Here is a 72,089-nt window from a genome sequence, read left to right as displayed (position 1 = left end):
CAGTGCTTGAGACCCTTAGTACTGGGACTCTCAGCAATTCACACCTCTTGGTGCTCGATACTCTGGACACTTGTGAATCCCAGCACTAGTAGCCTCTCGGCGCTAGGTACTACCAGCGCTTGAGAGTGAGACCATTAGTACTAGGACTCTCAGCACTTCACACCTCTTGGTGCTCGGTACTCTGGACACTTGTGAATCCCAGCACTAGTAGCCTCTCGGCGCTAGGTACTACCAGCGCTTGAGAGTGAGACCATTAGTACTAGGACTCTCAGCACTTCACACCTCTTAGTGCTCGGTACTCTGGACACTTGTGAATCCCAGCACTAGTAGCCTCTCGGCGCTTGGCACTACCAGCACTCTACACAGTTAGCACTAGGAGTTCTGTTCATGCTCGGGACTCTAGACACTTGAGAATCTCACCACTAGTAGCCTATCGGGGCTTGCACTACCAGCGCTTGAGAGTGAGACCCTTAGTACTGGGACTCTCAGCACTTCACACCTCTTGGTGCTCGGTACTCTGGACACTTGTGAATCTCACCACTAGTAGCCTCTCGGCGCTAGGTACTCCCAGCGCATGAGAGTGAGACCCTTAGTACTGGGACTCTCAGCACTTCACACCTCTTGGTGCTCGGTACTCTGGACACTTGTGAATCCCAGCACTAGTAGCCTCTCGGCGCTAGGTACTACCTGCACTCTACACAGTTAGCACTAGGTGTTCCATTCATGCTCGGGACTCTAGACACTTGTGAATCTCAGCACTAGTAGCCTCTCAGCGCTTGGCACTACCAGCGCTCTACACGGTTAGCACTAGGTGTTCCATTCATGCTCGGGACTCTAGACACTTGTGAATCTCACCACTAGTAGCCTCTCGGCGCTTGGCACTACCAGCGCTTGAGACCCTTAGTACTGGGACTCTCAGCACTTCACACCTCTTGGTGCTCGGTACTCTGGACACTTGTGAATCCCAGCACTAGTAGCCTCTCGGCGCTAGGTACTACCTGCACTCTACACAGTTAGCACTAGGAGTTCCATTCATGCTCGGGACTCTAGACACTTGTGAATCTCAGCACTAGTAGCCTCTCGGCGCTTGGCACTACCAGCGCTCTACACGGTTAGCACTAGGAGTTCTATTCATGCTTGGGACTCTAGACACTTGTGAATCTCACCACTAGTAGCCTCTCGGCGCTTGGCACTACCAGCGCTTGAGACCCTTAGTACTGGGACTCTCAGCACTTCACACCTCTTGGTGCTCGGTACTCTGGACACTTGTGAATCCCAGGACTAGTAACCTCTCGGCGCTAGGTACTACCAGCGCTCTACACTGTTAGCACTAGGTGTTCCATTCATGCTCGGGACTCTAGACACTTGTGAATCTCACCACTAGTAGCCTCTTTGCGCTTGGCGCTACCAGCGCTTGAGAGTGAGACCCTTAGTACTGGGACTCTCAGCACTTCACACCTCTTGGTGCTTGGTACTCTGGACACTTGTGAATCCCAGCACTAGCAGCCTCTCAGCGCTTGGCACTACCAGCGCTTGAGACCCTTAGTACTAGGACTCTCAGCACTTCACACCTCTTGGTGCTTGGTACTCTGGACACTTGTGAATCCCAGCACTAGCAGCCTCTCGGCGCTTGGCACTACCAGCGCTTGAGAGTGAGACCATTAGTACTAGGACTCTCAGCACTTCACACCTCTTGGTGCTCGGTGCTCTGGACACTTGTGAATCCCAGCACTAGTAGCCTCTCGGCACTAGGTACTACCAGCACTCTACACAGTTAGCACTAGGAGTTCCATTCATGTTTGGGTCTCTCAGCGCTTCAGACTCTCATTAGTAGTGCCTGGTGTACTGCGGGCTCACTTACAATCCCTGTGGGTCGCTGGAATGTCGCTTTTTGTGACGTTCCGTGGTGCACAGGGCTTAGCCATATTTTCAAGGTCACATAAAGCCACCCTGCGTGGCATTTCATGGCCTTGTAGATATGGAGTGAGGTAGCGCTGTGCAAGTCCCAGCACTAGTAGCCTCTCGGCGCTAGGTACTACCAGCGCTTGAGAGTGAGACCATTAGTACTAGGACTCTCAGCACTTCACACCGCTTGGTGCTCGGTACTCTGGACACTTGTGAATCCCAGCACTAGTAGCCTCTCGGCGCTAGGTACTACCAGCGCTTGAGAGTGAGACCATTAGTACTAGGACTCTCAGCACTTCACACCTCTTGGTGCTCGGTGCTCTGGACACTTGTGAATCCCAGCACTAGTAGCCTCTCGGCACTAGGTACTACCAGCACTCTACACAGTTAGCACCAGGAGTTCCATTCATGCTTGGGTCTCTCAGCGCTTCAGACTCTCATTAGTAGTGCCTGGTGTACTGCGGACTCACTTACAATCCCTGCGGGTCGCTGGAATGTCGCTTTTTGTGACGTTCCGTGGTGCACAGGGCTTAGCCATATTTTCAAGGTCACATAAAGCCACGCTGCGTGGCATTTCATGGCCTTGTTGATATGGAGCGAGGCAGCGCTGTGCAAGTCACGGCGTTGCCTCACACCGAGATGGGGAGGCGTGCCATGGGCGTTACCGTGGGTGCTCCCGAGTAAGACCCTCGGCATTTGGTACATTCCCAGATTTACCACAAGTTCTAATCCTGGGAATGTGTCAAAAGCCTCCGCCTCAGGGAGGCGTAGAGGAGGCATAACGAGGAGAAATCACATTATGGAGGTGAGGTCTGCAGCACACATAGAAAGAGGAAATCACCTCCATTGATTGGTTTTGTGCAGGAGAGTGGCCCTTCCTGCACAAACACAATCACCCCTACAATGCAGATAACCTTGCACCCTGGTGCCCGTGTGCCCGCGTTGGCGCATAGCAGCCCATAGTGCGCCAGCGAAGGGGAGAGGACAAGAATCCGCCTCATCTGAAAGATACGGCACTTCCCTGCCCTTTTCTTTTGCCGTACGGTGCTCAGCAGGAACGCTCGCGGCGCAGCCCTGCGGCAAAATATTGTCAATGTTGGCCATAAGCCTTTTGCTGTTTGGGACTCCAAACGCCGGATTCTCAAATATTATTTTCAAATCTGCCCCCACAGATCTGCAGCCTCACAGGGGTGCAGATCTGTAACATTGTGGAACTCCCCGACATTCTCCGGGTGACGTCAGGACGCTGCGCCAGTTGCCAGGTGGGCATTTGTCGAGAGCTCCATCTTCTGCAGTGATATTACACGTATCTATATTTTCATAGGAGGGTAAAGGAACAGGGCAAATCTATGTGTTACATATGACATGTTTCCTGTTTTGCTTCATGGAGAAAACATTTGTCCCCAAGAGGAAGCACCTACCAAGGGTTGCCTTCGCAATCCCAGGCAGAGGAACATTTCAGTCGTTTCAGAGGCTGGATGGGCTGAGAGTGTGAATGTGGAATAGCTCACACAGTGTGTTTGAGATGGTTCCCTTGGCTTCAGGGCGCTACACCTCAGGAATGACCACGTCCCTCCCCAGGGAGTAGATTTACTCGCACCCAGCAGTAGGTGGACGAGTTGTGGCTCAGTGGCTGGAGCTGAACGCTTTGTACGTGGGGAACGAGGTTCAAATGCGGGCCTCATCTTGTGATCCTGGGCAATCCACGCATCCGCCCTGTGCCTACAAAACACGTGCAGCGTCTGGTGTTCATGTACAGGGCTCTAATGCCCTCGGATCAAGTTCGTGCTGATTAAAACTGCAAAAACAAAGGGCTCAATGTTTGTGGGTGTCAGTGCCCGGGTCGGGTGCCACCTTCTTACCGGCCTGCGTTTGTATACAGGCCAGAGTTCGGAGCTAAGTGTTTGGGGGTCTCTGTATTTGGTGTCTAAGAATATGGGCTTGATGTTTGGGGGTCTTAGAGTTTGGAGCTCGAAGTTTGGGGGTTAGAAGTTGGGATCTCAGAGTTTGGGGGGTCTCAGAGTTTGAGGATAGAGTCTGGAAGTTTCAGAGTTTGAGGGTAGAGTCTGGAGGTCTTAGAGTTTGGGGTCAGAGACTGGGGTCTCAGAGTCTGGAGGTCTCAGAGTTTGGGGGTCAGAGTCTGTGGGTCTCAGAGTTTGGGGCTCAGAGTCTGGGGGTCAACGACTGGTGTCTCAGAGTCTGGAGGTCTCAGAGCTTGGGGTCCGAGTCTGGGGGTTAGAGGCTGGGGGTCTCAGAGTCTGGAAGTCTCAGAGTTTGGGGGTCAGAGACTGGGGGTGTCAGAGTCTGGAGGACTCAGAGTTTGAGGTTCGGAGACTGGGGGTCTCTGAGTCTAGGGCTCAGAGTTTGGGGGTCAGAAACAGGGAGCTCAGACCGGGTTTCAGAGTGTGGGGTCTCACTCACACTTTGAGTCTCAGACTCTGGGTATGAGTTTGGGGTCTAAGATTCCGGGGTCTCAGAGTTTGGGGCTTGGAGTTTGGGGCATCAGAGTCTGGGGGTCAGATGCTACGGATCTCAGAGTCTGGAGGTCTCAGAGTTTGAGGGTCAGGGTCTGGAGGTCTCTGAGTTTGGGGCTCAGAGTCTGGGGGTCAAATACTGGGGTCTCAGAGTCTGGAGGTCTCTGAGTTTGAGGGTCAGAGTCTGGAGGTCTCTGAGTTTGGGGCTCGGGGTTTGGGGGGTCAGAGTCTGGGGGTCAGATGCTAGCGATCTCAGAGTCTGGAGGTCTCTGAGTTTGGGGCTCAGAGTTTAAGGGTCAGAGACTGGGAGTCTCAGAGTTTGGGCCTAAAATCCTGGTGGTCAGAGACGGGGTCTCAGAGTCTGGGGGTCTCAGAGCTTGGGGGTCAGAGTCTGGGGGTTAGAGACTGGGGGTCTCAAAGTCTGTAAGTCTCAGAGCTTGGGGGTCAGAGTCTGTGGGTCTCAGAGTTTGGGGCTCAGAGTCTGGGGGTCAAAGACTGGGGTCTTAGAGTCTGGAGGTCTCAGAGCTTGGGGGTCGGAGACTGCTGGTCTCTGAGTCTAGGGCTCAAAGTTTGGGGGTCAGAAACAGGGAGCTCAGACTTTGGGTTTCAGAGTTTGGGGTCTCACTCACACTTTGGGTCTCAGACTCTGGGTATGAGTTTGGGGTCTAAGACTCTGGGTTCTCAGAGTTTGGGGATCAGAGTCTGGAGCAGGACTGAAGCACCGGCCCGGGGTGGTGGGGGCCCAGGCTGTCAGGCAGCAGCTGAGGCGCCGAGCCCCCTTGCCGCAGACCGCACCTCGCGCCTCATCACCCGGACAAGGAATCGATAAGTAATTTGGCTGCAGCGGCGCGAGCGTTTTTCCAATAATTGTGCGGCCAGCAGCCGAGGCCGGGCCCAGAGCAGCTCTGCGCGAAGCTGCAGCGATCAATGGGGGCCTCCCGGGGAAGCAGCCCCCCATGCTGTCTCTGCCCTGCACTGGGGGCGGGGGGCCTTGTACCTGTCGGTGGTCTGTGCTGAGACAGGCACCCCACGAGGGCACGGTCTGTGCTGCAATGAGTGTGTGTGCAGCGTGTGGATGGGCGGGGTGGGGGCATTCAGTGCTGCACTGGCGTGTGTGGGGGCAGTCTGTGTCACACTGTGTGGGTGTGTGGGGGGGAGGGAAGTCTGTGCTGCACAGTGTGTGTGTGGTGGGGCGGGGTAGGGGCATCCTGTGCTGCACTGGGCTTATGTGTGATGGGGTGGGGCACTCTGTGCTGCACTGAATGTGTGTGATGCGGTGGGGTCAGTCTGTGCTGCACTGGGCGTATGTGATGGGTTGGGGTCAGTCTGTGCTGCACTGTGCTTATGTGTGATGGGGTGGGGCAGTCTGTGCTGCACTGGGTGTGTGTGTGATGGTGTTGGGCAGTCTGTGCTGCACTGGGCGTGAGTGTGATTGCGTGGGGTCAGTCTGTGCTGCACTGGGCATGTGTTTGATGGGGTGGGGCAGTCTGGGCTGCACTGGGGGTGTGTGTGATGGTGTTGGGCAGTCTGTGCTGCACTGGGCGTGAGTGTGACGGGGTGGGGTCAGTCTGTGCTGCTCTAGGCGTGTGTGTGATGGGGTGGGGTCAGTCTGTGCTGCACTGGGTGTGTGTGATAGGGTGGGGTCAGTGTATGCTGCACTGGAGTTGTTTGTGATGGGTGGGGTCAGTCTGTGCTGCACTGGGCGTATGTGATGGGGTGGGGTCAGTCTGTGCTGCACTGTGCTTATGTGTGATGGGGTGGGGTCAGTCTGTGCTGCACTGGGCGTGAGTGTGACGGGTGGGGTCAGTCTGTGCTGCACTGGGCGTGAGTGTGACGGGGTGGGGTCAGTCTGTGCTGCTCTAGGCGTGTGTGTCATGGGGTGGGGTCAGTCTTTTTTTTTAATATTCTTTTTTATTAAACAGTCGTCAGTATCAAAATACAGCATTATCACAAGCCACATATTTTATATATCTTCAGTGCACCACTCCACCATCTACAATCAATAATTGTACATGACAAGCAACGCAATACAAGCCGGGTCCCAGTCCAACGCCTATCCCACGCGCCACCCCCTCCCTCTTCTAACTCTCAGGCATCTCCTAGGTGCCCCTGTCACATTCCAACTGTTGCCACACTTTTTCCCATTTCTTAGGACATCCCCTGTCTTTTCTGCGGCAGAGCACCAATCCATATCCCGTTTCCATTGTGTTACCATTGGCGCTTGCGTGGCCCCCCAGGCTCCGGCAATGTTTCTTTTGGCAACCATTGCAGCCACTAGTATCCATATTTTTGGGTATTTAGGCCACGTCTGTTCCCCCGATACACATAATACATGCCTTCGGGCTTCACATGGAACCTCCTGTCCCATGATCTCCGACATTATCCGCGTCACCTTCCGCCAATAACGTTGGATGATCGGGCACTCCCACACAATAGAAAGAAGGTACCTGTTTGATTACATCCTCTCTGACCATTCTCCATGGGAATGCGCCCCAGCTTAAACATGAGTACACTGGTGGAGTAAGATCTGTGTATTATTCTGAGTTGAACAAGCCTGAACCGCGCTCTAATCGCCACTTCTCTAGGGCTTTGTATCACTTCCGCCCAGTCATGGTCTTCTGGCAGACCCACATCAGATTCCCAGGACTCCCTTAACTTTATCAGGAGATGCGGGGCATTGTTCATTATCTTTCTATAGGTGCAAGACAGAGCTTTTTCCGGTATTGGGTCTAATAGTAGTCTGTCTTCCAGTGGGCTATATTCGGGTATCTATTCCCCCTCCTTTAGGTATCTGCTCAAAGCATGTCTCAGCTGGAGGTACCTGTAGCGTTCTGTTTCCGCTAACTGGTAGTCAGCCTGTAGTTCAGGGAAAGTGAGCATGTGTTGCCTCGGCCACACATCTCCCAGGCGTGGTATGTCTATCCATTTCCATTTCCCAAAGCCCTGTAAGCTTCCTACTTCCTGGAGCATGTCGCTGTCCCACGGGGGGTCTGTTCCGTTGATTTGTTAGCCCAGCACAGATAACGATTGGCTTTCTTCTACACATCGACTACTTCCGGAGTATGAGAAGGCGTGCATCCCAACTTTTTCCGACTATATAGTGCTCCCAAATGACCCCCTGTCCCCATTGCCCAATGGTCCACCTGTAAGCCGGGTCACTCCTATCTGTAAACACCCAGTCGTTGATTACCATTGGGTGTGAGGCCCAGTAGTAATTTTGTAAGTCCGGAATAGCCAGTCCACCCTCGTAGACTCCTTTTTGTAGTTTGGCTAGCGCAATTCTCGCACCCCCTCCATCCCACAGCAGTGTCCTAAGTTCGCTGTCCACTTCCCTAAAGAATTTCTCGGGGATTGGGCAAGGGGTGTTTTGTAAAACATATAGTATGCAAAGTAACAACATCATCTTGTATAGCACCGCCCCCCCCACCCCCCCCATAAGGGATAACGGTAGCTTTCTCCAGTGGGCAATGTCATCCCTTAAACGTTCCAGTTGTGGCTGTAAATTCTCTTTCAGAAATACTGCGTCAGTTCTTGGTATTCGTATACCCAAATATTTAAAGCAATCCTTGACCATCAACTGAGTATCGGTACCAAGTCTTGGAGATGGTCCGTCTGATATCATGTACAGAAGTGACTTGTCCCAGTTGATCTGGTATCCGGAGTATCCCTCAAAGAGTTTAAAAATCTGCAGTAGCCGGCTTATGGTGAACCGGGGTCGTGTCGCGTAGAGAAGGACATCATTAGCACATAACGATATTTTCTCCTCCCACAGCTCCCCCCCTGGCACACCGGTAATCACCGGGTCTCCTCTCACCCACGCCGCTAGCGGCTCAAGGGCCAATGCAAATAAGATCGGTAAAAGAGGGCATCCCTGCCGGGTGACCTTATGGAGAGCAAAGGCACGAGAGACCGTACCATTCACCCGAACTCTAGATAGGGGATGTGAGTATAGCAGCTTAACCCATGACTGGAAGTGCGGACCAAACCCAAACCGCTTTAAGACCTCAAACAAGTAACGCCATTCTATACTATCAAACGCCGTACGGGAGTCAAATGAAAGGAGCGCTGCCTCCAGCTCCGGGTTTGTCTTCACCAAGTGCATCACCCCGTAGAGTCGTCGCAGATTGAGCCTGGTGCTTCTGCGGGGCATAAAGCCCGATTGGTCTGGGTGTATCAGGGTCGTAATGGGGACCACTAGACAATTAACCAAAACCTCGGCCAGAATTTTCACCTCCGTGTTTAACAGAGATATCGGTCTGTACGAAGTACACTGGTCCGCCGGCTTGCCTGCTTTGGGGATGACCACAATGGTGGCTGTCCGTTGGTCAATTGGTAAACTTCCCTGGTTCCATGCCTCATTGAACATGGCCAGGAGGTATGGGGCCACTACACTTGCGGTACATTTAGAGAGCTCGACGGGCAAACCGTTTGGACCAGGTGCCGTGCCAGCTTGTAGGTCCTGTATAGCTCCTACTATTTCTTCGTTTGTTATCTCCCAATATAGCTTCCTTTCTAACTCAGAAAATCGAAGACATCTACCAGAAAATGATCTCTACCAATGAAATTTCATCGCACCCTTCAACAGTATATCCTGTCTCCCCTAACAATACCTCGCAGCTCGTCTGCTTTCCCTTACTCACTCCGGTAGAGGTTGATTCTCTCCTTACCAAAATTAAATCTGCTTCCCCCTAGATATTATTCCTGCAAAAATCTCCTCCAGATTTTCCGCACAGTTAGCCACACCCATCTGTACCATTCTTAATAGTTCCTTGAGAACAGGCAGACTCCCCTAGAATGAAAAGCAGCTCAAAATCTTAAGATCTCCACATCTGAGCTCTCCAATTACCGTCCCATATCTTTGCTCCCCCTTCAAAGCAAGCTTATTGAAAAGCACATGAACAGACATCTGTCCGACTTTGTTGAAACCTTCCACTGCCTTGATGTCTCCCAGTCAGGTTTCCGGGCCAAACAAAGTACCGGATCAGCTCTGATTGAGGGAACTGATAACATCAGAATGGCCCTGGACAATGGTCAGGCGGCACTACTGGTGCTGCTTGGCCTATCGGCGGCGTTTGACACCATCTCGCGCCAGATCCTACTGGAGAGACTTCAGGGCATTGGAGTTCAGGGGGCTGCATTAACATGGTTGACAGACTTTCTTACAGATAGAACCCAGACGGTTACATTGGGGACCTTTAGATCTAAAACCACCAAAGTTACCAAGGGGGTACCACAGGGCTCCTGCTTGAGCCCTACTCTCTTTAACATCCATGTTACCCCCTTGGCCAAACTAATGAGGAACTTAGGGTTCAGTCCCATCTCCTACGCGGACGACACCCAGCTCCTCCTCACCTTTGATAAGAACAGACCAGATATACAACTCATCTTTTCTGAGGGCATGAAGACCATTGCTGCCTGGATGAGGACTAACTTCCTCCAACTGAACGCCGAGAAATCGGAGATCATGCTGTTTGGAGGAGCAGCTATAAGCTGGACTCCCAGATGGTGGCCGGAGGAGCTGGGCAAGGCCCCTTCTCCTAAGGAAGTGGTCAAGAATTTAGGAATCAGGATCGACCAGAACCTCACACTTGATGCCCACGCCACTACTACTACTGGCACCTGATTCCACAACCTCAGCTTACTCAGAAGAGTCTTCCCCCTGTTACCATCCTCCACTAAAAAACCTTTGATGCAAGCCCTAGTATAAAGCCGTCTGGACTATTGTAACGCACTCTTAGCCTCGGCCAACGAAGCCTCCTTAAACAAGTTACAAGTTGTACAAAACACGGCAGCCCGTCTAGTAGCAAATGCCCCACCCAAATCGGTTTCTATCCCACTTCTTAATAAACTCCAATGGCTCCCTGTGAGAAAGCGGGTGAAATTTAAGATAGGCTGCAATGTATATAAACCCCTTGATGGACAGCGGCCTTCCTACTTGTCTGATAAACTTATCAAGTACACCCCCCCACGGCCCCTTCGATCAGGCTCCAAGCTACTCCTCTGCACCCCTAGAATTGAAAAGGCTCGCAAGGGTGGCAAAGCATTTACGCATCTTGCCCCTACTCTCTGGAACAAATTGCCCCACCAGCTTCGTGATTCCCACAGCCTCTCTAAATTCAGGAAGCTTTTAAAAACCTTCCTTTTCTGAGTCCCTCGGCTCTGGCTGCGGCACACTGTCCTAAGCGCAGAGATACCCCTTTGGGGTGATTCAGCGCTATAGAAATTAATAATAATAATAATAACCCCTATCTACACCATCCCTATCCTCCGCGGTCAGCATCGGTAGCCGCATTTCTTCCAATAATTTGCTAAAGAGTTCCTCATTATAATCTGCGAAGGCCCGCACCATATCCTCCACAGTATTGTGTACCTGTCCCTGTTTATCGCGTATTTCTGCCACCCAGCTCCTTTCCCTGTCCCTCTTCTCGAGCCAGGCGATCATTTTGTTGGCTTTGTCCCCTAGGTCGTACATGCGATTTGGAGTTGTGAGTGTAGCCGTTCGTGCCGTATTGTAAGCCATGTCCTGTAGTTCTTTCATCCTAAATTCTATCCGATGTGCTAATTCCTTGTCAGTTCTCCCCCCCTCCAGGTAGGCTGCCTCCAGTTCTACTACCGCCGCTTCTAGCTAATCCCATTGCGACCTCTTTTCCTTATTAGCGCCTGCTATACAGGCCTGAACATGACCCCTCATAACTGGCTTGAAGGCCTCCCACAGGGTACATACTTCCTCAACCGTCCCCTCATTTTCTTGAAAATAGAGCTGCGCCCGTTCCCGGACCTTTTGAGCATTGTCCTTATTTTTAAAGAGCCATGAGTTCAGTCTGGGAGGGAGGGTATGTGTTCGGATCGGGCCCGGGGGGGGTCAGTTTTTGTTTGCTGCACTGGGCGTGTGTGTATATGATGGGGGAGGTCCTCATCCTGGGCTCTTCACCCTCCGCCTGGGACGACTCCTGGTGGCCCCCCACCCTGGGCACCGCACCCAAACCGACAGACCACGCACGCAACCTGGGCTTCATCCTGGACTCCTCCCTCTCCATGACCAGGCAAGTCAACAACGTCTCCTCGGCATGCTTCAACATCCTACGCATGCTACGGAAGATCTTCTGGTGGATCCCCACCGAGACCAGGAAGACCGTCACCCAGGCCCTCGTCACTAGCCGACTGGACTACGGCAACGCCCTCTACGCCGGTACCACCGCCAAGCTCCAGAAGAGACTCCAGCGGATCCAGAACGCCTCAGCCAGACTCATCCTCGACATCCCACGAACCAGCCACATCTCCGGACATCTGAGAGACCTACACTGGCTCCCCGTCAACAAAAGAATCACCTTCCGCCTCCTCACCCACGCACACAAAGCCCTGCAGGACCAAGGCCCGAGCTACCTCAACAACCGAATCAACTTCTACGCTCCCAAACGCCACCTCCGATCAGCCAACCACGCCCTCGCCGCCGTCCCCCGCATCCGAAGAGCGACTACAGGAGGAAGGTCCTTCTCCTACCTGGCCGCCAAGACCTCGAACTCCCTCCCGACCGACCTACGCCTGACCCAAGACCACCTCTCCTTCAGGAAGAAGCTGAAGACCTGGCTGTTCGAGCAGTAACGGCACCCCCCGTCCCCCAGCGCCTTGAGACCCTACGGGTGAGTAGTGCGCTCTATAAATGTCTTTGATTGATTGATTGATTGATTCTGTGCTGCACTGCGCTTGTGTGTGATGGGGTGGGGCAGTCTGTGCTGCATTGGGCGTGTGTGTGATCGGGTGGGGCAGTCTGTGCTGCATTGGGCGTGTGTGTGATGGGGTGGGGCAGTCTGTGCTGCACTGGGCGTGTGTGTGATGGGGCGGGGCAGTCTGTGGTGCACTGACCATGTGTGTGATGGGATGGGACAGTCTGTGCTGCACTGGGCTTGTGTGTGATGTTTGGGGTGGGGTCAGTCTGTGCTGCATTGCGCTTGTGTGTGATGGGGTGGGGTCCGACTGTGCTGCACTGGGTGTGTGTGTGATGGGGTGGGGTTAGTCTGTGTTGCACTGGGCATATGTGTGTATGTGTTATGTTATGTTAGCCCAACTTGTATAGTGCAACAGCTGCCTCAGCAAAGAGGCGTCCCGGCGCTGACTGCAGGCAGACTGAAAACTAGAGCCTAAACTGAAGGGAAGAGATGAGTTTTTATTGGCTTGCTAAACGTCAGGTAGTTCTCCAGACTGCAAATATGGAGGGTAAGGGAATTCCAAAGCTTGGCCACTAGGCAGCGGAAAGATCGTCCCCCGTCAAGTAGACGTTTTACCCGCGGGAAAAGAGCCATGCATGACCCCATAAAGCGCGGGTGGCGCGTGGGTGTGTATGGTCAGAATACAAGGGGAAGAGAGTTTCAAGATTTTGAAGGCCAGGCTTTAAATTCTATGTGCTTGGCCACAGGCAGCCAGTGTAATCGTCGGATTACACACGAAATGGGGCGCCTTTTCGGGAGTCCAAGAAGAACTCTGGCAGCCGCATTTTGGACCCTTTGTAAGCGCATGACCTCTGCTTTATTCCCCCCCCCAAAAAAGCGAATAGGCATAGTCAAGCATGTGGCCGCCTGGACAATCAATTGTCTGGTGGGCGGGTCAAAATAACCCAGAAGGGGTTTCAATCCCCGTAGTAGTAGATCGAAACACGTGCCTGCTATTTTCTTGGTGTGGTCCTGAAAACTGAGGGTTGAATCCATCCATACCCTTAGGTTTTTTACCACCGACTTAGGGGTGGGTGGGCTCCCTAGGGTGTTAGGCCACCAGTTCTCACTCCAAAGTGGGCGTGTGTGGGATGGGATGGGGCAGTCTGTGCTGCACTGAGCACGTGTGTGATGGGGTGGGGCAGTCTCTGCTGCACTGGAGTAGGTGGGCTCCTCCTAGCTCTCACATGCAAAATAAGGTAACAGTTCCTGAAGAAATATATAGGCCAGTATGGTCTACTATGCGTAAGGAAGGGGAAAAGGAGAGGATGACAAAGGGTCTCAGACCAGGTTCGCAAATGATAGTGTGATGGAGACTAGAGACTCCTGGATGGTACTAGAAGTGCCCTCACACACCCTTGCGGGTGCAAAGCATCATCATCGGGCTGTGCTCCTCGTGGGGGTGGCGCTGCAGTCCCTCACGGGCCCTAAAAGGGCTCTCTATCGGAGATCTTTTGGTGGAGTCGCCGTAGTTGTGCGTGTGGGTGTGTGGGGAGGGGGGTGGTGGTGAGGCTAAAAAGACCTAATGGTGCCCTAACTGTTTATTGGTGGGCCCAGGAGGTCTGCTAAAAATAACGGGGGATAATGTTATATAAACATTCTGGGTGGGGGACAAAAGCTGTAAATACGTCCCGCTGCTCTCGGCCCGTAAGAGTGAGGGTTTAGAGTGAGAGAGAGAGAGTGTAAGTGATGGTCAACATGTTTCGCGCTGTTGCCGGTCCCTAATGGATCCTAGCGCTTCGTCAGGACCAAGGTGGTGATTAAAAAGAAAAGAAAGGGGTGGGATTCAGAAACAAGGGGGAGAGTATACTGTAATCCCAGAAACACAACAAAGTTGTGATAGGGACACGGATTATTCGTGTCCTTGACGTCGAACCTGTGATAGAGAAGGAGAGAATAAAACATTTAAAAATATATTGTGGGGCTTCCTACGAGAAAGGGCTCGAAAAAACATGCACCAGAGAGAAGAGTATTCCAGCCATAGTCGTGCTAGGAACGGGTGCTCGTGCCCTGTGTAACGTCTATGGAAGCGTCAAGCAATGGGGATTAAAACAAGACAAGCACAAACAGCAAGTGAGGTTATTCAGATTGCCCTTATTAAGTCCCTTCTAAGGTAACCAGGCTAAATGTGATGGTGGGGTTTAAGAGACTCAGTGACAGCGCTGTATGTGGGGACAGGAGTTGACTCACATCAGTGGGCGATTGGCTGACTCGTCTACAAGTAATGCTGGAGGTGGTCAGAGAGTTAAAATGACTCCCTAGTAGTATTTAAATAAAATAAAAAAATAAAATAGCCCAGACATGATAAAGTGAGTATGGCATGGACGTGGAGGGATCATACCATAGCTTGCAAGTGCTGTTCCTAGCTCTGTCTGTGCTCTGATGAACCCTCCAGATCTCTGCCATGGCTGGGCCCTAAGACCTCTCTGTGTCCTCACAGCCAAGTTCTGTTCTGCATCAGCTCATCCTGCGTCGGGTTTGCACTCTGCGTTGAGGTTTGCACTCTGCGTCGGGTTTGCACTCTACGTCGAGGTTTACACTCTGTGCGGGTTTGCACTCTGCGTCGAGGTTTGCACTCTGCGTCGTTTTTGCACTCTGCGTTGAGGTTTGCACTCTGTGTCGGGTTTGCACTCTACGTCGAGGTTTACACTCTGTGCGGGTTTGCACTCTGCGTCGAGGTTTGCACTCTGTGCGGGTTTGCACTCTGCGTTGAGGTTTGCACTCTGCGTCGGGTTTTCACTCTACGTCGAGGTTTACACTCTGTGCGGGTTTGCACTCTGCGTCGAGGTTTGCACTCTGCGTCGTTTTTGCACTCTGCGTTGAGGTTTGCACTCTGCGTCGGGTTTGCACTCTGCGTCGAGGTTAGCACTCTGTGCGGGTTTGCACTCTGCGTCGGGTTTGCACTCTGCGTCGAGGTTTACACTCTGTGCGGGTTTGCACTCTGCGTCGGGTTTGCACTCTACGTCGAGGTTTGCACTCTGTGCGGGTTTGCACTCTGCGTCGAGGTTTGCACTCTGCGTCGAGGTTTGCACTCTGCGTCAGGTTTGCACTCTGCGTTGAGGTTTGCACTCTGCGTCGGGTTTTCACTCTACGTCGAGGTTTACACTCTGTGCGGGTTTGCACTCTGCGTCGAGGTTTACACTCTGTGCGGGTTTGCACTCTGCATCGAGGTTTGCACTCTGCGTCGGGTTTGCACTCTGCGTCGAGGTTTGCACTCTGTGCGGGTTTGCACTCTGCGTCGGGTTTGCACTCTGCGTCGAGGTTTACACTCTGTGCGGGTTTGCACTCTGCGTCGGGTTTGCACTCTACGTCGAGGTTTGCACTCTGTGCGGGTTTGCACTCTGCGTCGAGGTTTGCACTCTGCGTCAGGTTTGCACTCTGCATTGAGGTTTGCACTCTGCGCGGGTTTGCGTTAAAAATCCAACACAAACCTGATGCAAAGTGTTTGTAAATGTGTGCGTTTGCGTTTAATTATGGGAGGCAATTAATCTGCGCAGTGCTTTAATTACATCCGGGCTGTGCATGTTTCGCAAGGACTGGTGGAGGGAGTGTTTCTGGGGGAGGACGTTTTAATTCAGCAGCTAAAATGAACCCCCGCGCACCCACCCTTGGCCAGCGCATTGAGACCATTGGCTCCATGTGGCAATCCTTGTCATCTATTCTTGAAGTAATTCATCCACCCACTCCTCACCCATCCATCTATCCATTCATTCACTGTGCCATGCAGCCTTGTCTGAGGCCTCATGGGTGTGTCATTCAATGAATGGACTTGGTTGAATAATGAAAAATGTGCTGTAAAACGCACCATATTTGCCATCTTTTTCCAAATATTTCTCAGGGGGCGAACCCCTTGGAACCCTTTTGAAATGGCCAGGCTCGCTTGGTATCTGCAGCATGAGGCCCGGCCTGGCTACCCCAGCCAGAGCTGTGCTCTGGCCCCCAGTCCGGCTCTGGCACAGCCAGCTCTAAACTGTGTGGGGGATGGGGGATAGTTTTAAGTGGATAGATCAAATCCAGGTTCGTATTTTTATCAGAGTTTGGTTGAGGTGAATTATGTCCACTAGACATGTGACTTTGAGGTAGAGTTGCGTGTCATCTGCTGATGTTGGGTGGGGGAGGGCAGGCCATGCACTTACTACATCCCGGGAGCGGGCAGACATCTTTGGGGAAATTTGCAGTAGCGCACTAGTGTTTGGCTCCTCTGGCTATATTAGACAGGATGCAGACGTGTACGCGCAGCGGACGCACGCAGCGGGCGCGCCCAAACGAGACCAGAGGCCAGAAATGCTGCTGCTCTCAAGGTCAAAATGCACCATTTACCCCCGGTATACTATTCTGCTGATGCCTTGCTTCAAATAAAAATATGTGCGCAAGTAAATAAATGTCCTTATTTGAACTGCACGCAGAAACCTCCGCCCACGCTGGAGGGGCCTGTCACCTGCAACCATTGTCAATTTCAAATGGCAGTATCTGTAGGAGCCTCTGCACCTCGGGGCAGTAGAGTAGAACCAGGAGCCATGTCTCATAAAAATATCTTGTGTAATGTTAGATCCTTAGCTAAACATCCCTTTGAAATACGGGACATGATGACTTTACATGATCCCACTTTGTGTTTCTTCACTGAAACATGGCTATCCCCTACAAATCATGCCATGATCACTCTGGCAATACCAGAGAGCTATACATTTATCCATCTGGATCGTGAAAACAAAAAAGGAGGCGGGATTGCCATTGCTTTTAAAAATGATCTAGATGTGAAATGGGTCTTTACGGTTAGCAATGATTGCTTAGAATTAGGGATCTTTAAAGTTTCCGTATCCCCTTCTGACACCTGGTACGGAGCCCTAGTATATCGGCCCCCAGGACCCAAAACAAAATTTACAGATCGTTTAGTAGAACATCTTGCACTACATGTACTGGCTGCAAATACATTTCTTTTGCTCAGAGACTTCAATTTCCATGGGGAAAATGTGGTTGACCCTGAAGTAAATAAACTATTTACCTCCCTCGAACTCATGGGACTTACCCAAAGAGTCGAAGGCCCTACCCATAGTGCAGGACATCTATTGGATCTGGTCTTCTCCAACACAGACCGCATACAATGTGATTCCCCAGATCCCCTTTTATGGACCGACCATGAGATGATCATGATCCATACACAGCAAACAGGCCAAAATAGCTCCAAACGGACTATTAGACAAGATCATGATCAGCGGAGGATCTGGCGTAATCTCACTCAAGTGGCATTCAATAAGGTATTCTCCCCTGATCAGACAATCAAAACTATGGAAGTTTCCAAACAATTGGAGACTTTCAACATCGCCTTAGAATTGGCCTTTGATGCAGTCATTCCAAAAAAACAAGTAAACCCCTCACTACGAAGATCCTCCACTTCTTGGTATTCAGTGGAACGAAAATTGGAAAGGGCCAGTTGCAGGCGACTGGAAAGAAGATGGCGCACTAATAAGACCGAGGAAAACAGGGGGCTTTATAGGAAGTCACTGTCTAAATACCATCTGAATCTAAAAGCCGCTAGACGGCAATTTATCATCAGTCATATTGATAATGCAAGTAACCCCCAGAAATCTTTGTTCGGCATTGTACGGGATTTTGTTTCCCCCTAAAGTCTGCAGACAGATGCCACTGGAATCTCAGGAGTTATGTAATTCCTTGGCTATCTACTTTCGTGAGAAAATATTAAAAATGTACGTGAATTTTTCTTCGCTTACCATTCTTGAAGTGGCATCTTCACGAAAATCTGAGGAGCAGAATAAGATAGAAGCCAGCTCCCTAAACTGCTTTGAACAAGCCACAATAGAGGAGGTCATTAAAGGCCTTGCGGGGGCTAAATCTGTATCACCATTAGATATATGTCCACCCAAAATCATGGCGTCTTTAGCCTCTAGCTGTGTCCCGGCAATCCGAGACATGTTTAATCACTCTATCCTCACTGGTACCATTCCAGCCACTTGGAAAGAGGCGATTGTTTGCCCAATATTTAAAAAATCTACGGCGGACCCCCTAGTTCTGGGTAACTATCGCCCCATCTCCCTGTTACCACTGTTGGGAAAAATCCTGGAAAGTATCATTAATCGACAGTTAAGCTCGTATCTGGAGGATAATCATATTCTGGACCCCTCGCAGTCTGGTTTCCGCCCAGGTTTTAGTACAGAAACCGCAGTTTTGGCAGTAACTGACGCGCTTAGATTAACTGCCGACGCGGGAGGATCAGTTATTTTGATCCTCCTAGATCTCTCCGCAGCTTTTGATACTATTTCACACTCTAAGCTGTCGGAGAGATTTCTGGATTGTGGTATAAATGGGACAGCCCTTAAATGGCTTGAACACTTCCTGTTCGAAAGAACCCAAACTGTCATGCTGGGACCGTACTCCTCAGGCAAAATGTTGCTGGATAGGGGAGTACCACAGGGTTCCTGTTTAAGTCCCACCCTTTTCAATATATACATGGCCCCGCTGGCACAAATTGTCGAGCATCTGGGTTTTGAGATCATTTCATATGCTGATGATACTCAGCTTATGTTTACCATCGGACCTAACCCAGAGCTCGACAAAATCCGTTTTGCCCCCGGAATGCTTGCCATCTTTGACTGGATGACAAGAAATTGTCTCCAGCTCAACCCGGAAAAGACGGAGGTTATGTTGATGGGAAAAGCCATCAATAGTTGGTCGGATGATTGATGGACTGTCGAATTGGGCCAGGCCCCTACCCCTAAGCAATCAGTAAAAAATCTAGGCCTAAAATTGGATCAGGCCCTGACCATGAAAGATCATGTTGCGGCGATAGCAAGCTCATGTTACTATGGTTTAAGGCTACTCAGGAAAAAAATGTCCCTATCTGCCTACCTCCCATCGCAGAACGTTAGTCCAGGCAATGGTCATTAGCCGTATGGATTATGGCAATGCCCTGTTGGCAGAGGTGGGACAGACTCAATTGGCCAAACTTCAAGTAATTCAGAACACGGCAGCACGATTGATCTTGAATTGCCGGGCAGGATCGGCTTCGGCCCCTCTGCTGAGGGAATTGCATTGGCTAACAATAAAGAACAGATCTTTTTTTAAGATCAGTTGTCTTACATATAATGCATTGAATGAAAGAGGCCCTCTCTATTTGCGTAAAAAACTATTAAAGTATTCTCCTGGTAGAAAACTTAGATCCAGCACTCTAGATCTTCTCCAGGTACCCAGAATTCGCCTTACCCGCACCGGAGGTAGAGCTTTCTCATAGCTAGCGCCAAGTTATTGGAATAAGCTCCCTCTAGCTGTACGTAAAATTCCAACGCTAAGCATTTTCAGGAAACAGCTGAAAGCGTTTTTGTTCTAAACAGGACACTTCTCTTGCTATCCGGATCTCTTTATCCTCAGTACATTCTCCTGGTTAGCGCCTAGATGCCCCAGGGTGAGTTGTGCGCGCTATAAAAACCATTTAACATAACATTTAACATAACGATGGTGTGATATATTGGCCTGGTGGGAGGTGGAAGCTAGGGGTTCCATGTGGAGATGGAAGAGTCGGAGCTGGGAAGGAGCCCTTAGAATCCCCCTCCCTGGCCTGGTGGGAGGTGGAGGCTAGGGGTTCTATGTGGAGATGGAAGAGTTGGAGCTGGGAAGGAGCCCTTAAAATCCCCCTCCTTGGCCTGGTGGAAGGTGGAGGCTAAGGGTTCCATGTGGAGATGGAAGAGTCGGAGCTGGGAAGGAGCCCTTAGAATCCCCCTTCTTGGCCTGGTGGGAGGTGGAGGCTAGGGGTTCCATGTGGAGGTGGAAGAGTCGGAGCTCGGATGGAGCCCTTAGAATCCCCCTCCTTGGCCTGGTGGGAGGTGGAGGCTAGGGGTTCCATGTGGAGGTGGAAGATTCAGAGCTGGGATGGAGCCCTTAGAACCCCCCTCCTTGGCCTGGTGGGAGGTGGAGGCTAGGGGTTCCATGTGGAGATGGAAGAGTCGGAGCTGGGAAGGAGCCCTTAGAATCCCCCTCCTTGTCCTGGTGGGAGGTGGAGGCTAGGGGTTCCATATGGAGCTGGAAGAGTCGGAGCTCTGAAGGAGCCCTTAGAATCTCCCTCCGTGGCCTGGTGGGAGGTGGAGGCTAGAGGTTCCATGTGGAGGTGGAAGAGTCGGAGCTGGGATGGAGACCTTAGAATCCCCCTCCTTGGCCTGGTGGGAGGTGGAGGTGGAAGACTTGGAGCTGGGATGGAGCCCTTAGAATCCCCCTCCTTGGCCTGGTGGTAGGTGGAGGCTAGGGGTTCCATGTGGAGCTGGAAGAGTCGGAGCTGGGAAGGAGCACTTAGAATCCCCCTCCTTGGCCTGGTGGGAGGTGGAGGCTAGGGGTTCCATGTGGAGATGGAAGAGTCGGAGCTGGGAAGGAGCCCTTATAATCCCCCTCCTTGGCCTAGTGGGAGGTGGAGGATAGGGGTTCCATGTGGAGATGAAAGAGTTGGAGCTGGGAAGGAGCCCTTAGAATCCCCCTCCTTGGCCTGGTGGGAGGTGGAGGCTAGGAGTTCCATGTGGAGATGGAAGAGTTGGAGCCGGGAAGGAGCCCTTAGAATCCCCCTCCTTGGCCTGGTGGAAGGTGGCAGCTAAGGGTTCCATGTGGAGATTGAAGAGTTGGAGCTGGGAAGGAGCCCTTAGAATCCCCCTTCTTGGCCTGGTGGGAGGTGGAGGCTAGGGGTTCCATGTGGAGGTGGAAGAGTCGGAGCTGGGATGGAGCCCTTAGAATCCCCCTCCTTGCCCTGGTGGGAGGTGGAGGTGAAAGAGTTGGAGCTGGGATGGAGCTCTTAGAATCCCCCTCCTTGGCCTGGTGGGAGGTGGAGGCTAGGGGTTCCATGTGGAGATGGAAGAGTCGGAGCTGGGAAGGAGCCCTTAGAATCCCCCTCCTTGGCCTGGTGGGAGGTGGAGGCTAGGGGTTCCATGTGGAGATGGAAGAGTCGGAGCTGGGAAGGAGCCCTTAGAATCCCCTTCCTTGGCCTGGTGGGAGGTGGAGGCTAGGGGTTCCCTGTGGAGATGGAAGAGTCGGAGCTGGGAACGAGCCCTTAGAATCCCCCTCCTTGGCCTGGTGGGAGGTGGAGGCTAGGGGTTCCATGTGGAGATGGAAGAGTCGGAGCTGGGAAGAGCCCTTAGAATCCCCCACCTTGGCCTGGTGGGATGTGGAAGCTAGGGGTTCAATGTGGAGCTGGAAGAGTCGGAGCTGGGATGGAGCCCTTAGAATACCCCTCCTTGGCCTGGTGGGAGGTGGAGGCTAGGGGTTCCATGTGGAGATGGAAGAGTCAGAGCTGGGATGAAGCCCTAAGAATCCCACTCCTTGGCCTGGTGGGAGGTGGAGGCTTGGGGTTCCATGTGGAGGTGGAAGAGTCGGAGCTGGGAAGGAGCCCTTAGAATCCCCCTCCTAGGCCTGGTGGGAGGTGGAGGCTAGAGGTTCCATGTGGAGGTGGAAGAGTCGGAGCTGGGAAGGAGCCCTTAGAATTCCCCTCCTTGGCCTGGTGGGAGGTGGAGGCTAGGGGTTCCATGTGGAGGTGGAAGAGTCGGAGCTGGGAAGGAGCCCTTAGAGTCCCCCTCCTTGGCCTGGTGGGAGGTGGAAGCTAAGGGTTCCATGTGGAGATGGAAGAGTCAGCGCTGGGATGGAGCCCTTAGAATCCCCCTCCTTGGCCTGGCGGGAGGTGGAGGCTAAGGGTTCCATGTGGAGATGGAAGAGTCTGGGCTGGGAAGGAGCCCTTAGAATCCCCCTCCTTGGACTGGTGGGAGGTGGAGGCTAGGGGTATTCCTTGTGGAGATGGAAGAGTCGGAGCTGGGATGGAGCCCTTAGACACTCCGTGCTTGACCTGGGTTGAATTTGATAGGAAGTCCCTTTGATTGAGGCAATTCTGGAGATCTGAGGTGCACGATTTGAGGACCGTCCCGCTGAGACCCAGTCGTGATTTTGGGGTGTTCAGTAGGATCTTGTGGTCAACAGTGTCAACGTCCGAGGAGAGATCAAGCAGTAGAAGCAGACAGGAGTCTCCTTTGTCCAGTATTGTGAGGGCATTGGCCATGATGTTGAGGATGGCCGTCTCCATACAGCAGTCAGCTCTAAGGTCCGATTGGTAGTGGTCGAGGTGGCTGTAATCCATTGGGTGCTGGTTTAGTTGTGGAAGGACTCATCCCGTTGAGGCCCAAAGGGGTGCAGTGAGATGTCTATAGCTCTTGATGGACTCTGCTGGTGTAGGGTCTGTGGTGTGTATTGGGGTTTGTGTTGGCTACAATTCTAATGATATTGTCAGTTTTGGGGTTCTGAAGTTGTTTTTGAACTTAGGTGCTGTCATCATAGTGTCTGTAGGGTTGGTGCTAGTAGTGCCCGGGTATGTGTTAGCCAGTGGTAGTTCTAGGTTCTTAATCTTGTCTGTGAAGAAGCTGTCAACTTCCTCACATGTATCTGATGAGCCGCCCGTGTCTGGCTCCACGCTGGGAAAGGATTGCTGCTCATGATATGGAAGAGTTTGTTCGCACGGCTCATTGTTGCGTCGAGTTGGGATTTGATGGAGGTAGCTTTTGCTTTGAAGATATGGTTCTTATATTTGTTTCTTTACGATCTTAGTAGAGTTAAATTTGATGGTGAGGGGTCGTCTCCCTCTTCTTCTCTCTTTATTTAGATCTTTGTTGCACCAACAGCAGGAGGGTTTATGATTTTGTCTCTTGAGTTTCAAAGTTGCTACTTCTTGGATTACGTCTGACATAGTTGTGAGGTCAGGTCTTCAGGATTGTGAATAGATATCGGTGCGCAGAGACAATCGTACATCTTTGCTGGGAGTTCAAACAAGTTGATATGGCTAGTGCCTCTAATCCAGAACTTCAGCTTGTATGTTTGACTTCTGCCTGCTAGTTTTTCAGAGTTGATGCAGAAAGCGATCATGCTCTGGTCGCCAGTTGATCTGTAGTGTAGAGCCCATGGCGATTAGCTCTTCGTTACAACTCGTATAAATATTATTACCAGAAAAGGGAAGGGACCTCAACACATCTAATATAACAAATACATTCACAACATAACATGGAACTAAGAAATAAACACTACAATGTGTAAGATAATGACAGAACACATAATTATAAATACATGTAATACATCACCAATAAGGTGCAAACACATAACATCTTATACAATACATATAAAATTCATAAAGTATATAGAGGTTAAAATCTAAATATAGAATGAATATAGATTGATCTCTCGTGACTGCAATTCATCTGTTTCTTAACTCATCAAAGGTTGTAAACACTCTTCATCTAAATATAGAATGAATATAGATTGATCTCTCGTGACTGCAATTCATCTGTTTCTTAACTCATCAAAGGTTGTAAACACTCTTCATCTAAATATAGAATGAATATAGATTGAGCTCTAGTGACTGCAATTCATCTGTTTCATAACGCATCAAAGGTTGTAATCACTCTTCATCTAAATATAGAATAAATAGATTGATCTTTAGTGATTGCAATTCATCTGTTTCATAACGCATCAAAGGTTGTAATCACTCTTCATCTAAATATAGAATAAATAGATTGATCTTTAGTGATTGCAATTCATCTGTTTCATAACTCATCAAAGGTTGTAAACTCTCTTCATCTAAATATAGAATGAATATAGATTGATCTCTCGTGACTGCAATTCAACTGTTTCATAACTCATCAAAGGTTGTAAACTCTCTTCATCTAAATATAGAATGAATATAGATTGATCTCTCGTGACTGCAATTCATCTGTTTCTTAACTCATCAAAGGTTGTAAACACTCTTCATCTAAATATAGAATGAATATAGATTGATCTCTCGTGACTGCAATTCATCTGTTTCTTAACTCATCAAAGGTTGTAAACACTCTTCATCTAAATATAGAATGAATATAGATTGAGCTCTAGTGACTGCAATTCATCTGTTTCATAACGCATCAAAGGTTGTAATCACTCTTCATCTAAATATAGAATAAATAGATTGATCTTTAGTGATTGCAATTCATCTGTTTCATAACGCATCAAAGGTTGTAATCACTCTTCATCTAAATATAGAATAAATAGATTGATCTTTAGTGATTGCAATTCATCTGTTTCATAACTCATCAAAGGTTGTAAACTCTCTTCATCTAAATATAGAATGAATATAGATTGATCTCTCGTGACTGCAATTCAACTGTTTCATAACTCATCAAAGGTTGTAAACTCTCTTCATCTAAATATAGAATGAATATAGATTGATCTCTCGTGACTGCAATTCATCTGTTTCATAACTCATCAGAGGTTGTAAACACTTTTCATCTAAATATAGAATTAATATAGATTGATCTCTAGTGACTGCAATTCATCTGTTTCATAACTCATCAAAGGTTGTAAACACTCTTCATCTAAATATAGAATGAATATAGATTGATCTCTAGTGACTGTAATTCATCTGTTTCATAACTCATCAAAGGTTGTAAACACTTAATCTAAATATAGAATGAATATAGATTGATCCCTAGTGAATGCAATTCATCTGTTTCATAACTCATCAGAGGTTATAAACACTCATCTATATATAGAATGAATATAGATGGATCTCTAGTGAATGCAATTCATCTGTTTCATTACTCATCAGAGGTTGTAAACACTCATCTATATATAGAATGAATATAGATTGAGCTCTAGTGATTGCAATTCATCTGTTTCATAACTCATCAAAGGTTGTAAACTCTCTTCATCTAAATATAAAATGAATATAGATTGAGCTCCAGTGATTGCAATTCATCTGTTTCATAACCCATCAAAGGTTGCAAACACTCTTCATCTAAATATAGAATGAATATAGAGTGATCTCTCGTGACTGCAATTCATCTGTTTCATAACTCATCAGAGGTTGTAAACACTCTTCATCTAAATATAGAATGAATATAGAGTGATCTCTCGTGACTGCAATTCATCTGTTTCATAACTCATCGGAGGTTGTAAACTCTCTTCATCTAAATATAGAATGAATATAGATTGATCTCTAGTGACTGCAATTCATTTGTTTCATAACGCATCAAAGGTTGTAAACACTCTTCATCTAAATAAAGAATGAATATAGATTGAGCTCTAGTGACTGCAATTCATCTGTTTCATAACTCATCAGAGGTTGTAAACACTCATCTATATATAGAATGAATATAGATTGATCTCTAGTGAATGCAATTCATCTGTTTCATAACTCATCAGAGGTTGTAAACACTCATCAATATATATATTGAATATAGATTGATCTCTAGTGAATGCAATTCATCTGTTTCATAACTCATCAGAGGTTGTAAACACTCTTCATCTAAATATAGAATGAATATAGATTGATCTCTAGTGAATGCAATTCATATGTTTCATAACTCATCAAAGGTTGTAAACTCTCTTCATCTAAATATAGAATGAATATAGATTGATCTCTAGTGAATGCAATTCATTTGTTTCATAACTCATCAGAGGTTGTAAACACTCATCTATATATAGAATGAATATAGATTGATCTCTAGTGAATGCAATTCATCTGTTTCATAACTCATCAGAGTTTGTAAACACTCATCTATATATAGAATGAATATAGATTGATCTCTGGTGATTGCAATTCATCTGTTTCATAACTCATCAAAGGTTGTAAACTCTCTTCATCCAAATATAGAATGAATATAGATTGATCTCTCGTGACTGCAATTCATCTGTTTCATAACTCATCAGAGGTTGTAAACACTGTTCATCTAAATATAGAATGAATATAGATTGAGCTCTAGTGATTGCAATTCATCTGTTTCATAACTCATCAAAGGTTGTAAACTCTCTTCATCTAAATATAGAATGAATATAGATTGATCTCTCGTGACTGCAATTCATCTGTTTCATAACGCATCAAAGGTTTTAAACACTCTTCATCTAAATGTAGAATGAATATAGATTGATCTCTAGTGACTGTAATTCATCTGTTTCATAACTCATCAAAGGTTGTAAACACTTAATCTAAATATAGAATGAATATAGATTGATCCCTAGTGAATGCAATTCATCTGTTTCATAACTCATCAGAGGTTATAAACACTCATCTATATATAGAATGAATATAGATTGATCTCTAGTCAATGCAATTCATCTGTTTCATAACTCATCAGAGGTTGTAAACACTCATCTATATATAGAATTAATATAGATTGAGCTCTAGTGATTGCAATTCATCTGTTTCATAACTCATCAAAGGTTGTAAACTCTCTTCATCTAAATATAAAATGAATATAGATTGAGCTCTAGTGATTGCAATTCATCTGTTTCATAACCCATCAAAGGTTGCAAACACTCTTCATCTAAATATAGAATGAATATAGAGTGATCTCTCGTGACTGCAATTCATCTGTTTCATAACTCATCAGAGGTTGTAAACACTCTTCATCTAAATATAGAATGAATATAGAGTGATCTCTCGTGACTGCAATTCATCTGTTTCATAACTCATCGGAGGTTGTAAACTCTCTTCATCTAAATATAGAATGAATATAGATTGATCTCTAGTGACTGCAATTCATTTGTTTCATAACGCATCAAAGGTTGTAAACACTCTTCATCTAAATAAAGAATGAATATAGATTGAGCTCTAGTGACTGCAATTCATCTGTTTCATAACTCATCAGAGGTTGTAAACACTCATCTATATATAGAATGAATATAGATTGATCTCTAGTGAATGCAATTCATCTGTTTCATAACTCATCAGAGGTTGTAAACACTCATCAATATATATATTGAATATAGATTGATCTCTAGTGAATGCAATTCATCTGTTTCATAACTCATCAGAGGTTGTAAACCCTCATCTATATATAGAATGAATATAGATTGATCTCTAGTGATTGCAATTCATCTGTTTCATAACGCATCAGAGGTTGTAAACACTCTTCATCTAAATATAGAATGAATATAGATTGATCTCTAGTGAATGCAATTCATATGTTTCATAACTCATCAAAGGTTGTAAACTCTCTTCATCTAAATATAGAATGAATATAGATTGATCTCTAGTGAATGCAATTCATTTGTTTCATAACTCATCAGAGGTTGTAAACACTCATCTATATATAGAATGAATATAGATTGATCTCTAGTGAATGCAATTCATCTGTTTCATAACTCATCAGAGTTTGTAAACACTCATCTATATATAGAATGAATATAGATTGATCTCTGGTGATTGCAATTCATCTGTTTCATAACTCATCAAAGGTTGTAAACTCTCTTCATCCAAATATAGAATGAATATAGATTGATCTCTCGTGACTGCAATTCATCTGTTTCATAACTCATCAGAGGTTGTAAACACTGTTCATCTAAATATAGAATGAATATAGATTGAGCTCTAGTGATTGCAATTCATCTGTTTCATAACTCATCAAAGGTTGTAAACTCTCTTCATCTAAATATAGAATGAATATAGATTGATCTCTCGTGACTGCAATTCATCTGTTTCATAACGCATCAAAGGTTTTAAACACTCTTCATCTAAATGTAGAATGAATATAGATTGATCTCTAGTGACTGTAATTCATCTGTTTCATAACTCATCAAAGGTTGTAAACACTTAATCTAAATATAGAATGAATATAGATTGATCCCTAGTGAATGCAATTCATCTGTTTCATAACTCATCAGAGGTTATAAACACTCATCTATATATAGAATGAATATAGATTGATCTCTAGTCAATGCAATTCATCTGTTTCATAACTCATCAGAGGTTGTAAACACTCATCTATATATAGAATTAATATAGATTGAGCTCTAGTGATTGCAATTCATCTGTTTCATAACTCATCAAAGGTTGTAAACTCTCTTCATCTAAATATAAAATGAATATAGATTGAGCTCTAGTGATTGCAATTCATCTGTTTCATAACCCATCAAAGGTTGCAAACACTCTTCATCTAAATATAGAATGAATATAGAGTGATCTCTCGTGACTGCAATTCATCTGTTTCATAACTCATCAGAGGTTGTAAACACTCTTCATCTAAATATAGAATGAATATAGAGTGATCTCTCGTGACTGCAATTCATCTGTTTCATAACTCATCGGAGGTTGTAAACTCTCTTCATCTAAATATAGAATGAATATAGATTGATCTCTAGTGACTGCAATTCATTTGTTTCATAACGCATCAAAGGTTGTAAACACTCTTCATCTAAATAAAGAATGAATATAGATTGAGCTCTAGTGACTGCAATTCATCTGTTTCATAACTCATCAGAGGTTGTAAACACTCATCTATATATAGAATGAATATAGATTGATCTCTAGTGAATGCAATTCATCTGTTTCATAACTCATCAGAGGTTGTAAACACTCATCAATATATATATTGAATATAGATTGATCTCTAGTGAATGCAATTCATCTGTTTCATAACTCATCAGAGGTTGTAAACCCTCATCTATATATAGAATGAATATAGATTGATCTCTAGTGATTGCAATTCATCTGTTTCATAACGCATCAGAGGTTGTAAACACTCTTCATCTAAATATAGAATGAATATAGATTGATCTCTAGTGAATGCAATTCATATGTTTCATAACTCATCAAAGGTTGTAAACTCTCTTCATCTAAATATAGAATGAATATAGATTGATCTCTAGTGAATGCAATTCATTTGTTTCATAACTCATCAGAGGTTGTAAACACTCATCTATATATAGAATGAATATAGATTGATCTCTAGTGAATGCAATTCATCTGTTTCATAACTCATCAGAGTTTGTAAACACTCATCTATATATAGAATGAATATAGATTGATCTCTGGTGATTGCAATTCATCTGTTTCATAACTCATCAAAGGTTGTAAACTCTCTTCATCCAAATATAGAATGAATATAGATTGATCTCTCGTGACTGCAATTCATCTGTTTCATAGCTCATCAGAGGTTGTAAACACTGTTCATCTAAATATAGAATGAATATAGATTGAGCTCTAGTGATTGCAATTCATCTGTTTCATAACTCATCAAAGGTTGTAAACTCTCTTCATCTAAATATAGAATGAATATAGATTGATCTCTCGTGACTGCAATTCATCTGTTTCATAACGCATCAAAGGTTTTAAACACTCTTCATCTAAATGTAGAATGAATATAGATTGATCTCTAGTGACTGTAATTCATCTGTTTCATAACTCATCAAAGGTTGTAAACACTTAATCTAAATATAGAATGAATATAGATTGATCCCTAGTGAATGCAATTCATCTGTTTCATAACTCATCAGAGGTTATAAACACTCATCTATATATAGAATGAATATAGATTGATCTCTAGTCAATGCAATTCATCTGTTTCATAACTCATCAGAGGTTGTAAACACTCATCTATATATAGAATTAATATAGATTGAGCTCTAGTGATTGCAATTCATCTGTTTCATAACTCATCAAAGGTTGTAAACTCTCTTCATCTAAATATAAAATGAATATAGATTGAGCTCTAGTGATTGCAATTCATCTGTTTCATAACCCATCAAAGGTTGCAAACACTCTTCATCTAAATATAGAATGAATATAGAGTGATCTCTCGTGACTGCAATTCATCTGTTTCATAACTCATCAGAGGTTGTAAACACTCTTCATCTAAATATAGAATGAATATAGAGTGATCTCTCGTGACTGCAATTCATCTGTTTCATAACTCATCGGAGGTTGTAAACTCTCTTCATCTAAATATAGAATGAATATAGATTGATCTCTAGTGACTGCAATTCATTTGTTTCATAACGCATCAAAGGTTGTAAACACTCTTCATCTAAATAAAGAATGAATATAGATTGAGCTCTAGTGACTGCAATTCATCTGTTTCATAACTCATCAGAGGTTGTAAACACTCATCTATATATAGAATGAATATAGATTGATCTCTAGTGAATGCAATTCATCTGTTTCATAACTCATCAGAGGTTGTAAACACTCATCAATATATATATTGAATATAGATTGATCTCTAGTGAATGCAATTCATCTGTTTCATAACTCATCAGAGGTTGTAAACCCTCATCTATATATAGAATGAATATAGATTGATCTCTAGTGATTGCAATTCATCTGTTTCATAACGCATCAGAGGTTGTAAACACTCTTCATCTAAATATAGAATGAATATAGATTGATCTCTAGTGAATGCAATTCATATGTTTCATAACTCATCAAAGGTTGTAAACTCTCTTCATCTAAATATAGAATGAATATAGATTGATCTCTAGTGAATGCAATTCATTTGTTTCATAACTCATCAGAGGTTGTAAACACTCATCTATATATAGAATGAATATAGATTGATCTCTAGTGAATGCAATTCATCTGTTTCATAACTCATCAGAGTTTGTAAACACTCATCTATATATAGAATGAATATAGATTGATCTCTGGTGATTGCAATTCATCTGTTTCATAACTCATCAAAGGTTGTAAACTCTCTTCATCCAAATATAGAATGAATATAGATTGATCTCTCGTGACTGCAATTCATCTGTTTCATAACTCATCAGAGGTTGTAAACACTGTTCATCTAAATATAGAATGAATATAGATTGAGCTCTAGTGATTGCAATTCATCTGTTTCATAACTCATCAAAGGTTGTAAACTCTCTTCATCTAAATATAGAATGAATATAGATTGATCTCTCGTGACTGCAATTCATCTGTTTCATAACGCATCAAAGGTTTTAAACACTCTTCATCTAAATGTAGAATGAATATAGATTGATCTCTAGTGACTGTAATTCATCTGTTTCATAACTCATCAAAGGTTGTAAACACTTAATCTAAATATAGAATGAATATAGATTGATCCCTAGTGAATGCAATTCATCTGTTTCATAACTCATCAGAGGTTATAAACACTCATCTATATATAGAATGAATATAGATTGATCTCTAGTCAATGCAATTCATCTGTTTCATAACTCATCAGAGGTTGTAGACACTCATCTATATATAGAATTAATATAGATTGAGCTCTAGTGATTGCAATTCATCTGTTTCATAACTCATCAAAGGTTGTAAACTCTCTTCATCTAAATATAAAATGAATATAGATTGAGCTCTAGTGATTGCAATTCATCTGTTTCATAACCCATCAAAGGTTGCAAACACTCTTCATCTAAATATAGAATGAATATAGAGTGATCTCTCGTGACTGCAATTCATCTGTTTCATAACTCATCAGAGGTTGTAAACACTCTTCATCTAAATATAGAATGAATATAGAGTGATCTCTCGTGACTGCAATTCATCTGTTTCATAACTCATCGGAGGTTGTAAACTCTCTTCATCTAAATATAGAATGAATATAGATTGATCTCTAGTGACTGCAATTCATTTGTTTCATAACGCATCAAAGGTTGTAAACACTCTTCATCTAAATAAAGAATGAATATAGATTGAGCTCTAGTGACTGCAATTCATCTGTTTCATAACTCATCAGAGGTTGTAAACACTCATCTATATATAGAATGAATATAGATTGATCTCTAGTGAATGCAATTCATCTGTTTCATAACTCATCAGAGGTTGTAAACACTCATCAATATATATATTGAATATAGATTGATCTCTAGTGAATGCAATTCATCTGTTTCATAACTCATCAGAGGTTGTAAACCCTCATCTATATATAGAATGAATATAGATTGATCTCTAGTGATTGCAATTCATCTGTTTCATAACGCATCAGAGGTTGTAAACACTCTTCATCTAAATATAGAATGAATATAGATTGATCTCTAGTGAATGCAATTCATATGTTTCATAACTCATCAAAGGTTGTAAACTCTCTTCATCTAAATATAGAATGAATATAGATTGATCTCTAGTGAATGCAATTCATTTGTTTCATAACTCATCAGAGGTTGTAAACACTCATCTATATATAGAATGAATATAGATTGATCTCTAGTGAATGCAATTCATCTGTTTCATAACTCATCAGAGTTTGTAAACACTCATCTATATATAGAATGAATATAGATTGATCTCTAGTGATTGCAATTCATCTGTTTCATAACTCATCAAAGGTTGTAAACTCTCTTCATCCAAATATAGAATGAATATAGATTGATCTCTCGTGACTGCAATTCATCTGTTTCATAACTCATCAGAGGTTGTAAACACTGTTCATCTAAATATAGAATGAATATAGATTGAGCTCTAGTGATTGCAATTCATCTGTTTCATAACTCATCAGAGTTTGTAAACACTCATCTATATATAGAATGAATATAGATTGATCTCTAGTGATTGCAATTCATCTGTTTCATAACTCATCAAAGGTTGTAAACTCTCTTCATCTAAATATAGAATGAATATAGATTGATCTCTCGTGACTGCAATTCATCTGTTTCATAACGCATCAAAGGTTTTAAACACTCTTCATCTAAATGTAGAATAAATAGATTGATCTCTAGCCTTCAGGCTAAGTCTTGAAGGAATGTAAAGCAGCTTGTGTTACCAGTCTATAATATCTTGAATGATCAAATGAAAAGACAACCACACCAGGTATATATTTAAAATATATGTATTTAGGATAAAACACACCCCCTAGTCTCTTTATGAGACTGGAGTTCGAAGTACTTAAGTTACAAGTTAGCAATCAACAGTAATACCACAAATACACATTTGGGCCCTAGGGGCGTACCAAACCATATACGAATAAAGTGGTATAGGAACCACAACTGAACTAGACACAAGGCCTAGAGCCTGTAGAATCGCTGGGACGCCAAGGAACCACCCAAGGTAGTGACACAGGGGATCCACGGCAGCCGTGTGCAGTGTGTAAACACAACCGCGGGTTCCCGTTAGCTTCTATGGGCAATGTCGCAGTTGGAAATTTAAAGATTAGGGACACTTAGAATCGAGTCAGGACCAAACCCTTTTGGACTTAAGAAGTTCTAGGGCTAGCACCCACGAGAGCACTGGAGTACTCGAGTTACCTCACCCAGGGAAGCCGGGTGCATAGGTGTCTTTTGGTGTCGGGTCGCGTCGTCGATTACAATGGAAGCTGGCGAAGAACTGCTGCTGCCGTGAAGAGGAGAAGTGTCCGAAGAGATCGCAGCCTGGATCTAGGATGGAAGGAACCTGAAAGCAGAGGGGACAGAGTCTGGGTTACTTGCCAGTGACAGAGGGCAGGATGGACCAATGCCCACAGATGTCGGGTGCTTCAGGTGAGTTGACGGGTGTCTTGACTCTTCAGCCACGAGGTCCAGGAGGCCTCAACGAAGTCCATGAGCCGGATTCAAGCTATTCCACAAAGTCTGTCGAGTGCTGCGGTGTCAGCGACCAGAATGGACCAAACAAGCCTTGGCAACGGCAAGTCTTGTGGAAAGAGAAGGACATCGGTGCAGACCAGCAAGGTCTGAGGGACTCACCCGGCAAGGGTAAGTTGGGCCACGTCTGGAGCAACCAGGAAAGCCCAAGCAGAAGAGGAGTTGCCTTCGTGGGGACCCACGAGCCAACGGGCTAGCGATCGCGAAGGAGCCTCGAGCGGTCGCACTGGAACTCGGCCCACGGGTCACTCGTGGAGCTGAAGCCAGAGATCTTTGATGCAGTCAGTGCTCAAGGCTGGGGCTACTCAGAGCCCAAAGCAAACAGGAAGTCGATGTACCAGCAATAGAATGCGCTACCCAGGATTACGGTTCCTCATCACCCACAATAGCCACGGGCCTCAGCTTTGCTGTGGACTCAGGGTAGCCTCGTGGAAGTCAGGAAATGCACCTCTGGTGATGCAAAGACTTCGGCGTCCAACGATGATTATTAGTATCTGCTTGGGAGCATGAGTTACTGGACCTCTCAGTAGCTCCCTGTGTCCCCCCCCCTTCTTATAGAGTGCTGTCATTATCTTACACATTGTAGTTCGTATGTATGTGGTGAATGTATTTGTTATAATAGATGTGTTGTGGTTATTCCCCCCTTTTCTGATAATAACATTTATATGACTGATAACCTTTATGGATACAAATTGTATATGATTTACCTGTCAAATGAAATAATAATAAATAAATAAACATCAGAAATATCCTGTTCATACGTGGCCTTTATTGTCTAACTACATGAACATCCCTTGGTTGCCAAGGGGCTCTTCATTGCATTGGTGGCCAGTGCAGAGCTGGGCTGGGTCAGTAGCTCTCAGAGATCCTTTCAGATGGGCAGCTTGGGCACTGCTGTTGTTGTTCCAGGGAAGGTTGAAGTCTTCTAGAAAAATGTTGTTGGAGGAAAGAAGCGATTGCAGGATGAGGACATCGATCATATGTTCGTTGAAAAGTTGGTTTCCACCTAGGGTGGTATGTTAGGTGGAATTTGGTTAACTTTCCGTACTAACAGAAATGTCACCTACTCCTCGGCTGTAAAACTGTCCACCCCTCGTGCTTGGCGACTTCATGAGAATCTCAGGAGACGATAAGATGCTGCCTCTGCAGATGCCAATCAATAATCCATGTATATCCATGTAGGCCTTTTGTTAACAACGTGAACATCCGTTTAGGCCTGTACGCATCAAAGATTACACATTTTAAACGTTGCATTTATAAGCATTGCATTTCTTTACCCTAAACATAATTTGCCACCTCTACACGTGCAGACTCCATAATGCATGTTTGCGAGAAGTTGGCCTGGTAAATGATGTTCACTAATTAAAGTGACCACCTTGTACCATGCCAAGCAACCCTTATGGTGTGGTTGTAAGTCAACCTTTTCGGACTAGCTGCCCTAGTGGTAGCGTAGGCTAAGCAGTCTTTGAGGCTAAACTCGTTAAAGCGTGTAAAGCAAGCTGTTTTACCATATGTAACCCCCCTTTATACCAATGAAAGGACACCACACAGATATATATTCAAAATATATATGTATTAATTACTCAAAGTATCCCCTAGACTCTTTATGAGCACAGGAGCACAAATCGTTAAACAAGAAAGTATTACAATATACGGAAGTTGCACTTTATATGGATAGGCCCTGGTGGCCGCTCGAACCATATACTAAAATAGTGGTATAAGTACCACGACTAGGAAAGGGAAAAGGCCTAGGGCCTCTAGAATCGCTGGGCCTACAAGGAGCTAACTTCAGTTAGTGAGCAGGAGGTCCACGGGTCGCGTGTGCAGTGAGAAAAGTTACACGCGGATTCCCACAGGTTTTCAATGGGTGCGTAAAAGTTCAAAAGTTACTGCTAGAAGGGTCTTCTGGATGGACTACGAACTTAAGACTTAAAACACAGACACTAGAGATGTTTCTCTACACTTGGGCACCGGAGTGCCAGCTTTACCTCACCCACAGGAAGCGGGTGCATAGGTCTCGAAGTGCGTCGGGTTTCGTCTATCTGTTCAATGGAGCCTGGTGACAACGATGCTGCAGGGGGTCGGTCCAGAAGAGATGCGGTGGATCCAAGGGTGGATCTGAGCTGTAGAAGACCTGAAATCAGAGGGGACAGTGTTCACAGTCACTAGCCAGTGACCGGCGTGGCACCAGGTAGGTACCAGGCGATGTCGGGTGCAAACAGGTGAAGAGATGTAGCTTGTCTCCGCAGCCACGTGGTCCCTGAAGGTCGACGACGTCCAGGAGTCGGTTCACGAGCTGTCCCACCCAGGCTCTCGCTGTCGGCGACTCGAAGGAAGCAAACAAGCCTTGGCAAAAGCAGGAGTCGCAGGAATTGAAGAAAGCTGATTACTCTGACCAGCAAGGTCAGAGGGGCTGCTCCTTTGGAGGGAAGCAGGGGCCAGTCTGGAGCAACCAGACCAGCATCGTAGTTTTCAAAGTAGGTCGCCAAGATGGCCACTAGCCAACAGGCCAGGGTCCGGTTAGGCGCGTCGAGATGCAAAGTGCAGAAGGGCCCCACGCAGATCGTGGAGATGCTGGAGGGCTCACCTTTGGTACAGATGCTGCTCGGATGTTGGGCTTCTCAGGACCCAAAGCACAACTTGGAGGGAGCCTCTGTTGTTGCGCTTTCAGCTTGTCGAGTGTCTTTTCAAGATGGCTGGCTCCACGTGTCTCGGTGCCTCCACGGGTTCCTTCTTTGCAGGGACTGTGGATCGGGCTGTGAGAGGTCTGGAGGTCCAGGTCTTGTTGGGCTCTGGGCTCGGGCTCCGGCAGGAGGCGGCGGCAAAGCAGATGTCGAGTAGCTGGTTGGTGCTTGCGTTAGCAAGATGGTCACTCCCTGACCATAGGGGAGATTTCCTTCTGTCCTCTGTGCAGCAGAGCGTCGAAGTTCCCGTCTTCTTCTTTGTAGTAAGTTGATTCCAGGATGTCTGAGGTCTTAGGACACAGCTCCTACCTTTAAGCGGATTCTAGGGGCCGGACTACCTGCTAGGTCCCTCCCTAAGGGTGGGACCAGGAAGGGGGGTGGTTACACCCCCAATCCTTTGTCCAGCTCACCCCAGGTCTGGGGCTGGTGTGCCCCAAGACCGGTTTGAACTGGCATATGCACCGAGGCTCCTTGTGAGCCTCAGGCATGTCTGATTCTATTCAAGCCCTACCTGACCAATACACAAAATCCTGTCTGGGGTGGTGCACGCACCTCCCCTGGCAGGAAACCCTTTGTCCACGTCTCCCAAGCTGGAAGGACTCCCAGCAGCAGGAGGGCAGACTTGTGTCGGTGGTGGCAGCGTCCATTTTGTGGAGCTGAGGCTATGTCTGATTTTACCCGGGTTTCAGGTGCTGTACATGTCGTGTCCCTCTAGAAGGGTGGAATGCTAACCCCGTCGCCAGAATTGGCGAGGGGTTAGTATTCCAATTCGTATGACACCTTACTCGACATGTTTTGATAAAGCCAAACCAAAGATAGCATTTAACCGCGAGGTTCATAATGCACTTAAGAGTATATGGTATGGTGATATCTGGAAACGGTAGAAGGAAGTTGTTCCGAACACTGCAGACAGGCTCAGCTCATGCCAGAGCATCCATCTCACATGGAACCAAGCACTCTGCCTTCAGGATTGTTAAGGCCTGCCATAGGAGTGACTTATAGGTTAACATGTGTCCCATTTAAGGTTAGGAATAGGTATACTACACCTAAGTAAGAGGTGGTTACACCAACTTACCCCAGCTGAGTGGTCAGCCAGTTGTGTCAAATTTGTTAGGCCAGGCCAGGGGTGGCACAATACATGCTTCAGCCCCTGGTAGGCCTTAGATACACCAATGCCCTGGGTACCTAGTGTACACTGGTACAGGGGCTCACAGGGTGATCCAATTCCAATTGGTTATGCACCTATAGTGCATAGTGTCAATTTAGTAGAGAGAACAGCAGGCTGGGGGTTTGATTAGCAGGCCCGCAGCCTCAATATGTCAAGAACCAGTGAAGCAAAAAGCAAAAATTTGGGGATTGTATGGGGTCCAGACCATTTGTCTTGGAGTGCTGCTGGGGCCACTGGCTCCAACACCCATACCTTCTGTCCTGGGTGATACTCAACCAAGACAGCCTTTTGGTCATGCCGAGCTTTCTGTAAGGCCTGGCTTGCCTCAAGGTTTTTGGATGCCTTCTCCATATACTCAGCCATCCTGGAGCGGAGACCAAGTACATAGTCCACTATGTCTTGTTTAGGCTTTTTGAGAGGTAACTCCCATCCTTCCCTCACCAGACATAGGGGGCCTCTTACAGGGTGCCCAAACAACAATTCAAAGGGGCTGTAGCCAACTCCTTTTTGTGGGACCTCTCTGTAAGCAAACAGAAGGCAGGGTAGAAGGATGTCCCATCTTCGCCTGAGCTTTTCAGGTAATCCTTTGATCATACCCTTTAGGGTCTTGTTGAATCTCTCAACAAGCCCATTGCATTGTGGGTGATAAGGAGTGGTGAACTTGTAGTTGACACCACATTCCTTCCACATAGCTGTCAAGTATCCTGACATGAAGTTGGTACCTCTGTCAGAAACCACCTCCTTAGGAAACCCCACTCTGGAGAATACTCTGAGTAGGGCCCTGGCCACAACAGGAGCTGTTGTGGTCCTAAGGGGAATTGCCTCTGGATACCTGGTGGCATGATCCACTACCACCAGTATAAATCTGTGCCCAGATGCAGTGGGAGGATCCATGGGACCCACTATATCTATTCCCACTCTTTTAAAGGGGACCCCCACCACAGGTAGTGGTATTAGGGGGGCCTTTGTTGTGCCACCGGATTTGCCACTGGCTTGGCAGGTCACACAGGAGCGACAAAACTCCTTGGTATCTTCATTCATGTGAGGCCAGTGAAAGTGAGGGACAAGCCTGTGCCAAGTCTTGTTCTGGCCTAAGTGTCCCGCTAGAGGAATATCATGGGCCAAGGTAAGAAGGAAGCCCCTAAATTGCAGAGGTATAACCAACCTCCTGGTTGCACCAGGTTTTGGGTCTCTAGCCTCTGAATAAAGGAGCCCATCATCCCAATACACTTTATGGGTACCTTGAGCATTCCCAGCAGCCTCAGCAGCAGCCAGCTGTCTAAGGGGTTCAAGAGATGGACAGGATAACTGAGCCTGGCCCAAGTCAGCCCTGGAAGGTCCCCCTGTCCCCAGAAACTCAACCTGGTCAGGTTCAAGCTCTTCAGGAACAGTTCCTTCAGGGTTCTCAAGATCAGCTTCCTGGGAAGGCTGATCATCACTTGGAGGCAGGGGGGAAGGCACAGCCTTAACCCTCCTGTTCTTCTTCTTGGTAGGTGCTTGGTCCATTGTTCCAGGATCCAAGACCTGAGGTTCAGTAAGGCACTTTTTGGCCTGTGACCTGGTCACAGCAAGGACATGTGGTGATATACCTAACATCTCTGCATGTGTCCTGTACTCCACTTCTGACCATAGAGAACTCTCTAGGTCATTGCCCAACAAACATTCTACTGGGAGGTCTGCACTAACCACAACCCTTTTGAGGCCAGTTACCCCTCCCCATGAGAAGTTAACAACAGCCACACTATGTGAAGTAGTGGCATTGCTGGCATTGGTCACCAGGTAATTCTCACCTGGTATGTACTGTCCAGGATCCACAAAGCCTGGTGTCACCATAGTGACACTGGCACATGTGTCCCTGTAGGCTTGCGCCACTTTTTCATTTATTAAAGGAGTCTGTCTGTACTTGCCCAGGTTACTGGGGCTCACAGTCAGGGACAAATCCATGTCCCCATCACAGATCAAGACTGCCTGTGTCAGGGTTCTGTCTAAGTCAGAATCTCCTTCAGTTCCCATAGTGATTCCCACTACACCCTTTGTCTGGGGACCAACACTGCTAACAGTAGTACTGGGAGCAGGTGCCTTAGGGGCAACAGTGTTGGGGGCTCCACCCTTCTTACAATCACTAGTCCAGTGAGTTGTATTCTTACAAGATTTGCACCAGGGTTTCTTTGGACCTTCTTTCTTCTTCCCTTTAGGTTGTTGGGACCCACCCTCGTTAGTACTAGTTTGGGGCCCGGTTGAAGACTTCTGGTCTTTGGATTTCTGATCTCCACCCTTTTGGTCTGTTTTCTTCTGATCACCCCCTTGGCCCTGATTCTGGTTATTTTGCTTAACCCTGGTTCTGACCCATTTGTCTGCCTTCTTTCCCAATTCTTGGGGAGAGGTCAGATCTGAGTCAACCAAGTGTTGATGCAGTTGCTGGTTCTGACAGTTATTTAAAATCTGTTCTCTCATCATCAAATTGTACAATCCTGTATAATCAGACACCTTACTTCCCAGCAACCAACCCTCCAAAGCCTTAGTGGCACATTCAATATATTCAGACCAGTCCTGAGTCTGTGTCTTCTGGGTATCTCTGAACATTAACCTGTACTGTTCAGTGGTTAAGCCTAACCCATCAACTAGGACACTCTTCAGGGCTCTGTAGTTTCTGACATCCTCCTCTCTAACAGTGAGGAGTCTATCTCTGCCTCTACCTTCAAAGGAGAGCCATAAGATTGCTGCCCACTGGTCTTCAGGAACCTGCTGCACTTTGCAGGCTCTCTCAAGAGCAGTCATCCACTTGTGGATATCATCCCCACTTTTGCAGGGGGGCACAACCTTGGACAGGTTCCTATTGTCAAAGACCCTATCTTTGTCCCTAGGGACATTGCTGCCACCAGTGGGTATAGACCCACCCTCTCTAGGTTGCCTAGCCTTGTTCAGTTTCTCTTCCATCAGGGCTACTTCTAGCTCCTGTCTCCTGATCCTCAGCTGGGCTTCCTTCATTCTGGCCTCATGCTCCCTCCTCTGAGGGCTGGTCATCCTTCTTCTGGAGTGACCTTGAGAGCCTCTAGAGGCATGAGAAGCATTAGAGTCACCTGAGTGATTCCTCTGCCTCCCAAACCCCTGGTTAAGTCCACTGGGGAGATCCAATGGGGGGACCCCATTGTCTTTCCCAAATAGCCTTAAGTTAGCTGGGCCAAGTATAACACTTGGAACTCGGCTAGTTCTCCCTTCATCCCCACTACCATCAGTATCAGTACCCTTATCACTTTCATCCTCTATACTGTGATTCTCATCTAAGGGGTGACTATTGGAAAGGGGTACCTCAGTAGCATCTTCAGAAGGGGGGCCTCCTGTTCCAGTCCCTGAGGGGCCTAACTGGGAGGCTTTCTTGAGGGCTCTCTGATCTTCATCAGCTTGTAAGAGTTCTCTGAGATCAGCAGAGGTAGGGTTCCTGGGCTGTTTAAGGCCCCTGATATTTGCCAACTGCCGGAGCTCATTTTGGTTTAGGGTAGCAAAGATGGATGGTGCCCTCTGGGGGTCACTCTCGACAGAGATGGGTACATTGGACCCCTCTGCCCCAGCCATTGCTCTTAAGTGTGGGTGGATGTGTTGCAACTACCTACACTTGGGTTTTCCTACTAAACCTATCTAGTAGTTGTAGTCAGGGTGTGCTACTCCCTTTGCTCTACAACAACTAAGTTCAGTAGAACTTAAGTATATAACTAACTTGTTTTATATGTACCTAAAGGTACCTGTATGATCTTTCAATTGGTAACAAAGAGATTACAGAGGTAAAACACAGCAAGCTCAAATCCAACCGCTGCTCACCAATGTGAGAAGTTGGCCTGGTATATGATGTTCACTAATTAAAGTGACCACCTTGTACCATGCCAAGCAACCCTTATGGTGTGGTTGTAAGTCAACCTTTTCAGACTAGCTGCCCTAGTGGTAGCGTAGGCTAAGCAGTCTTTGAGGCTAAACTCGTTAAAGCATGTTAAGCAAGCTGTTTTACCATATGTAACCCCCTTTTATACCAATGAAAGGACACCACACAGATATATATTCAAAATATATATGTATTTATTACTCAAAGTATCCCCTAGACTCTTTATGAGCACAGGAACACAAATCGTTAAACAAGACAACGTTTTAATATACAGAAGTTGCACTTTATATGGATAGGCCCTGGTGGCCGCTCGAACCATATACTAAAATAGTGGTATAAGTACCACGACTAGGAAAGGGAAAATGCCTAGGGCCTCTAGAATCGCTGGGCCTACAAGGAGTTAACTTCAGTTAGTGACCAGGAGGTCCACGGGTCGCGTGTGCAGTGAGGAAAGTTACACGCGGGCTCCCATAGGTTTTCAATGGGTGCGTAAAAGTTCAAAAGTTACTGCTAGAAGGGTCTTCTGGATGGACTACGAACTTAAGACTTAAAACACAGACACTAGAGATGTTTCTCTACACTTGGGCACCAGAGTGCCAGCTTTACCTCACCCACAGGAAGCGGGTGCATAGGTCTCGAAGTGCGTCGGGTTTCGTCTATCTGTTCAATGGAGCCTGGTGACAAAGATGCTGCAGGCGGTCGGTCCAGAAGAGATGCGGTGGATCCAAGGGTGGATCGGAGCTGTAGAAGACCTGAAAGCAGAGGGGACAGTGTTCACAGTCACTAGCCAGTGACCGGCGTGGCACCAGGTAGGTACCAGACGATGTCGGGTGCAAACAGGTGAAGAGGTGTAGCTTGTCTCCACAGCCAGGTGGTCCCTGAAGGTCGACGACATCCAGGAGTCAGTTCACGAGCTGTCCCACGCAGGATCTCGCTGTCGGCGGTGTCAGCGACTCGAAGGAAGCAAACAAGCCTTGGCAAAAGCAGAAGTCGCAGGAATTGAAGAAACTGATTACTCTGACCAGCAAGGTCAGAGGGGCTGCTCCTTTGGAGGGAAGCAGGGGCCAGTCTGGAGCAACCAGACCAGCATTGTAGTTTTCAAAGTAGGTCGCCAAGATGGCCACTAGCCAACGGGCCAGGGTCCGGTTAGGCGCGTCGAGATGCAAAGTGCAGAGGGGCCCCACGCAGATCGTGGAGATGCTGGAGGGCTCACCTTTGGTGCAGATGCTTCTCGGATGTTGGGCTTCTCAGGACCCAAAGCACAACTTGGAGGGAGCCTCTGTTGTCGCGCTTGCAGCTTGTCGAGTGTCTTTTCAAGATGGCTGGCTCCACGTGTCTCGGTGCCTCCACGGGTTCCTTCTTTGCAGGGACTGTGGATTGTGCTGTGAGAGGTCTGGAGGTCCAGGTCTTGTCGGGCTCTGGGCTCGGGCTCTGGCAGGAGGCGGCGGCAAAGCAGACGTCGAGTAGCTGGTTGGTGCTTGCGTTAGCAAGATGGTCACTCCATGACCATAGGGGAGATTTCCTTCAGTCCTCTGTGCAGCAGAGCGTCGAAGTTCCCGTCTTCTTCTTTGTAGTAAGTTGATTCCAGGATGTCTGAAGTATTAGGACACAGCTCCTACCTTTAAGCGGATTCTAGGGGCCGGACTACCTGCTAGGTCCCTCCCTAAGGGTGGGACCAGGAAGGGGGGTGGTTACACCCCCAATCCTTTGTCCAGCTCGCCCCAGGTCTGGGGCTGGTGTGCCCCAAGACCGGTTTGAACTGGCATATGCACCGAGGCTCCTTGTGAGCCTCAGGCATGTCTGATTCTATTCAAGCCCTACCTGACCAATACACAAAATCCTGTCTGGGGTGGTGCACGCACCTCCCCTGGCAGGAAACCCTTTGTCCACGTCTCCCAAGCTGGAAGGACTCCCAGCAGCAGGAGGGCAGACTTGTGTCAGTGGTGGCAGCGTCCATTTTGTGGAGCTGAGGCTATGTCTGATTTTACCCGGGTTTCAGGTGCTGTACATGTCGTGTCCCTCTAGAAGGGTGGAATGCTAACCCCGTCGCCAGAATTGGCGAGGGGTTAGTATTCCAATTTGTATGACACCTTACTCGACATGTTTTGATAAAGCCAAACCAAAGATAGCATTTAACCGCGAGGTTCATAATGCACTTAAGAGTATATGGTATGGCGATATCTGGAAACGGTAGAAGGAAGTTGTTCCGACCACTGCAGAGAGGCTCAGCTCATGCCAGAGCACCATCTCACATGGAACCAAGCACTCTGCCTTCAGGATTGTTAAGGCCTGCCATAGGAGTGACTTATAGGTTAACATGTGTCCCATTTAAGGTTAGGTATAGGTATACTACACCTAAGTAAGAGGTGTTTACACCAACTTACCCCAGCTGAGTGATCAGCCAGTTGTGTCAAATTTGTTAGGCCAGGCCAGGGGTGGCACAATACATGCTTCAGCCCCTGGTATGCCATAGATACACCAATGCCCTGGGTACCTAGTGTACACTGGTACAGGGGCTCACAGGGTGATCCAATTCCAATTGGTTATGCACCTATAGTGCATAGTGTCAATTTAGTAGAGAGAACAGCAGGCTGGGGGTCTGATTAGCCGGCCCACAGCCTCAATATGTCAAAAACCAGTGAAGCAAAAAGCAAAAATTTGGTGTGACCATAGGATAGCAGACCCTACTCTCCTACAATGTTTAAATCTAATGCAATTACATTTCGTGTGAGCTAATTCACTTGGCATTCTGCAATAAGCGATTACATTTAAATGTCATTTTACGCTTTCAGCTAACACGAATTACATTTCTAACATTACATTCACAATATTCATTATTACATTTACGCCTCTAATGATCATCTGTTAATACAACATAAAGATATATGTGGGTGCCGACTATGCGTGATTATAACGCACCCCTACAATCTTCAAAACCTCACGGCGCTCTATCACTGGTCAATGCAATGTCAATGTATACTTAACTTGTGCCCCCACAGCAGCGCCGACATCAGCAACAGTAATACCAATGTATGGAACAATACATGCTTGTACGATAATATTCTTGCTGCTAAAGAGACCACTGTTAATGCACGTTCAGAACCGAGCAAGTCTAATCTCGTTAGAACCAGTACAAACAGTGTTAATGTACAAAATGACAACTGTACGCACGATGAGGATAATGTCGATAAGAACGATAGCAGTGGCTGCCGTATTATATTTAGGAGTTCCAATGAACGCACATCATTACTACCGGATTCATGCTAAATGACCTCTCCATCAACCCCGAGTCAGAATTACGTGGTCAGGCAGGTCCTGCGACCCATGCCCATGCATATCGAGTAACAGCTAACAGGTGGGGTCCCCCATAAATCAAAGACAAACACGCACCCATCGAGTCCACAGTTAGATAGTTGTACCACAAACAAGTCTTGAGATGACTGGCCCCAATAAAACCCTTTTGGCCAAAGGCTCACGTTCCTCAGAAATACCATAAACCGAGATACCACATGTAGATAGACATACTCAACCAATCAGAACACGTCAGACACACCACACACAGTGATTTGCACTCTGCATGCCGTACATCTGGGCACACACACACTGTCCTACACTAGCTCTCCCTGAGGTCGAGAGCCATCTATGTCCATGTTTGTTGATTTACAACCGAATATGCTTTTTTGGAATGTAGAAAACTGTTTTATTGCACCTTATGAATAGTATAAATTTATAGCCAAAAACCATGTACTTTGAGAGATTCTGAGCACAATCACTCTGTCCAGGTTCTCCCGGCCACAGCGTTTAATTAAGTTTCAAAGGTCTTAGGGCTATCGATTCCAACACTGATGGCACCTGATAGAAAGGAGAGGTGTTCCCCCTTTTCTCTCCGCTTGGATCATTGGACATTAGGCAGTGATACGCACAACCCCTGGGTGTAATATAGGGTGTAATTTGGCAATAAGGAAAAAAATAATTTGGACCTCGGAGAATCAGGTATAACTTGTGTCTGATCGCAGAGGGTCAATAGTTATCAGGATATTCCCTTTTCTCCATTTAAATTGTTGCTAATTGTTTTCCGCCGAGTTGGTAGTGATGGACTATCAGGGTCACCTAGCTCCGTGTACTGAGCAGAGCCTCCCCTCTCCACGGGCTAGAGGCAGGAGGAGAGGGTTCCATTTTTGGGACAAAAACTTTTTTGTCAACCTTTTTAGTCTCAGTTAGATTTTTTCTGTTTTTATCCATGTATTGATATTGTGGTGCTGTTGAAATTTTGCAAAATCATGCCACATGTTTAAATGTCATGTCTTGTTAATAAGTCTATGCTTTTAGGTAATAATAACTGCCTTGAACTAACAATTTAACTTTTTGGTACAGGCTGTCATTACTTCATTGCATTATTGTCTCTGTCTTAATGTTAACCAATTTTTGTCGATGCCTCAGGTTGCCTGTAGAGCTCACAACCAGTAGATTGAGTTTTTTAATAAATAACATCCCTGAAGACACATTTCCCCCAAATGAGAGCAGAATTGTCAACTAATTTTAAAAGCAAATCTCAAGATAAGCAACATTTTGCAAACCCTTAAAACAAGCAAGCTTCCCACTCTGTTATGGACACAACGTTAAACCACATGCAAGCGAAGTTTCCCCACCAGACTTGGAGGTTAGAAATACACTGCCATGAGTAGCACGCCTGTACTAAGACACGCACATTTCCCTGGTCTAAGGGGCGGTCATGTTCAACACCAATCACATAGAATGTACCAAAACTTTCATTCAGACCAGACAGAAGGGTGAAGAGAGAGAACAGCAAATGACCCTTTGAAGGATGTGGACCGACAGAGGATCAGCCCCAACATGCGCCATACATGACCATAGAGCTAACAGCAGCAAAGAGAATGGCTCCAGTTCCTCTGAGTTCAACAACGAAGGCAAACGCCAAGGATTGGGACGACCCAGCCAAGGGGCAGATAGGGAGCGCTCACCAAAGAACACCCAGGCACATAAGAACATGCTCAACCCCCCGACAGCCCCGGACATCCTTGAAGAGGGCCCGTGAGCAAAACACTGTACCACTTCCCGGTGGATACAGGGGCAGCAACGTAATGCCTACAGGAAGGCGCAGCCCCTCTATCAAAGAGCATTGCCACGATACAGGGGACTTTAGGATCCACGGCCAAAGTCCCTCTCACTGAACCCCTGGAGCTGGAATTAGGATGAAGTAAGATCAGGGAACAGTTGTTGTAATATCCCTCCTCCCCGATCAATATATTACGATGGGACCTATTGTCCAAATTGATAATGTCCATCCAGTTCACTGAGAATGGCACTATAGCCTGCTCCTCCCTGGACTCTCGCCCTAGAGTGCGGACCAACAACATCCGCCCACCCTCTCGGGGATACTAGCCAGAGCAACCCCAGACCATCGAGCGTTCCTCAGAGGAGCAGTCCGGGGTTATATGCAAAATCTCTTAAAATTGTATGGCCTAGCATGACCGTGGACCAGCGGGGAACATCATCGCTACATAGAAATGGCCAAAGCAGTAGGATGTAGGAAATGCAGGGAATCGGGGACCCCGGATCAGTACACGCACAGGACCATGACATCCCCCGAGGCTGGGAGGGAGGCTGGCTTAGGACTGCCTGATTCAGCCTCCGACCTTTGACCCTGGTGCCGCCTTAAAGGAGGAGGCAGTTCAGGCGAAGCGGCACCTAGCCAAGGGGCACATTTTCTGCACTAAGAGCCCCCTACTTGTTATCCGATACCGGGCCAAGACAAAAAACCACGGCAGACAAAGCAACATGTCCGACTATCGGGACACCGCCTCAGGGAATTATCCCTGCCGGTCACATGGGAGAAATCCCTGGGGTGGGAGGGGACAGGCTTTCTCCTACACTCCCCTCCCCGTGGTTCTGCTGGAGCAACCAAACAACTGGCGAAAGCACCCGTAAAGGACTCAGTGTGACCACAAACGTTCAGGTTGCACCTGACGGAGACATATCTCAGCCATTGAACCCCAGGGGAATCCAACTGAGCGCTAGCACCAGAAGCCAAAGGGCAGGAGGCCTCAGCCATCATAGAGTGCGACTACTCCTCCCAAGAAACCAAAAGGTTGACTATTGTCACCTCAAGGTAGACCCCGAATAGATTGTCATCAGGGTTACCCTTTCAGAGTCCCTACAAACAGGGCAAAGTCCAGAACCTCCCAGACAAGCAGTGGGTCCAGACCCTCAGCACCAGCCCAACTACAAACTCACCACAAATAAAAACATTTAACATCGCAGTAGGGATAACTCAAAACCGTTTAATTTAACAAACAACAATAATCTTTAATGTAACCAGCAGCAATAATAATTCAAACCCTATAATGCAACAACAACAGTAGGAATAACTGAAAAACTTTAACTTGTCAAGACCTTCAAGTACACGCAGGGAAAACATCAGGACAGCCGTGCAAGGTCGGCCGGGAATGTTAGCCAGAGTTCTCCATCTGGGTGCCCACAGGATGCCCAGGTCCCCCTCAACTGTTGATCCCCTGAGGTGGGTTAACAGACCATGCCCTCGGGGAAGAGATAGTCCAATGAGGATGCAGGACGGACCCCACTGGTGCCCAAACATGCTTCTTGTGGTTCGAGGCAAACAGCTGGCAGGGGCAAAATCAGAACAGCTGGGCCACTCACGAACTGGGTCTCAGTGACGCCGATGTTCCTTGACTACTGCTCGGTCATGGGGCAGTGGGAATCCAGACTGGACTCTCACTGTTTGGGTGAGGTGGAGGGCATCTGTTATCCCTGGGGGTTGGTGCTGCACAGCTCTGGTTGGTCGTGGTGTTTTCTCAGAGATGCATAGAGGTAGGTACAGTCAGTTTTAGGGGTTCTCCTTCAGGGTTCGAAGCTGTAGTGGGCCAAGGTCCAAAGTACTACCAGAAGTTCTTCGGGAACTGCCTGGGTTTTACTGGACGGAGGGTGATGGTGAGATTGTAGCTGGTCGTGCTACAGTGAAGGAGGGGCCACCTTGAAGCAGGCTGCATGGGGGGACTTGGAGACAAGTCAGAGAGCTCCCAAACAGGGTCTTAGGTCGCCAGGGGTCTTAGGTCGCCAGGGGTCTTAGGTCCCCAGGGGTCTTGAAGAAATGGGGCACAACGGCTTCTTCAGTACACGGCGGCGTGACTCGGGTGCAGGGTGGTTAGGGCTGCTGAGCTGGTGCCCAGACATGCTCCTTGGGGTTCGAGGCAAACAGCTGGTGGGGCAAAATCAGGACAGCTGAGCCACTCACGAACGGGGTCTTAGTGATGCCGATATTCCTTGACTACTATTCGGTCATGGGGCAGTGGGAATCCAGACTGGACTCTCACAGTTTGTGTTAGGTGCGGGGCATCTGTTATCCCTGGGGGTTGGTGCTGTTCAGCTACGGTTGGTCCTGGTGTCTTCACACTCGGTGGGGAGACAGATCTGACCTTCCAGAGCACGAATACCTTCTCCTGGTTGTCTGCTTCATCAGTTGGGCCGGGGGGCTGCAAGGAGGTGGACCGGACTCTGATTTTCGGTGCCTGCGGACCGTAGGGGAGTGGCTCCTCTGCTCCAAGAGAGAGTGTAGGTGATTTTTGAAGTGCTGGCAGGCTACACACGGCTTTGGTAGTTTTCCAGTTTGCAGGATGAGTCACTCTGTCGTAATTGTCAAGAGAGGAGAGTTGCGAATACGCAGGGAGTGCCTGAATATTCAGATACACTTGTAGGCAGGTGCGTACATGAGTGTATAAACAAACCTACAGCTCTTGCAAGGAGTGGCTGGGTACTCACATACACATGTAGGCAGGCTCTCACATGAGGGTATACACAAATATACAGGAGCATGCAAGGAGTGGCTGGGTACTCACATACACATGTAGGCAGGCTCTCACATGAGGGTATACACAAATATACAGGAGCATGCAAGGAGTAGGTGGGTAACTATTCACATACACATGTAGGCAGGCACACACATGAGGGTATAAACAAACATAAAGGATCATGCAAGGAGTGGCTGGGTATTCACATACACATGTAGGCAGGCACGCACATGCATGTATAAGCAAACATATGATCAATGCAAGAAGTAGCCGGGTAACAAACATATATGTGTAAGCAGGCACACACATGATAGTATAAACAAACATACAGGAGCATGCAAGGAGTAGCTGGGTATTCACATACACGTTTAGGTAGACAAGCACTTAGGTGTATAAACAAGCATACAGAAAAATGAAAGGAGTAGCTGGGTATTCACAGACAGATATATTCAGGCGCACACGTGGGTGTATAGACAAACATACAGGTTTTGCAAGGAATAGCTGGTTATTCATATACATGTGTAGGTAGGTATGCATGTGAGTGTAGAAGCTAACATAAAGAGAATACAGAGAGTAGCTAGGTATTCACATACACATGTAGGCAGGCACATATATGGGTGTATAAACAAACATACAGCTCTTGCAAGGAGTTGCTGGGTATTGACATACACATGTAGGCATGTGCACACATGAGGGTATAAACAAACATACAGGTCTTGCAAAACACAGCTGGGTATGCAAACACATGTGCAGATTCAAGGCGCATGCAACGCACAGCAGGGTATTCATACACATGTGCAGACAGAAAGGTGCAGCAGGGTACTAATGAGCAGACAGGGAGGCGCATGCAAGGCACAGCAGGGTATCCACACACGTGCAGACAAGGAGACGCGTGCAAGGCACAGCAGGGTACACAAGAGCAGACAGGGAGGCGCATGCAAGGCACAGCAGGGTATTCACACACGTGCAGACAGGGAGGCCCATGCAGGGTTTAGCATTGTATTCATACACACGTGCAGATGCAAGGCACAGGCAAAGCGCAGCAGGGTATTAACACACATGTAGACAGGCAGGCGCATGCAAGGCGCAGCAGAGTACACACGAGCAGACAGGAAAGCCCATGCAAGGCACAGCAGGGTATTCACACACGTGCAGACAGGGAGGCCCACGCAAGGTGCAGCAGGGTATTAACACACATGTAGACAGGCAGGCGCATGCAAGGCGCAGCAGGTTATTCACACACGTGCAGACAGGGAGGCGCGCGAAAGGGCAGCAGAGTATTCACACATGTGCAGAGGGAGGCATATGCAAAGCACATCAGGGTATTCATAAACACGAGCAGACAGGGGTGCATGCAAGGCACAGCAGGGCATTCACACACACCTGCAGACAGGGAGGCGCATGCAAGGTGCAGCAGCATATTCACATATGTGCAGATAGGGAGGCGCATGCAAGGCGCAACAGGGTATTCACACACACATGCAGACAGGGAGGCACATGCAAGGGGCAGCAGGGTATTCACACACATGCAGATAGGGAGGCGCATGCAAAACACAGCAGGGTATTCACACACATGCAGACAGGGAGGCGCATGCAAGGCGCAGCAGGGTATTCACACACACGTGCAGACAAGGAGGCCCATGCAAGGCACAGCAGAGTATTCACACACATGTGCAGACAGGTAGGTGCATGCAAGGTGCAGCAGGGTATTCACACACATGTAGACACGCAGGCAAATGCAAGGCTCAGCAGGGTATTCATATGCACATGCAGACAGGAAGGCCCATGCAAGGCACAGCAGGGCATTCACACACACGTGCAAACAGGTAGGCGCATGCAATACGCAGCAGGGTATAAACACACATGTGCAGACAGGTAGGTGCACGTAAGGCACAGCAGGGTATTCACACACATGTAGACAGGGAGGCGCATACAAGGCGCAGCAGGGTATTCACACACGTGAAGTCAGGGAGGCGCATGCAAGGCATAGCAGGGAATTCACACACATGCAGACAGGTAGGCACATGCAAGGCACAGTAGGGTATTCACACATGTGCAGACATGGAGGCGCATGTAAGGCGCAGCAGGGTATTTACACACATGCAGACAGGGAGGCCCATGCAAGGCGCAGCAGGGTATTCTCACATGTGCAGACAGGGAGGCCCATGCAAGGTGCAGCATGGTATTCACACACACGTGCAGACAGGTAGGCACAGCAGGGTACACATGAGCAGACAGGGAGGCGCATGCAACGCACAGCACGGTATTCACACGTGCAGAGAGGTGCATGCAAGGCGCAGAAGTATATTCATACACATGCAGACAGGGAGGCACAGCAGAGTATTCACATACATGCAGACAGGGAGGTGCATGCAAGGCACAGCAGGGTATTCATACACACATGTAGACAGGCAGGTGCATGCAAGGTGCAGCAGGGTATTCACACATGTGCAGACCAGGAGGCGCATGCAAGGCGTATGCAAAGAGAACCCGTGTAATCACACACACGTGCAGACAGGGAGGCGCATGCAAGGCGTATGCAAGGAGCAGCAGCTTATTCACACACACGTGCAGACAGGGAGGCACATGCAAGGCGCAGTAGGGTATTCACAGAAGAGCAGACAGGTAGGTGCATGAAAGGCACAGCAGGGTATTCACACACATGTGGACAGGGAGATGAATGCAAGGCACAGCAGTTTATTCATACACACATGCAGACAGGGACATGCATGTAAGGCACAGCAGGGTATTCATACACACATGCAGACAGGCAGGCACAGCAGGGTACACACGTGCAGACAGCGAGGCACATGCAAGGCACAGCAGGGTATTCACACACATGTGCAGAGAGGGAGGCGCATGCAAGATGCAGTAGGGTATTCTCACACGTGCAGACAGAGAGGCCAATGCAAGGCACAGCAGGGTATTTACACACACATGTAGACAAGCAGGCACATGCAAGGCGCAGAAATGTATTCACACGTGTGCTTACAGGGAGGCACATGCAAGGCATAGCACGGTATTCACACACATGCAGACAGGTAGGCGCATGCAAGGTGTAGCACGGTATTCACACACGTGCAGACAGGGGTGCATACGAGGCACAGCAGGGTATTTACAAACACATGTAGACAGGCAGGCGCATTCAAGGCGGAGCAGGGTATTCACACATGTGCAGACAGGGAGGCACTGCAGGGTCTGCTTCACACACGTGCAGACAGGGAGGCACATGCGAGGCACAGCACATGCAGAAAGGGAGGCGCATGCAAGGCACAGCAGGGTATTCATACACACGTGCAGACAGGTAGCTGCAGCTGGGTACACACGAGCAGACAGGGAAGCACATGAAAGGCACAGCAGCGTATTCACACACATGCAGGCAGGGAGGCCCATGCAAGGCGCAGCAGGGTCTTCACACACATGTGCAGACAGGGCGGCGCATGCAAGGTGCAGCAGCATATTCACACACATGCAGACAGGGAGGCGCATGCAAGGTGCAGCACCATATTCACACACATGCAGACAGGGAGGCATCTGCAAGGTGCAGCAGGGTATTCACACACATGCAGACAGGGAGGCGCAGGCAAGGCACAGCAGGGTATTCAAACACGTGCAGACAGGGAGGTACATGCAAGGCACAACAGGGTATTCACACACATGTGCAGACAGGGAGGGCCATGCAAGGCACAGCAGGGTATTTACACACTCGTGTAGACAGGGAGGCCCATCCAAGGTACAGCAGGGTTTTCACACACACGTGCAGCCAGGTAGGCACAGCAGGGTACACACGTGCAGACAGGGAGGTGCATGCAAGGCACAGAAGTATATTCACACACATGCCTACAGGGAGGCACATGTAAGGCACAGCAGAGTATTCACATACGTGCAGACAGGGAGACGCTTGCAAGGCACAGGAGGGTATTCATACACACATGTAAACAGGCAGGCGCATGCAAGGTGCAGCAGGGTATTCACACACGTGCAGACAGGGAGGCCCATCCAAGGTGTATGCAAAGAGCCGCAGCGTATTCACACACACGTGCTGACAGGGAGGCGCATGCTAGGCTTATGCAAGGAGCAGCAGCGTATTCACACACACATGCACATAGGGAGGCACATGCAAGGCGCCGTAGGGTATTCACAGAGGAGCAGACAGTTAGGTGCATGAGAGGCACAGCAGGGTATTCACACACATGTGGACAGGGAGACACATGCAAGGCGCAGCAGGGTATTCACACACACATGCAGACAGGGAGGCACATGCAAGGTGCAGCAGGGTATTCACACACACGTGCAGACAGGGAGATGCATGTAAGGCACAGCAGTTTCGTTCATACACACATGCAGACAGGGACATGCATGTAAGGCACAGCAGGGTATTCATACACACATGCAGACAGGCAGGCACAGCAGGGTACACACGGGCAGACAGCGAGGCACATGCAAGGCACAGCAGGTTATTCACACACACGTGCAGACAGGGAGGCACATGCAAGGTGCAGCAGAGTATTCATACACACATGCAGACAGGCAGGCGCATGCAAGGCACAGCAGGGTATTCCCATATGTGCAGACAGGGAGGCACATGCAAGGTACAACAGGGTATTCACACATGTGCAGACAGGGAGGAGCATGCAAGGCACAACACGATATTCACACACACAAGCAGACAGGGAGGTCCATGCAAGGCATGGCAGGGTATTCACACACAAGTTCAAACAGGGAGGCGCATGCAAGGTGCAGTAGGGTATTCACACATGTGCAGACAGGGACGCCCATGCAAGGAGCAGCAGGGTATTCACACACGTGTAGACAGGGAGGCCCATGCAAGGCACTGCAGGGTATTCAAACACATGTGCAGAGAGGGAGGTGCATGCAAGATGCAGCAGGGTATTCTCACACGTGTGGACAGGGAGGCCCATGCCAGGCACAGCAGGGTATTGACACACACATGTAGACAAGCAGGCACATGCAAGGCGCAGAAATGTATTCACACATGTGCTTACTGTTAGAAAAGGTAGACGGACCGGGAGGGTCGGCCGGGGTCAGGAGGAGAGGTCTCCGGGGAGAGCCGTCTCCAGCGATCGTACAGACAAGTAACTTCCCCCCCCACAGACAGATGTCACACACGGATAAGGTTCAGCGTTCTTTATAAGCACTTATTTAAGGTACGGTTGAATGGTACAAGGAGGTCTGGACTCAGGGGTCCCCTCGATTAGAGTCTCGCAAGGTAGGGAAGGGGGTAGCGGGGCAGTCTATTTACCAATCAGGTAGTTCGGATGAGATGATGATGAGCTCACAATCCTCGAGCTTGGTGGTTAGGTGGTACGGGCCGCGGCAGCGCCAGCAGGTCCCGGTGTGGATGGTCGATACAACGGGCCGCGGCAGCGCCAGCAGGTCCCCGGAAGATATACGGTCCGCGGCAGCGCCAGCAGGTCCCGGTGAGGATGGTCGTTACAACGGGCCGCGGCAGCGCCAGCAGGTCCCCGGAAGATATACGGTCCGCGGCAGCGCCAGCAGGTCCCGGTGAGGATGGTCGTTACAACGGGCCGCGGCAGCGCCAGCAGGTCCCAGGAAGATGACTGTTGCAGAAGGCCGCGGCAGCGCCAGCAGGCAGGACGATGGTTCACAAGAGCGGGCTACGGCAGCGCCAGTAGACCGTCAAGGTTGAGTTCACTCGGTGTCTCTCGACTCCAGGATACAACTGCCTTCCTGCTCCGGAGCTGCCTCAGTTATAGGGCTGGTGCCCTTTGATGTCCGGACCCTCGCACTTGGAGGTCGGAGGGTCCGGGATGAAGGTGTCCAGACACCCAGCAGGGGGTGGAGCCAGTGCCTGGGGGAGCTGGGGGCGATCGGCACCTGGAGGGGGAGAGCCCTTGACAGTTCGTTCTCCCATTGACTTGCCAAGTGGTCCGCTCACCTCCTGGGTGGATGGTGGTGCCGGGATGTCGGGGCCGGCCAGGCCCGGGGTTAGGGTCGAGGGGAGGCCATGCGGCCGCGTGGTGCAGGGCCCCAGATGGCGGCTTGACCCGGCCGGGGAAGCCGGTGGGGCTGGACCCCGTGATGAGTAGGGGTCCGAGGGCAGAGGGTTCGTCGGGAGACGGAGTACAGGTGCTTGTCGTGGGGATATGCCAGGTGGGCCGGAGTTCGGGCCCTGTCGAGCGGGGAGGGAGCAAGCCGTCTGTGAGGCCTGTCCAACATGCGTCCCCCCCAGCTGAAGGCGGGGAGAGTCACCCATCTCCTTGGGGACTCTCTTCGTCGAGGCGGAAAAAACGGGACAGGCCATCCGCGTTGGCGTGGTCTTGGCCTGGTCGGTGCTCCACGGTGAAGTCCATTCCCTGCAGGGAAATGGACCAGCGCAAGAGTTTTGGGTTTTCCCCCCGCATCTGCATCAGCCATTGCAGGGGTCGATGGTCGGTTTGTACCCGGAAGTGGGTACCGAAGAGATAGGGTCGGAGCTTTTTGAGGGCCCACACTACTGCAAATGCCTCCCTCTCGATGGTGCTCCAACGCTGTTCTCGGGCCAGGAGACGTCGACTGATGAAGGCCACCGGCTGGTCATGACCTTCGGGGTTCAACTGAGAGAGGACGGCTCCGATGCCGTGGTCGGAGGCGTCGGTCTGCACCACAAATTCCCGACTGTAATCGGGGGCCTGGAGCACCGGGGCGGTGCACAGGGCGGCCTTCAGCTCCTCGAAGGCCGCTTGACAATCAGGAGTCCAGTTGGCCCGCTTCGGTTGGTTCTTGGATGTGAGACCCGTGAGGGGCCCCACGATGCTGCCGTAGTCCTTCACGAACCGCCGGTAGTAGCCGGTGAGCCCCAGGAAGGCTCGGACTTCGGTCTGGGTGACGGGGGGCTGCCAGGACTGGATGGCAGCAATCTTAAGTTGTAGTGGGGCCACCAGCCCGCTCCCCACTTGGTGCCCAAGGTAGGTCACAGACCCTTGGCCAATCTGGCACTTGCCGGCCTTAATGGTGAGGCCGGCCCGCTGGAGGGCGTGTAGGACCTCCTGGAGGTGACGGAGGTGGTCGGACCAGTGGCGGCTGTATACAGCGATATCGTCCAGGTAGGCAGCGCTGAATTCTTCAAGTCCCGCCAAGACCTGGTTCACAAGGCGTTGGAACGTGGCGGGGGCATTCTTCATGCCAAAGGGCATGACCTTAAATTGATAGTGGCCATCGGGGGTAGAGAAGGCTGACCGTTCCTGAGCCCTGGGTGTGAGGCCGATCTGCCAGTAGCCCGCCGTTAGGTCGAAGATACTAAGGTAGCGGGCGGCACCCAGCCGGTCGATCAGCTCGTCTGCTCGGGGGATGGGATGAGCGTCGGTCCGGGTGACAGCGTTCAAGCCCCGGTAGTCGACGCAGAATCTCAGTTCAGGGGCGGAGCCGGGGGCAGCGGCCTTGGGAACTAATACGACCGGACTGGCCCAGGGACTGTCCGAGGGCTCGATGACCCCGATCGTGAGCATCTTGGCCACTTCCTCCTGTATGCAGGCCCGTACCCGATCTGGTACGCGGTAGGCCCGGTGCCGGACAGGGGGACTGTCCCCGGTGTCTACGTCGTGCAGACACCAGGGGGTGACCCCGGGGGTGAGGGAGAACAGGGCAGCGAACTGCAGCAGGAGGTCCCGGCAGTCCTGGCGTTGCTCCGAAGTGAGGGCGTCAGAGAGCCGGACCCCGTCCACGGAGCCGTCCTTCTCCTGAGTCTTCAGGAGATCCGGGAGGGGCTCGGAGTCTTCTTCCGTGCCACTGTCTGTAGCCATCAAGAGGCTTAGTTCGGATCGCACAAAGTGTGGTTTGAGCCGGTTGGTGTGGAGGACCCGAAGGGGGTTCCGGGAGGACCCCATGTCGATGAGGTAAGTGACGGGGCTTTTGCGCTCGACCACTTTGAAGGGCCCCGTCCACTTATCCTGCAGGGCACATGGTTCGGTGGGGGACATCACCCATACTTGCTGCCCAGGCTCGAATTCAACGGAGGAGGCATTGTGATCATACCACCTCTTCATGTCCTCCTGGCTGGCCTCGAGGTTCGCCTTGGCCATCTCCCTGAAGCGCCGGGTCTGGTTTCGTAAGGCCAGGATGTATTTGAAGACGTCTGGAGGGGTCGTGAGGGGGGCCATCTCCCAACCTTCCTTGACTAGGCTGAGGGGCCCTCGCACAGGGTGCCCGTAGAGGAGTTCAAAGGGGCTAAAACCGAGGGACTTCTGGGGAACTTCCCGGTAGGCGAAGAGGAGGCACGGGAGCAGTACATCCCACTGGCGACGGAGAGGCTCTTCCAATCCCCCAATCATCCCTTTGAGAGTGCGGTTAAAACGTTCCACTAGTCCGTTCCCTTGGGGGTGATAGGGGGTCGTGAATCTGTAGGTGACCCCGCATTGTTGCCAGAGGGACTTCATGTATTTGGATATGAAATTCGTACCTCGGTCGCTGACGACTTCTCGGGGGAAGCCTACCCGGGAGAAGATCCCCATCAGGGCTCGGCCAACCACCGGAGCGGTCACTGTCCGTAGGGGCACCGCCTCGGGGTAGCGGGTGGCATGGTCCACTAGTACCAAGATGAACCTGTGTCCTTGCGCCGTGCGGGGGTCCAGAGGTCCCACAATGTCTATCCCCACCCTCTCGAACGGGGTGGTGACCACAGGGAAGGGTTGCAGAGGGGCTTTCAGCTTCCGACCACTCTTCCCGCTGGCTTGGCATGTGGGGCAAGATCGGCAGTGGTTCAGGACGTCATTCCTCATTTTCGGCCAGAAAAAGTGGGTCACCAGGCGACTGTACGTTTTGTCCTGGCCCAGGTGTCCAGCCAGGGGGACATCGTGGGCCAGGTTGAGCAGAAAGTCTCGGAAGCGGAGAGGTACCACCAGAACTCGACCGGCCCCCAGCTCGGCGATTCTTTGCTCGCTGTAGAGCAGGTCGTTATCCCAGTAGACCCAGTGGGTTCCGGTGGTGTCCCCGGCGTTTTGGGTGCTGGCTTGTTGGCGGAGTCCCTCGAGGGAGGGACAGGTCTTTTGTTCCTGGCGGAACTGTTCTTGGGTGGGCCCCCCTTCTTGCCGCCACTGAGCCAGATCCGGAAGGTCCTGGTGTTGCGCGTCTTCTTCGGTAGTCGGGTCCGGGAGGTCGGACTCGCCGTTGTCCTCTACGGGGGCAACCGGGGGCGGAGGTGCTGGCCATTCGGTTTCTTCTGATCGGGGGGCGGCACGGGCGGCCATGGATCGGGTGGTTACGCAGGCCCAGTCCGGGAGGCCCAGCATCCCCAAGTGCTCCCTTCTCTCGACGGTGGCCCACGGGGAACTCTCGAGGTCATTCCCCAGGAGGCAGTCCGCGGGGGCATCGTCCCGGACCGTCACCTTCAGTAGGCCGGAGACCCCTCCCCATTCAAATGGGTCGCAGGCCATCTTACACATGCTCTCAGAGTTATCCGCCGAGCGGACGGGGCAGAGAATGTTCGGCAGGATCTGCTCGGGCTTTACCAGGTGACAGCGGACGGCCGTCACGCTGGCGCCGGTGTCACGCAAGGCCTCGGCTCTCTGTCCATTAATGGTCACCCACTGACCGTATTTTCTGGTGTTGGCGGGTAGGGGAGCCCGCGGAACCATGTCTCTTCCCCCTAAGCATGCCAGGACCATGGCGGCCGGTTCCCACCCTTGCTGGGCCGGCTCATACTCTTCGGGTCCCTCCGATGATTGCTCTTCCCCGAGGGCAGCGGCAGCTACCTGGCGGGGCTTGGGTGTTTGGTTCTGCGGGCAGCTCGGGTCATTGGCGTAGTGGCCGACTCGCTGGCATCGGTGGCACGTGACGTTGGCCCGGAACCCAGGACGCAACGGGGGGTTGCTCCGGCCGGCCGGAGGCGGGGTGCTGGCCACGGGGGTTGCCGGCAAGGCGTCTCTCCCTCGCCCCTGGCCTCCTCCTCCACCCCGAGGACGGTGCTGGCTTTGGTTGCTTCGATTCTGCTCGTGTGGCCCTCTCCGGCCCACTCGGGTGCTTTCCCATCGGTCAGCTTCGACGGCGAGCTGCCGGGGGTCAGTCAGCTTACTGTCGAGTAGGTGCTGCCTGAGCTCGACGAAACAGTTGTTTGACAGGTGCTCCCATACCATAAGGTTGAAGAGTTGTTCGTAGGTGGTGACCTGACTTCCCTTGATCCAACCCTCGAAGGCCCGGCTGAAATAGTTCACGTATTCTACCCAGGTTGTACCTGGGATCCGGGTGCAGTCTCGGAACCTCTGGCGGTACATCTCGGGCGTGAGGCCGTAGCGGATGAGAAGGGCAGCCTTCATGTGGTCGTAGGACGACATTTGGTGATCGGGGAGCTGTAGTAGGGCATCGCGACCCTCGTTGATAAATCTCCCCCAAAGTCCGGCTCCCCAATCACTCCGGTCGATCCGGTGGGAGGTCATTGCGATCTCATAGGCTTTAAACCACTGTTGTATGTCGTCTTCTCGGACATACTCGCGGACCACATCCTTGGGGATGTGAACTTTTTTCTCAATTGGCCCCGGGGTGTGTGGTCGCTCAGGCACCCCCAGTTCCTTATTCTGTTTGCGCAGTTCTATTTCCGCCAGTCGGCGCTCGTGCTCGAGCGTTATTTTTTTCTCTTCCAGCTCTCTCTGTCTCTGTTTTTCTTCTCGTTCCTCTCGAAGCCGCATATGCTCGAGGTTGAGTTTCTGTTCAGCTAACTTGAGTTCCCCATCCATCTTGAGTCGTGCCATCTCTAATTCGTGTAATCTGACTCTGTCTCTTTCTCGTATCTCCTCCTGCGAGAGGCCCGTTCCCCGCTCCTCGGGAGCCGTGGCGTTCCCCTCTGGTGTGATGCTGTTTTGGTCTGGTGTGACGCTGCTTTGGTCGGAGGGTCCTGCGACCCCAGTTTCTGTCCATGACTCAAGAGCGCGCTTTAGATCATCCTTGGTACTCAGGCCGGTGGTAGCAATGCCAAGTTCTATGCAAAATTGTCTCAGTTCGCGGTGGTTGTATTCTTCTAATTTCTCCATTTGGAACTTCTCGGTGGAGCTGCTATCTTTGGTCGACATCGTGTTTTGTCGTGGGGTGAGCTACTCTCTGTACGATTACGCGTTGATTCGGATCGCGCCGCTGGCCACCAATGTTAGAAAAGGTAGACGGACCGGGAGGGTCGGCCGGGGTCAGGAGGAGAGGTCTCTGGGGAGAGCCGTCTCCAGCGATCGTACAGACAAGTAACTTCCCCCCCCACAGACAGATGTCACACACGGATAAGGTTCAGCGTTCTTTATAAGCACTTATTTAAGGTACGGTTGAATGGTACAAGGAGGTCTGGACTCAGGGGTCCCCTCGATTAGAGTCTCGCAAGGTAGGGAAGGGGGTAGCGGGGCAGTCTATTTACCAATCAGGTAGTTCGGATGAGATGATGATGAGCTCACAATCCTCGAGCTTGGTGGTTAGGTGGTACGGGCCGCGGCAGCGCCAGCAGGTCCCGGTGTGGATGGTCGATACAACGGGCCGCGGCAGCGCCAGCAGGTCCCCGGAAGATATACGGTCCGCGGCAGCGCCAGCAGGTCCCGGTGAGGATGGTCGTTACAACGGGCCGCGGCAGCGCCAGCAGGTCCCCGGAAGATATACGGTCCGCGGCAGCGCCAGCAGGTCCCGGTGAGGATGGTCGTTACAACGGGCCGCGGCAGCGCCAGCAGGTCCCAGGAAGATGACTGTTGCAGAAGGCCGCGGCAGCGCCAGCAGGCAGGACGATGGTTCACAAGAGCGGGCTACGGCAGCGCCAGTAGACCGTCAAGGTTGAGTTCACTCGGTGTCTCTCGACTCCAGGATACAACTGCCTTCCTGCTCCGGAGCTGCCTCAGTTATAGGGCTGGTGCCCTTTGATGTCCGGACCCTCGCACTTGGAGGTCGGAGGGTCCGGGATGAAGGTGTCCAGACACCCAGCAGGGGGTGGAGCCAGTGCCTGGGGGAGCTGGGGGCGATCGGCACCTGGCGGGGGAGAGCCCTTGACAGTTCGTTCTCCCATTGACTTGCCAAGTGGTCCGCTCACCTCCTGGGTGGATGGTGGTGCCGGGATGTCGGGGCCGGCCAGGCCCGGGGTTAGGGTCGAGGGGAGGCCATGCGGCCGCGTGGTGCAGGGCCCCAGATGGCGGCTTGACCCGGCCGGGGAAGCCGGTGGGGCTGGACCCCGTGATGAGTAGGGGTCCGAGGGCAGAGGGTTCGTCGGGAGACGGAGTACAGGTGCTTGTCGTGGGGATATGCCAGGTGGGCCGGAGTTCGGGCCCTGTCGAGCGGGGAGGGAGCAAGCCGTCTGTGAGGCCTGTCCAACACTTACATGGAGGCACATGCAAGGCATAGCACGGTATTCACACACATGCAGATAGGTAGGCGCATGCAAGCCATAGCACAGTATTCACACACGTGCAGACAGGGGGTGCTTACAAGGCACAGCAGGGTATTCACAAACACATGTAGACAGGCAGGTGCATTCAAGGCGCAGCAGGGTATTCACACATGTGCAGACAGGGAGGCGCATGCAAGGAACAGCATGGTATTCACACACACATGCAGAAAGGGAGGCACAGCAGGGTCTTCACACACGTGCAGACAGGGAGGTGCATGTAAAGGCACAGCACATGCAGAAAGAGAGGCGCATGCAAGGCACAGCACGGTCTTCACACACGTGCAGACAGGGAGGCACATGCTAGGCGCAGCAGGGTATTGATACACACGTGCAGACAGGTAGGCGCAACTGGGTACACACGAGCAGACAGGGAAGCACATGAAAGGCACAGCAGCGTATTCACACACATGCAGGCAGGGAGGCCCATGCAAGGCACAGCAGGGTATTCACACACACATGCATCCAGGGCAGCGCATGTAAGGTGCAACAGCATATTCACACACGTGCAGACAGGAAGGCACATGCAAGGAGCAGCAGGGTATTCACACACAACCAGACAGGGAGGCACATGCAAGGTGCAACAGTGTATTCACACACACATGCAGACAGGGAGGGCCATGCAAGGCACAGCATGGTATTCACACACACATGCAGACAGGGAGGCAAATGCAAGGTGCAGCAGGGTATTTACACACGTGTGTAGACAGGGAAACCCATGCAAGGCGCAGCATTGTATTCACACATGTGCAGACAGCGAGGCCCATGCAAGGCGCAGCAGAGTATGCACACATGTGCAGACAGGGAGGCGCATGAAAGGTGCAGCAGGGTATTCACACACGTGCAGACAGGGAGGCGCATGCAAGGCACAGCACGGTATTCACACACACGTGCAGACAGGGAGGCCCATGCAAGGCACTGCAGGGTATACACACACACACGTGCAGACAGGGAGGCCCATGCGAGGCACAGCAGGGTATTCACACACACATGCAGAAAGGGAGGCGCATGCAAGGCACAGCAGGGTCTTCACACACGTGCAGACAGGGAGGCGCATGCTAGGCGCAGCAGGGTATTCATACACATGTGCAGACAGGTAGGCGCAGCAGGGTACACATGAGCAGACAGGGAGGCGCATGAAAGGCACAGCAGTGTATTCACACACATGCAGGCAGGAAGGCCCATGCAAGGCGCTGCAGGGTATTCACACACACGTGCAGACATGGAGGCACATGCAAGGTGCAGCAACATATTCACACACGTGCAGACAGGGAGGAGCCTGCAAGGCGCAGCAGGGTATTAGCACACATGCAGACAGGGAGGCACATGCAAGGCGCAGCAGGGTATTCAAACAAGTGCAGACAGGGAGGCACATGCAAGGCACAACAGGGTATTCACACACACGTGCAGACAGGGAGGGCCATGCAAGGCACAGCAGGGTATTCACACACACATGCAGACAGGGAGGCCCATGCAATGCGCAGCAGGATATTTACACACACGTGTAGACAGGGAGGCCCATGCAAGCTGCAGCAGGGTATTCACACATGTGCAGACATGGAGACCCATGCAAGGTGCAGCAGGGTATTCACACACATTTGCAGACAGAGAGGCGCATGAAAGGCGCAGCAGGGTATTAACACACGTGCAGACAGGGTGGCACATACAAGGAACAGCACGGTATTCACACACACATGCAGACAGGGAGACCCATGCAAGGCACAGCAGGGTATTCACACACACGTGCAGAAAGGGAGGTGCATGCAAGGTGCAGCAGGGTCTTCACACACATGCAGACAGGGAGGCGCATGCAAGGCACAGCAGGGAATTCACACATGTGCACACAGGGAGGCCCATGCAAGGCACAGCAGGGTCTTCACACATGTGCGGACAGGGAGGCGAAAGCAAGGAGCAGCAGGGTATTCACAGACATGTGTAGACAGGAGGCACATGCAAGGCACAGCAGGGTAATCACACACATGCAGACAGTGAGGCGAATGCAAGGCGCAGCAAAACATTCCCACACATGTGCAGACAGGTAGGTGCATGCAAGGCACAGCAGGTCATTCCCACACATGTGCAGACAGGGAGGCACTTCAAGGTGCAGCAGGATATTCACACACACGAGTAGACAGGCAGGCACATGCCAGGCACAGCAGGGTATCCACACCCACGTGCAGATAGAGAGGTGCATGCAAGGTGCAGCAGGGTGTTCACACACACATGCAGACAGGGAGGTGCATGCAAGGCGCAGCAGGGTATTCACACACATGTGCAGACAGGCAAGCGTATGAAAGGCATAGCAGGGTATCCACACATGCGAGCAGACAGGGAGGCGCATGCAAAACACAGCAGGGTATTCACCCTCATGATTAGACAGGGAGGCACATGCAAGGCGCAGCAGGGTATTCACACACGTGCAGACAGGGAGGCGCATGAAAGGCACAGCAGGATATTCACACGTACAGGCAGATATAGAGGTCCATGTAAGACACAGCATGGTATTCACACACGTGCAGACAGGGAGGTGCATGCAAGGCACAGCAGAGTATTCGCACACGTGTAGACAGGGAGGGGCATGAAAGGCACAGCAGGATATTCACACGTACGGGCGGACATAGAGGTCCATGTAAGACACAGCATGGTATTCACACACGTGCAGACAGGGAGGTGCATGCAAGGAGCAGCAGGGTATTCACACATGTGCAGACAGGGAGGCACATGCAAGGGGCAGCAGGGTATTCACACACACGTGCAGACAGGCAGTCACATGCAAGGCACAGCAGGGTATCCACACCCATGTGCAGATAGAGAGGCACATGCAAGGTGCAGCAGGGTGTTCACACACACATGCAGACAGGGAGGTGCATGCAAGGCACAGCAGGGTATTCACACACATGTGCAGACTGGCAGGCGTATGAAAGGCACAGCAGGGTATTCACACACATGTGCAGACAGGGAGGCACTTCAAGGTGCAGCAGGGTGTGGGAGAGTAGGATCTGCTTCTTATAGTTACCCCCACATTTTGCTGATGTTTCAGCAAATTCTCTAAATTGATTACCAGTACTTTAGGGACACTCCAGATTGGATTCTGGGGTACCCTTATAAGTCCCTAGTATATGGTATACTATGTACCCAGGGCATAGGTACCCCAGAGGCCTACCAGGGGCTGCAGCATGTATTATGCCACCCCTGGGAAGCCTTCCAAAATTACACCACAGGACTGCTACTGCAGCCTGGGTAAGGTGGTGCATGCACCCCTTACTGAGAAATAGGTTCACTATATCTCTCCATATCACTGCACATATAAACCTATCAGTCACCCCTGAGGCAGGCCTTTCTAATCCTGAAGGCAGGGTGCTGGGTTTTATGTGAGAGGGTGCCCATGCATGAGCACAGCCCCTCTGCAGCCTTCGGAACCTTTATTCCGGGGTTGTTTGTGATGCAGCCACACCATATACTCTTAAGAGCATTATAACCAAATGGTAAATGCTAACTTTGGGATGGCTGCACGGAAACATGTTTTGTTTGGTGTCAAACACCTTGGAATCATACCCCCACACCAGTAACTGGTGTGGGAGTATGATCCCACCCTTCTAGAGGGAGAGACATGACAGCACCGGTATACTCGGTACCAGCTAACAGAGTCCTGGCATCACAAAATGGATGCTGCCAGCCACAGACACAAGTCTGCACTCCTGCTGCTGTTCGAAACTCCGGCAGGGGAGGCCTGGACAATAGGTTTCCTGTCAGAGGTGTGACCACCTCCCAGACAGGCTTTAGTGTATTGGGGCTGGGTGGGTGCACTCCAAGAGTGCTTTGAAGCCTGCACTGGGGGCACATTTGGTGTCCCTGTGCATAGACCAGCTCAAACCGGTTGCAAGGGCCACCAGCCCCTCTTTGCTCACCCTCCCTTAGGTGGGTCCCTAGAGTTTGTCCAACCCCTTCCTTGGGTATAAGATAAGAACCCCTGGCAACAGGACTTTAGATTACACCTGGCCGAAACTCTGATACTGAATCCTGGAACTTCGACAATCTACATTGAACTAGATGACTGAAGAATCTCCCTTGGAGTAAAGGAGTTACTCCCCTGCAAGGCAGGCACCAAAGACGCATCTGACTGGTTTGCATCTCCGAAGCTCGCGCTTCCATGGCCTTAGAGGTCGATCAGTGCCCGCAGCAAGTCTGAGGCCCGTATCCCTCGTGGCAACCGTGCAACCCAAACCCCTGGACACCGCATCACTTTGCAGAAGCATCAGCTTTCCAATGACTCCTGCAGCTGAGCTTTGGGTTCCTTGTAGCCCTGACCCAGAGCAGCATTTGCACCGAAGATTGCCCACCTACACTCCACAAGTGTTCTGTAAGCTGGCCCTTTGTGTTTTCTCTTGAGGTCTCATTGCGATCCTTAGTGAGTCGACACGTGGGTCCCTGTGAAAGCAACTTTAACTTTAATTGGGCTTACCTGGTTGCTCCAGATGTGCCCTGACTCTCCATTGCTTGGGGAGGCCCCAGGACCTTGCTGGTCCGCACCGAAGCATCTTTTCTCTTCCTGCGTGGGTTGCTGTTGCCAAGGCTAGTTGGGTCCAATCCGGGCACTGACACCGCAGCACTCGACATCCTTCTTGGGACAGCTCAAATCCAGCTCCTGGTTGTCGTCAACACCCCCTGGTCCTCTTGGATGCAGAGTCAAGCTTCACCTCTTCGCACCTAAAACACCCAACATCGTTGGGCATTCGTCTATCGTGCCTCTGGTCACTGGCAAGTGACCCAGACTCTGTCCCCTCTGCTTTCAGGTTCTTCTGATCTTCGATCCAGGCTTGGATCACACCGGACACTTTTCTCCTTCCCGTCAGCAGCACTTTGCAGCACATCACCATTGAAATCAACGAAGATTCCCGACACCATTAGACACCTATGCACCCGGCTTCCCTGGGTGAGGTAAACCGAGTACTCCGGTGCTCCCGTGGGTGCTGGCCCTAGAACCCCCTAAGTCTAAAGGGGTTTGCTCAAAGTCCTCTCCTAAGTGTCCTTAACTTCTAAAATTCCAACCGCGACTTTCCCATAGAATAGTACGGGGCTCGCGCCTGTATTCTCACACTGCACACGTCCCCCGTGGGTCTCCTGTGTCACTACCTTGGGTGGTTTCTTGGGGTCCCAGCAATTCTACGTGCTCTAGGCACTGTGTCTAGTCAAGTCGTGGTTCTTATACCACTTTCTTAATATATGGTTGGGTCCGCCCCTAGGGCCCATTGTATATTGTGCTATTTACTGTTGTTCTAGAACTGTATTATTGTGTATCATGGACTCTAATCTCATAAAGAGATTAGTAGTGAGTGTTTTGATATAAATACAAGGGGCCCGATTCACAGAACTAACTTAAGACAAAATCCTAAACTTACTACCATTTTGGTATTCACAGAAGGCACTTACTAATTTCGGTATTCACAGAAGTTAGGACTCCTAACTTTAGGACTCCTAAATGCCTTTTGTGAATACCGAAGGTCTTAAAGTTAGGACTTTTCTCAGTTTAGGAGTAGTAAAGTTAGGAGTCCTTACTTTAGGACTCCTAAATGCCTTCTGTGAATACCAAAATGGTAGTAAGTTTAAGTATTTGCATTAAGTTAGTTCTGTGAATCGGGCCCATATATTTTATATATACCTTGTGTGGTTCTCCTTTCATTTAGTGACTCAAGAGATTATAGACTGGTAAAACAAGCTGCTTTACATTCCTTCAAGACTTAGCCTGAAGGCTACTCTTCATAGCTACCACTAGGATAGCTTTCACATAAGGTTGCTTGTAAACCTTTCATCAATAAGGGTTGTTTTGACTGGTACAAGGTGCCCACTAGAACTAGTGGACAGCATATGCCAGGCCAACTTCTCACACAGGGTATTCACACACGAGCAGACAAGGAGGCACATGCAAGGCACAGCAGGGTATTCACACACACGAGCAGAGAGGGAGGCACATGCAAGGCGCAGCACGGTGTTCACACACATGTGTAGACAGGTAGGCGTATGAAAGGCAGGCAGGGGCAGGACTTGCAAACACAGGCAGCCTTGTTGGCTCCTCTTTGTCGCGGGAGAAGCCAGAACAGGTTCATCCCGGTGAGCGGTGCCAGGTGCCGAGCCAGGGTGCTCGAGATGCCCCGCCCAGCCAGGAACACACAAGGAAGTCACCGAGGCGCAGTCTGCTTCCGAGCAGGGAGGGTCCCTCCGGGCTTCCTGCCCTGGCTCTCCCATCCTGTTCAGTGAGCTCCGCTCCTCTCCACCATCCGAGCCTTCTGTAAAGCCAGGAACACAGTGTCCGAGTCACGCGCCTCATCTAGGGCTGCCAGCTGGCCGGTTTGAACCAGCGTGACCAGTGTCTCAATGTCCCTGCGGTACAAAACGAGTACTATCACCAAAAGCTAGAATTCCCCCCTAATCACGTTATACTTTAAACAGTAAATATAATGAGAAACAACCTTAAATGTATTCTGAAGCTCCCATAATGATCCCTGGCTGATAATTAAAGTAAACAAAAACAGATAAGCCATGTTATTAACAAGCATTGCCAAAGTCAATAGGTCAGACGTATGTAAGAGCTATTGGCTTTGAGAATGTGTTTTAGCCATGTTGTACACCAGTGTGGCTGCTGTTCAGCTTGGCTAAAAGTTAGTGACTTAATCATAGCCTCTAGCACAAGCTAATGTAAAATTGCATATAATTTATTCATATATGTTCAAGGAGTCACAAATGTCTTATTGTTCTTTCAATCTGTAGTTCAGTTGTTATGTTCTTAGCCACAAAGCCAACACATGGTTCGTTACACAAGGGGAATTGACCCGATCCTCCCTCAGGGCTGTATGTCTTACCCTAGGCCCCCTTATTGCCGGTTGTACTTCCGTCCCGGTATGTCCAGATATATATTCTCAGTAGGTAGTTTCCCCCGTCTCTATTTTCTCATGAAGTCTGGTAGTAAAGGGGCACGTTAAGCAAAGTAGGAATTGCGATTCCTTCATAGCGATTATTAAAGAATCGCTATTAAGGAGTCGCAATTACCTATGCATGTTGATTTGGCAAACAAATTTGCAATTCCTACATATTCCTTAATAGAGAATCGCTACAAGGCACTTAGGAAAATGCAAAAAAGTGCATTTTTCGAAGGATTTGCAAATTACCACCAACTTGAAGTTGGCGGTAATTTGCGATTCCTTAAAGCAGGGTCGCAATTTTTTCATGCTTCCTGCATTGCATTTAGGGAATCGAAAATTGCGATTCCCTAAATGCATGCGCAAACTAGGTAATGGCATAAATTGCGATTCCCTATTTTTCGAATTGCTTTGGGTTTGATGCATCCCAAATGGCTCAATACCAGTCTCAAACGGGCAGGTTCTGCGAATCGGCCAGTTTGCCACCAGTATTTTGCTTGATGCATGTGCCCCAAAATGTATTAATGCTCGCCGAACACAGTGGAAACCCTTCATGGATATTCGGACTGCATTCACTCCGTACTGGGAGCTTTAACACATTTTACTACCAGACTTCATGAGAAAATAAAGAAGGTGGATGGACACAGTAAATAGGGTTTGGGGAAGGGATGAACTCGAGCGAGAGGGACAGCCTAAAGCAGAGCCAGAGAATAGAAAGCAAGCAATGTGAGTTGCAAACCACAAAGCCAATGCCCGTAAACAACAGGCAGAATGCGTTCCCAGGAAGCTTTCCGAATGCCCCAAAGATGTCATTAGCAAACCGTTTTGTGGTGGTTCATGGCATGGAGTCAACAAACCACTGCTCTTTGGCGCACAAGTGAAAGTGCACAATTTGTGGCCCTTACACTGCCACCTGCCGAGAAACACAACTAGCAGCTCAGATCTACACCTACACTGAGTGACTGACAACAAGTCAAGCCCGGGAACAGAAAGAGGAGTTTGGTGTCTGGGGCAGAGTCTGTATCCGCAGAAATCACCAGCGCTGATTTCCATGCTTGGCAGCACAAATCTGTGCAAGAGACATCAAAACAGAGCTCGCCAACAGCCACAACCCAAGGCCAGATGCACAAAGGCTTTCTTTTAGTGATCCCAAACCCTCTGATTCGGTAGATCTGAGGGTTTGCGATCCCAAAAACCCTGTTTCAAATGTACTAAGCCCATTTACCGATTCGGGAAAGGTTTTCCGAATTGTTAGAATTCTTTAGCAGCTCATACAGAACTGGTATTTGGAAAGGGTGTGTTAAGGAACTCTCTTCCAAATACCAATTGCTTCTGGTCTGTGGTAATGTTTTCCGTCTGAAATCTATTCGCAAAACACTGTTGTTATTCCAACACCTCAAAGGATGTGGTTTCCCATTCGTAAACCAGAAGGGGTCCCCAAAGGACCGCTTCCTCTTTCTAAAAGTGGAAAAAACGTTTTTTAGGAGTGAGCAGTAGTCCTAAAAAAAGTTTTTTTAAACGCGTTCCATTTTCCTTTAAGGAAAACGAGCTCCATTAACAAAAGCTTTTGCTTTATTTAAAACAATCAGAGACAGGGTGGTCTGTAGACCCCTGCAGGCCTCCATCCCTGTGATGGCAGCACATCCTACTGGGCCATGATTTGGAGCCCACATGACTCATATTCATGAGACTGGTCACATTGTGAACCAGTATGATTCAATAGGTCGGTTTGCAAAAGAGCAGTCGCCTCAAAGCTGGGGAACAGGGTTCGAATCTCGGCAGGGATGCTGTACACCCTGAGATTCTGGCCAAATCGCTTACTCTCCCCTGCCTAACAAAAACAAGCATTTGCAATGCAATAGGTCTCGCATTTGCGAGGAGTTTAAGCTATTTAGAATTGTAAATGGCAAAGCCTTTTATTTATGTTTCAAAAACCAAAACAAATCAAAAGCAGTATCACTTACAAGTTAAGGGGAGAGGGCCTGTTACGGGTGAAGGGTGGAGAGTGCAAGTGGAGGGTGGAGAGTGCATGTGGAGGGTGGGGAGTGCATGTGGAGGGTGGAGAGTGCATGTGGAGGGTGGGGAGTGCATGTGGAGGGTGGAGAGGGCACGTAAAGGGTGAAGGGTGGGGAGTGCATGTGGAGAGTGCATGTGGAGGGTGGAGAGTGCATGTGGAGGGTGGAGAGGGCACGTTAAGGGTGAAGGGTGGAGAGTGCATGTGGAGGGTGGAGAGTGCATGTGGAGGGTGGAGAGGGCACGTAAAGGGTGAAGGGTGGGGAGTGCATGTGGAGGGTGGAGAGTGCATGTGGAGGGTGGAGAGTGCATGTGGAGGGTGGAGAGGGCACGTTAAGGGTGAAGGGTGGAGAGTGCATGTGGAGGGTGGAGAGTGCATGTGGAGGGTGGAGAGGGCACGTTAAGGGTGAAGGGTGGGGAGTGCATGTGGAGGGTGGAGAGTGCATGTGGAGGGTGGAGAGTGCATGTGGAGGGTGGAGAGGGCACGTTAAGGGTGAAGGGTGGAGAGTGCATGTGGAGGGTGGAGAGTGCATGTGGAGGGTGGAGAGGGCACGTTAAGGGTGAAGGGTGGGGAGTGCATGTGGAGGGTAGAGAGTGCATGTGGAGGGTGGAGAGTGCATGTGGAGGGTGGAGAGGGCACGTTAAGGGTGAAGGGTGGGGAGTGCATGTGGAGGGTGGAGAGTGCATGTGGAGGGTGGAGAGTGCATGTGGAGGGTGGAGAGGGCACGTTAAGTGTGAAGGGCGAAGAGGACATGTTAAGGGCGGAGAGTGCATGTGGAGGGTGGAGAAGGCATATTAAGGGTGGAGGGCGAAGAGGACATAAGGGCGGAGAGTGCATGCGGAGGGTGGAGGGGGCATTTTTAAGGTGGAGAGGGAGGAGTGCATGAGGAGGACGGGGACTGCATGTGGAGTGCCTGTTAAAGGTGGAGGGCAGGGAGTGCATGTGGAGGGTGGAGAGGGCATGTTAACGGTTGAAGATGGAGAGCCCAGAGGACCATGTGTAGGGTGGAGAGTCGAGAGGTCCATGCGTAGGGCTGAGAGTCGAGAGGTCCATGCGTAGGGCTGAGAGTCAAGAGGTCCATGCGTAGGGCTGAGAGTCAAGAGGTCCATCCGTAGGGCTGAGAGTCGAGAGTGCATGCGTAGGGCTGAGAGCCGAGAGTGCATGCGTAGGGCTAAGAGCCGAGAGTGCATGCATAGGGCTGAGAGCCGAGAGTGCATGCGTAGGGCTGAGAGCCGAGAGTGCATGCGTAGGGCTGAGAGGGCATATTAAGGGTGGAGAGGGCGGAGAGGGCACCTGGAGGGCGGAGAGGGCACCTGGAGGGTGGAGAGGGCACCTGGAGGGCGGAGAGGGCATGTGGAGGGCAGAGAGGGCATGTGGAGGACGGAGAGGGCATGTGTAGAGCGGAGAGTACATGTGTAGAGCGGAGAGTGCATGTGTAGGGTGGAGAGCAGAGAGTGCATGTGTAGGGTGGAGAGCAGAGTGCATGTGTAGGGTGGAGAGCAGAGTGCATGTGCAGGGTGGAGAGCAGAGAGTGCATGTGTAGGGTGGAGCATGTGTAGGGTGGAGAGCAGAGAGTGCGTGTGTAGGGTGCAGAGCAGAGAGTACATTTGTAGGGTGGAGAGCAGAGAGTGCGTGTGTAGCGTGGAGAGCAGAGAGTACGTGTGTAGGGTGGAGAGCAGAGAGTACATGTGTAGCGTGGAGAGCAGAGAGCACATGTGTAGGGTGGAGCATGTGTAGGGTGGAGAGCAGAGAGGGCATGTGTAGGGTGGAGAGCAGAGAGTGCGTGTGTAGGGTGCAGAGCAGAGAGTACGTGTGTAGGGTGGAGAGCAGAGAGTACATTTGTAGGGTGGA

Source organism: Triturus cristatus, chromosome 1_2, assembly GCF_964204655.1.
Source record: "Triturus cristatus chromosome 1_2, aTriCri1.1, whole genome shotgun sequence".
Taxonomy (NCBI): Eukaryota; Metazoa; Chordata; class Amphibia; order Caudata; family Salamandridae; genus Triturus; species Triturus cristatus.
This window is presented reverse-complemented; position numbering follows the sequence as displayed.